This window comes from Arachis stenosperma, chromosome 7 (assembly GCF_014773155.1).
Source record: "Arachis stenosperma cultivar V10309 chromosome 7, arast.V10309.gnm1.PFL2, whole genome shotgun sequence".
Lineage (NCBI taxonomy): Eukaryota > Viridiplantae > Streptophyta > Magnoliopsida > Fabales > Fabaceae > Arachis > Arachis stenosperma.
Genome location: NC_080383.1, coordinates 89,197,227 through 89,268,678, shown reverse-complemented (window position 1 = coordinate 89,268,678; position 71,452 = coordinate 89,197,227). Strand labels below are relative to the sequence as shown.

At 32.3% G+C, this 71,452-nt stretch overlaps 9 protein-coding genes and 1 long non-coding RNA gene across 10 annotated transcripts; 6 read left to right on the top strand and 4 right to left on the bottom strand.

Annotated features, from left to right (window-relative positions):
- Positions 1-2,349: 2,349 nt before the first annotated feature.
- LOC130941500 (ubiquitin-conjugating enzyme E2 35) lies at positions 2,350-5,569 on the bottom strand. The gene is made up of 8 exons (XM_057870031.1): positions 5,367-5,569; positions 4,931-4,958; positions 4,595-4,681; positions 3,710-3,768; positions 3,156-3,197; positions 3,007-3,080; positions 2,793-2,890; positions 2,350-2,693 (listed from the first exon to the last, which is right to left on the bottom strand). The coding sequence occupies exons 1-8, from the start codon at positions 5,400-5,402 to the stop codon at positions 2,656-2,658; spliced, it is 462 nt and encodes a 153-aa protein (XP_057726014.1). The 5' UTR covers positions 5,403-5,569; the 3' UTR covers positions 2,350-2,655.
- A 2,975-nt stretch (positions 5,570-8,544) lies between these two features.
- Positions 8,545-9,668, top strand: LOC130940095 (isocitrate dehydrogenase [NAD] catalytic subunit 5, mitochondrial-like). Its single transcript, XM_057868144.1, has 4 exons — positions 8,545-8,631; positions 8,723-8,760; positions 9,082-9,154; positions 9,477-9,668. Exons 1-4 carry the CDS (start codon positions 8,545-8,547, stop codon positions 9,666-9,668), a joined length of 390 nt encoding a protein of 129 aa, XP_057724127.1.
- A 5,488-nt stretch (positions 9,669-15,156) lies between these two features.
- On the top strand, positions 15,157-16,320 carry LOC130940093 (uncharacterized). The gene is made up of 2 exons (XM_057868143.1): positions 15,157-15,799; positions 15,845-16,320. The coding sequence occupies exons 1-2, from the start codon at positions 15,157-15,159 to the stop codon at positions 16,318-16,320; spliced, it is 1,119 nt and encodes a 372-aa protein (XP_057724126.1).
- A 6-nt stretch (positions 16,321-16,326) lies between these two features.
- On the top strand, positions 16,327-17,646 carry LOC130940092 (uncharacterized). Its single transcript, XM_057868142.1, has 2 exons — positions 16,327-17,102; positions 17,187-17,646. The coding sequence occupies exons 1-2, from the start codon at positions 16,327-16,329 to the stop codon at positions 17,644-17,646; spliced, it is 1,236 nt and encodes a 411-aa protein (XP_057724125.1).
- Positions 17,647-26,603: 8,957 nt separating this feature from the next.
- On the bottom strand, positions 26,604-27,368 carry LOC130940091 (olee1-like protein). Its single transcript, XM_057868141.1, has 2 exons — positions 27,203-27,368; positions 26,604-26,953 (listed from the first exon to the last, which is right to left on the bottom strand). The coding sequence occupies exons 1-2, from the start codon at positions 27,366-27,368 to the stop codon at positions 26,604-26,606; spliced, it is 516 nt and encodes a 171-aa protein (XP_057724124.1).
- An 8,531-nt stretch (positions 27,369-35,899) lies between these two features.
- LOC130940090 (olee1-like protein) lies at positions 35,900-36,618 on the bottom strand. The gene is made up of 2 exons (XM_057868140.1): positions 36,453-36,618; positions 35,900-36,249 (listed from the first exon to the last, which is right to left on the bottom strand). The coding sequence occupies exons 1-2, from the start codon at positions 36,616-36,618 to the stop codon at positions 35,900-35,902; spliced, it is 516 nt and encodes a 171-aa protein (XP_057724123.1).
- Positions 36,619-48,254: 11,636 nt separating this feature from the next.
- Positions 48,255-50,488, top strand: LOC130940089 (AAA-ATPase At3g50940-like). Its single transcript, XM_057868139.1, has 2 exons — positions 48,255-49,244; positions 50,099-50,488. Exons 1-2 carry the CDS (start codon positions 48,255-48,257, stop codon positions 50,486-50,488), a joined length of 1,380 nt encoding a protein of 459 aa, XP_057724122.1.
- Positions 50,489-54,182: 3,694 nt separating this feature from the next.
- On the top strand, positions 54,183-56,311 carry LOC130940696 (uncharacterized). Its single transcript, XR_009070365.1, has 4 exons — positions 54,183-54,344; positions 54,436-54,490; positions 54,579-54,708; positions 56,007-56,311. It is a non-coding gene; the product is annotated as an uncharacterized LOC130940696 (long non-coding RNA).
- A 2,320-nt stretch (positions 56,312-58,631) lies between these two features.
- LOC130940992 (AAA-ATPase At3g50940-like) lies at positions 58,632-61,985 on the top strand. Its single transcript, XM_057869317.1, has 3 exons — positions 58,632-59,840; positions 60,068-60,439; positions 61,147-61,985. The coding sequence occupies exons 1-3, from the start codon at positions 58,824-58,826 to the stop codon at positions 61,195-61,197; spliced, it is 1,440 nt and encodes a 479-aa protein (XP_057725300.1). The 5' UTR covers positions 58,632-58,823; the 3' UTR covers positions 61,198-61,985.
- A 2,053-nt stretch (positions 61,986-64,038) lies between these two features.
- Positions 64,039-68,090, bottom strand: LOC130940993 (14-3-3-like protein D). The gene is made up of 6 exons (XM_057869318.1): positions 67,876-68,090; positions 67,223-67,529; positions 66,804-66,891; positions 65,206-65,315; positions 64,978-65,126; positions 64,039-64,253 (listed from the first exon to the last, which is right to left on the bottom strand). Exons 1-6 carry the CDS (start codon positions 67,949-67,951, stop codon positions 64,192-64,194), a joined length of 792 nt encoding a protein of 263 aa, XP_057725301.1. The 5' UTR covers positions 67,952-68,090; the 3' UTR covers positions 64,039-64,191.
- Positions 68,091-71,452: the final 3,362 nt, after the last annotated feature.

Sequence of the window (71,452 nt, the reverse complement as noted above, 5' to 3'; positions counted from 1 at the left end):
ATAAGACAATAGAAAAGCTTCGTGATGGTTTTGAATGATGTATAGGCAGGATGTCTCAATCCTTTTGGTATCATTCTTGGCGACCATCTGGAACGCTAGCTCCTTTGGTTCCTTTTGTGCACATTTCTGATTCTCTCTTGAAACTAGAAGATGTATTGCACCATGGACATTGGCGGTGGGATATTCTTTGCACAATGATTCCGGATGAAATTAAACTTGATTTGATGCTCTTTGATCCTATCAAGCAGGAGATAAAACAGGTTGGTTTTGGACAAACTCAAATACTTTCACCTACTCGACTAAAAGCGGGTATGAGTGGCTATTGAAGAAGAAATTTGGCTGGAATAATAGTGAAAATTGGCTTTGGCTTTGGCGCTTGAGAATACGGAGAAGATAAAGTGTCTGCTTTGACTTTGTCTCAACAACGAAGTTCTCACAGCTAGCTATCGGTTTCAAAGAGGTCTTGCTACTTCTGATTTTTGTCAGAGATGTTATCTTGCTCTAGAGGATATTAACCGTTCCTTTAGAACTTGCCAAAAAGCTCGTCAGATTTGGATTAGCTTAAACTTGGGAATGACCGCAGTGAATTCTGGTTTGGATTTTGTGTCTTGGATTCGTTCTAACCTCAACAAAAATGAGTTCCTCTTTGCAGCGGCCTTTTAGTGGATTTGGAGGGATAGGAACAATGACATCTTCCATCAAGATGATCCATGGAGTAGGGAGAAATTTGTTAACTTGGCTAAACATGCTGCTCGAGATTTCTCCAATGTCATTACCACCAAAAAACATATTACTCCTTCCTCTTTGCAATATAACTGGGAACCACCTCCGATGAATGTCTGCGATGCAAGCGTTTTTTGAAATGAGCAATTAGCTAGCTTTGGGTATATTATTAGAGACAGCATGGGAATTTGGATAAAAGGTTGTTCTGCCAGTATACCTCTTTCTACTGTTCTCTATTGTGAGTTTCATGCTATTTGGAGAGGACTTGTTATGGCTTAGAATTGCGAGTGCAAAGAGGTCATATGTGAAACTGATAATCTTGATGCGTTTCTTCTTGTTTTGCGAGACACAATCAGCATGATTAGGATTGACTTTGATCTGCTTGACAAAATCAAAGAGATGCTCCAGTGTAATTGGACAATTACGGTAGTACTCATTTAGCGCACAGCAAACAGAGCGGTTGATTTAATGGCTAAAACTGCTACTTTTAATAAGCAGGTGTACCTGGAGTGGTTGCTGCCCCTAATAATTTAAACATTATTATTAGAGAGGAGTTCTACTCTTTCTCTTAGGTCCTTTTTCTTTGTGTTATTTTCAGTCACAAAAAAAATATAAAGAGGACAGACATTGACATGGATACGAGACACAATACATGAATACAATGTAGGACACACGGACAGTCGGACACACAACTTTTAAAATCTTATAAGACACAGAGACAAGGCATATATATAAAATATAAAATATTTTTTAAATAAATTACAATGATATTTTAATATTTTATTGATATTAAAATATAAAATATTTTTTTGATCATTTTTAATGTCTTTTTTAATTATATAACGTATTTAAAATATTTTATGTTTTAATAAATAATAATATATATTATTTCTAAACTCATTTTAAGAATATATGTTAAGAATAAAATTAGATATGCTAATACGTGATGATATTTAGGTATGTCTAAACATGATTGAATTTAAATAAGTATCAATGAGTGTCATATTCAAAACATACGAATAAGTATCAATCCATAGCATGTCCAATGCTATGTCCAAAATATATCTGACACAGACAACTCAATAAAATGTGTTTACAAATTTTTTAAAACTATAAAGACTTCCAAATTAGTTAAACCTTTAAAAATCAGCAATTACACATACTCTTTGACAAACTTAGGGAACGTTCAGTTCGTATTTTCATTTTCAATGTTTTTCTTAGAATTTTATAAAAAATAATAAATAATAAAATTTTATTTTGCTTTTTTTTCTTTTTTCATAAAATCTTAAAAATCTAAAATATTAAAAAGAAAAAAATATAAAAACATAAACCACACGCACCCTTAATTCTTTAGAGCTCCAAAACTTTTAAAAGTCAACCCAAACATTATCAACCCAAGTTGTCTAACAAAAAATAACCACGTGAATGTAATCTAAGTAATAAACTCACTCAGCCCCTTATCCAACACTCTTGTACTATCTTTCCAATACTTTCAAAAGCTAAAGTTTCTATCTTCCTTCTGATTCAAATGTGTCTTCCCTTCGGCCTTCAAGACACTACTTGACATCGCTGTCACATATTTACGGAACATAAATGCAGAGATATTGAGTGAAACCCAACAACAGCTTATTTAAAAGTTTTGATTTTGATTTTGACTTTAACAATTCCAAATTACTTAACAGTTGAAGTTGGGAGTGTGTTCTTAATTTTGGCAGATAAAAAGATCACATTTATATTAATACAAGCTCCAACATAAAGGCTTCCACCCGGGGAAGAAAGCAATTAACAGGTAACTGGAAACTATGTATGAGGAACATCAACTCCAAAATAAGTTCAGACATCAATTCCTCCGCGTTCCCATTTCAAATTTGCAGTTACTACCATTACACTTGCACTATTGTTATTTCAGCCTGAAAGTCTCCACCACGTAAATCAGGCACCGCTAGCATATAATCGAGTCCATTCCTTCGCTGCAGAGTAGAATATAATAGTCTTAATAGATTTTACATGCATATAGCATGTTGGATACTGATAATCATACAAGTGAGGGGAAAAGAAAGAAAGAATACCAGTTTCAACAGCCTCGGCCTCATTACTTTTCCAATGCTTGGCAATGTTCTCAGATAGTGGATCATCTGGGTTTGGTGCACTCAACAGAGCCTGGATACTATAAAAGTGGCAACAAAATTGAAATTTATCAGTTACATTTCCCCCCGATTTTTCACATTTTCCTCGTCCTAATGTCTATCAATACGTGTATCGACCATCCTACAAGATGAATACCTCAAGAGTACAGTGCGTATCTGAAGGGCAGGGCTCCACTTATCTTTCAGAATATCAAGACATATCCTGCCAAGCTGCATTAAACATGAACCTGTAAGAAAAATAAGTAATTACAGAAGAAATGGACATGTTATGGAAGGAAAGTGTACCTTATCAATGTTTGGATGATATATTTTTGTTAGAAACCGAACCTGGACAAAGCAATTCAGTTAGGAATGATTAGACAGACCCTATGTACCATTCTCCTATGAATTAAACCTTAAGTAGCGAGTAAATAAATTCAAAGGAAAAACTGCAAAACCATACAACTCAGACTAATGGGTATAATTCAATCACCTTAGTGGTGTATTTATCTCAGACCATATAGGAAAATCAACATTCCACTTCATGGAGAAAGGAATTCGTGTTCATCAAAGACATTGTATTCAAGAATGTTTCCAAGTTATTATTGCAGTTTCAACAAGGAGCGGGATGAAGAAAAAGACACAGAATGGAGCATAAGATCATTCAAGTAATTGCATTTCTTTAGGGTCTTATTCAAAAGCCATGTTCTTCAAAGGTAAAAATCTTAAAACTAAATACAGCTGATAAATATAGTTTGCTTTATCGTTTCTTTTTGGTGAGTGACCCTTCAGCAGAAACTAAACATGAAAACAATAATACAAAAATAGAAAAGCAAAAAAGCAATTAATAAATTGAGTACCTTTGGAGCAGCCATTGGATATTCTTCTGGCAAAAATAGTTCTAACTTGAAAACTCCACCTAATAAATACAAACAATAGGGTAGAATATCAGTTGGTTAAAGGATGCTAGTATTTTACAAAGAAATAAGCTCATCAAACAATCCAGTTGGAACTGGTTAACCAAATCTATAACTTGAGAAGACTGATTAAAAAGAAAGATGGATAACATTGAATTTTGTTTGGTCATCAAAATAAGATTTATTAAGAAGGTTGCTATTTTAACTTGTTCTAAATATGTGACTGGCAAGCAGCTAGAAATAAAACATAAAGCAGTTTATTCATGAGATTTCACAACCTATGGAAATTGACTATTCATAGGTTTGGCATATAGTGTCAACAGTCCGAAAAACAATCAGCTTATTGATAAACATAACGGGAAACTGTGATCATCAAAATAAGGCCTAAATAGTCAGAAACACAGGTGTAGAAAATGACCTAAATATAAGTTAATAAAACAAGACAGATGCACAAAATTTACAATGTATGCTCATTATTCAAATAAGGCTATAATGGGCAGCATCAAATTCCACCTCATCACTCAAATAACCAACATCCTTTCATTAAGTAGGCCACATATAGAATAGGACAGTTACCATTCTACCAATATACATATATATTGAGAGTAATATGAAAAAAGAAATTTCACGGACAAAAATGGAACAAGATTTCTTTCAAAGCACAACTAAGTTATATTTGGTTGCACAATGGAAAACATAATTGATTAATTCTAGTCAAACTCAAATGAATACAAAATAACACCCGGATCAAATAGACATTTCTATCAAACACAACAGAATCTTATGCAATATAAGGCACAAAGAATGCTGCTAGGCTCATTATACTACCTTCATAGGGTGACTGAGTAGGGCCAAGGATCATGACATTGAAATATCGCATGTTGTCTTCCGAAGGCGAAGCACTAATTCCAGGTGCTGCATCACCAGATCAAAACAAATGAGCCAACAGGTATAAACTTTAGCAGAACATAACAACAAATAATTATATAAAACCTTGAACAGATCACTATCACCAAGGTAACGTTCAACTCACACCATCATACAAATTAAACAAGTACTACCAATTTAACTTAGGGTAAGAGCTTTCAAATCACTACACACAAGAGGGGAAACTTCAAATTATGCATGCAACCACGATAATGGAGCTGAGAAATGAGAAGTTACCTGGCTCACTGAGCAAACGCTGCGTTTCCTGTTGAGATCAAAGAGCCAGAGAGAGAGAGTGATCAAAACAATCCACAAAAATCCAATAACTAAAATCTTAAGGGAAAAAATGAAGAAGAAAGAGTCCGAACTAAAATTCGATTCAAGCTAAGATCAGAAGGAAAAAAAAAGGGCTTTCGTAATTGGAACCCCAATTCACCATTGAACACTTTCAAAGTTTCATAATTCTTTTTTCTTTTTGTGGTCATCATCACTGAAGTTGAGCTACGTAAGGTGAAAAAGGGAGGGATTCGATCTTTAGCCCAGAACGGATGATGTAGTTGGTGGTTCAATCAGGTTCATGGGTCACGAATGACAGGGTTTTCAAGAATATTGAGGTATTTTTATGGATCAGAGAAATTGAAGTGGGGATCTAAAAGAGATAACGGGTACGAACCTTGATGATTCTTCGAGGGAGGTTGCTGTTCGCCATTTTTGGAGGGTCGATTGCAAAACACGCAATAGGGTTTTGAGTCTCGGAGAAAAAGAAAGAGAGACAGAGAGGAACACACAAAGAAAAAAGAAATTAGAGAGAGAGAGAGAGAGAGAGAGAGAGTGCTTTCTCCCACTAACACTAAAAGGGAGCTCCACGAGATGGATTTTATTCTCCACGTATTTTATATGGACGATAAATTGATAATATTGTCATTTTCTACTTTTTTTTTCATAATATCACTCTATATACATGATTTTTTTTTAAATAAATAATTTAAATATTTTATTTATCGTATAAATAATTTAGACATAATTTATCATTTTGTGTACTATTATTTATTTTATTTATATGGTAACGATTTAACTATAAATATAATAAAACTTATGTTATAAATGAGATATGCCTGTAATTAAATCGTTAACACTGTAAATGAAATAATAGCAAATGGCACTCATATATGCACTTCATCCTTCCTCTTAAAATTTTTTTATTTTGTGGGATGTACAGTCGAACGATATCATCAAGTTGGAGCAATAAATTTTAAGATGAGTATTGTCATTTTTTTTAATAAAAAAAATATAGAGAAAAATTTAAAACGGTCTCTGACAATTAGCTCAAAAAGCAACGAGATTTTTGAAAAAAAAATTAATTCGACTCCTGATTTTTATTTTTATGGGACTGATTAGCTTCTGTGTTAAAAAAAGTCAATGTTATTTTTTTTTAGCACATGAGCTAATCAGTCTCAAAAAAAAATATCAGGAGTTGGATTGAATGTTTTTTTAGGATCTCATTAATCTTTCGAAATAAAATATCAGGAGCTGGATTCAGAGGTCAGATGAGATATTTACTTAAAAAATATATTGTTAGAGTAATTTTGATTAGTTTTATTATAATATATATGATGACTAGAGTGACTGGTGTGATACAAATATAATGTAGGTCTTGTTTTGTAGCTGTTGAAATCTATTTTTAAGAACTTGTTTTACTATTAATGAATATTAGGATTTTTTAAAGAAGTATTTTAAATGTTTTATTTAAAAAAAATCCATAGCAACATGTAAAACATTTGAACTATTTCTTTAATAAATTTTAATTTAATATGTATACTAGGATAATTTATCTTATTTTATAGTTTAGTTTTGTAATTATTTTTATTTATTTTTAAGAATTAAATTTACTATTAATGAATTTTAGAATTTTTTTAAAGATTTAATGTAAATGTTTCATTTTTAAACAAATTCTCTCATCGATACTAATAATTTATATCTAACTCTTTTAATCCTTTTGTTCTATTAGCATTCATATTTGTTGAGATTAGACCCTTTAACTCAGATATATAATCTAAATACAATCCCTTCATTAATATTTTTTATGTGAAAATTGGGATAGACACTCGTAAAGATATACTCACTACTAGACGTTTTTACTAAACTTTAACAAATGAAGAAGAAAGATTGAAATATTTGTGAGGTAGGCTATTATTTGTAGCTTCTTACATAGCTGATAAAATTTTGTCTTACTATATTTCAGTTACAATGTAAACGATCTCGTTTATATTATGCTCGAATTACCTTTCTTTATATCTTGTATACAGTATAAACGAGATATATATGCTTAACATGTACCTTTTTAGGCATCCTGCTTGCACCCATTTTATAGGTTTAAATTTTGTGTCTTATTTCGCTTAAATTGTAAACGAAATATAGTCATACTTAAATCGCTTATATTGTAAACGAGATAAATAATAATACACAAATTAGTAAACTGTATTCAAATTACCTATATCCGTAAATAAAATATTTAAATTATTTATTTTAAAAAATCTCTCTCTATATATAATATTTTGTGTATTTTATATTTGTATAAATTTATAAAAAAAATAACATTACTAAAATGAAAATAAAAATATCCATTTTCTATTTAGGGCAATTTACGCAAATAAAACAATTTGAAAGAATGTTTATCAGATTACAACATTATAAAACAGCAGACGCAATTGCAACTTTTCTATTTGTATGTAAATCGTGACACCCTGGCATGGATTCCATTAACACGTAAACTGCTACACCATGTCGCGATTTACGTTCAGAGCCTGAAACAGCATAAACCGCTACACTCTGTAATGGTTTATGAAGAGATAAGCTGCAAGGATAATCCGCGAGACTCTGTATCGGTTTATGAAGGGCGTAGCAGCTTTGAAAATGCCTATATATACCCAGCCATTTGTGTAGTATGTCATTTACATTGAAAACTTTAGAATGAAGAGTGAGGAGAGCTTTTTAGTGTTAGTGCATTGCTCTGGAAAAATTAGAAAGAGTAAAAGTCACTGTGTAAAGTTTACCGATAGAGAACCACTGAGTGTTTTTATCAGGTCATCTAATATACTGTTAGATCTGAAACCAATATATTGCAGAAGTTGGGCGTGTGCGGCATAAAGTTAGTGAAGAAGCTGTTCTATAAGATTCATATTGTGGTTGTATCAACCGGCATAAAATATGAAACATTTGTGATAGGATCCGATGAAGATATGCAAGTGTTATTTCATTGTCGTCAGAGTTTTCCGGAAGTGAGGATACACGAGTTGTTGGCGAAGTTAGAACATGGCATCAATAGTTCTGGGGCATCGGCGCCGAATCCTCATTCGACTACGATGGGGGGTGCTTCTACCTCGATGCCTGTCATTGCACCTGATTATTTGTTGGCTAATTGTCCAGCTGGTGCAATTGGGGTAGTTTTTTCAGCCCATCCAATTCCAGATGTTGGATGTGAGGGAAACCGGATCGGGTTGAAAATGCGATGCGAGAGGATGATTCGAATGATTCCACCATGTACTTTCATCGTCTTTTTTGGACATTTCCTCCTTGTGTTGAAGCCTTCCGACATTGCAAGCCTTTAGTCAGCATAGACGGTACTCATCTGTATGGCAAGTATGACGGGACTTTGCTCCTAGCCATCGCGCAAGATGGAAACTCCAACATCTTGCCAATTGCTTTTAGTCTCGTGGAAGGGGAAAATGCGGAGTCGTGGACACGATTCCCACTCTTGCACCATCGTTCGTCCACCACTCGCCCCTCCTCTATGATAGAATCAGCCACAGCCACCGTTGTTCACGAACACTTGTGACGTCCCTGCAGCCACAATGAAGAAGGCGCTTGCGTCGTCCTCGCAGATATCTGCCATTCACAAGGCTAACGTTATGCAAAAGACTGAAGGTCTTTTCCTCAAGGTTTATCATTACCTTCCAATTACCTATAAATACCTATCTTATTTTATTTGTGAATCTAATAGTAACCTTCTATTTTTGAAATTTGTTTTAGGGAAGTCATGAGGTTGCGGAGGAGTACCCTGAGATAAAGTATGAGAAAATTGTCATTGACAATTGATGCATGATAGTATATTTGTGAACTTGGATTTAGAGTGCAATTGTATTTGGAAACTCATTTTGAGTATTGAAAATGGAATTATTCTCATTCATTTTTATAATCTACAGCTTGTGAAAAATTCTGCTCTTTTTGCTGTCTAGTGATGTCAAACCTTTATGGTAATATTATTAGTGACCTTTGTGCTGGCTTGGTTGGGGGGTTTGGGTTTGACAATAAGGTAAATTTTTCACTTTAGTCAACAAATTCTAGAAGCTACAATCTTATCATCTGACATCATTTCATACATGTTTCAGCTTCAAGATTAGTGAGAGAGGTATTGCACTAATTGAGGTTGTACATGGTTCAGCACCTGATATTGCTAGAAAGGTTAGCTGCAAAGTTCTTTCTCAACCTTATATTATCTGTTATCTCGGATCCAACTCGTGAGAATGGAGGTGAAGCTTGAAAGCTGAAGCAAGGCTTCCTTGCCGATCGGTTCACCTTATCATCAACTTATTACAGAATATGGGATTTGAATGCATGTTTCATAAAGGTGTTCAATATTAGTTTACCCTCTGTAATTTCATAAAACTAATTTGATCTTCTCGTTCTTTGAAAAACAAAATCGTGAATAATAATTATTGTCAATTTACTTCAGTGATAGTGGTCACAAACATGTTCTAACCTATGAAACTTTGTGTTTGTGTAGAATTTTGCAAATCCAACTGCTTTACTGCTGAGTGGTGTTTTAATATTGTGCCATTTGAATCTTCATGACAAAGCGGACCAAATTCAAAATGCCATCCTCAACACAATTGCAGAAGGGGAGTACCGAACTACTGATCTTGGAGGCAAAGCAAAGACAACCAAATTCACCAATACAATTATTGATCATCTCTAAATTATGCTCTTGAGTAGGAAAGGAATTCTTATTAACAAGGGAATATCCTCTTATTACTGAACTACAAATTGAATATGACTTTATTATGTTAGTTTTAGAATAGTGTTGTTCTTGATTAATAATGCAGGATAATATACAAAGAATAATTTACTTATGTATTGCTACAAGTAGACTTGCATAGTAATGTAATGTTCTTTTATTCATGTAATTGATTAATACAATAAGCATTCTTGCTGTTTATATTGCTCTTATTCATTGATTTTTCTTTTTCTCATCAATGATTGGGATGCATTATGTACTATATTTTAAGCCATTTAAACTAAAACGAATATTTATTTTACTATGATAACGGATGGATCTTTCCATTCTAAAGTGAATGATTATTTTGGGTATACCATTCGTAGTATAATTTATTACCCTGTTGTGTTGATATAAACAAAAAAATTAAAAGAGAAACTAAAATAGGTCGGATGTTCATTTTACTAGGTAGGCTGATGGTTATTTTTATTGTAATTAGGATGTTTATTTGATTTGGATTAGACTTAACATAATTTTTTCTAATTAAAAGATTTTGTTAAAAAATATTGTGAACATGGTGTCTATTATAAACTGAAATTTTACTAACACGCTTGATCTTATTTAAGTTAGTCATTTTCTTAAAATATAAATTAATAAATTATAAAATATATGTTATCTCAATCTCATTAGTACACTTTATCATATGCGCTCATTATTTCTTCTTCAAATCAATAATGTTCTAATCTTCATTTATCAAGAAATATATTGTTATTGACCAATTATATTTCACCATATTTTGAAAAAATTAACCACATCATATTTTTCTTTTCCTTTTTAATTAGTATTAATTTGATAGTTAAAAACTTTTCAATTCCTGTCATATATGTTCAGTAAGATAATAAACAAAAAATATAAATTGATTACAATACATTTGATAACCAAAAGGAAGAAATTGGGTATAAAAAAATCCACTCTATTATGTTTTCTGTACAAAATTGTAGAAAGATTAAAGCGATAAACTTTTTAAGTTAATAGCTATTTACTACTACCTACTACTCATATTTGAAATAGAAGATATAAGCAAAATACTTAACATAACTACCACTCAAAAATATCCCACCCATCGTCAACAAGGTCTTTGTGATCATCATTTTTTAATTTTTCTATCTTCCCTTCAACTTCAGTTTCTGCTTTAACTTTTGAAAATTGTAAGAACAAAAGACCAAGTACGTAATCAAATTAAACATCCATTTATTGAAGGAATTCAACTATCCAGATACATAGTAAACTAAACATCCGTATATTTTCAACAAGTAAAGTAATATAGTATCTGTCATATCAAATTGTTTAAAAGATGAACAAGCGTGTAAATAACATCCCAATCAAACATCCTTGCACACTATCTAAGTTATCAATTTAACAAATGGCAGGCTGAGTTGTTTCTTTTCTTTTTTTTTAAATAAAGAATACCCAAGCCAAATTGTGAAACATATAGAATTAGGTTTATTCTTGTGCAACTATGATAAGTTTCAATCAACTATTAAAGTAGTTTTTTAACCAACAACTCATCTAAATCAAGCAAGAAAAATCAAGAACAACATGAACTCAACTAAGTTGACACGAGCATTTCTTAATAACAAATTCTCTGGCCAAAGCGACGACCATGTAGCAATATGTTGTTAATAGCAACATTAAAACCATTGTCAACCACTATTTCATTTACATGAACTCAATAGGGGGAACATCAAGAAATCAACTAATACACATTGCATGTCAATTGAACATCCGTATTTGTTATCCACTATTAAAACTGAGAAGAATTCTACATTTCTTTTTGTCTTGAAAAAATTACGAGTATCCAACCTAAGCAATTTAAAAGGTTTCAATTACCAATCTAAGCAATTTAAAAAAAAAAACAAACAGCAATATGTGCTCGAATAAATATGTGCTGTAACACCCGACTATACTTAATCTTATGCTTAAGTCATAAGACTTATATATATATATATATATATATATATAAACATACATAAGTATTCCCAAAATACACCAAAGTACCAAAGTGAACTCCTATCTCTCCCTCAACCTCTAAGAGGAGCAGCATACATAAGTTACTTGGAGAGTAAGCTAAATACATATTTACATATATACAAACAGAAACCCAAAATACACCCAAGGACTACTTCGCTTCCCAGGATCCAGACGCCTAGCGAGGAGCCTCTCAACCTGCATCTGAAAAACAACAACACAGTATGAAATGAGAATCGAAGGTTCCCAGCATGGTAAAAGTACCACGCGTATAATAAATAAGGTCCTGAGAATGCCATAGGTAATCCTAGAACTCCGTTATTCAATTATCCAACTTAGGTATTAAATAGAAGCCATAAACAGGAGTAGGTATTCTAAATCTACCTAACTTACTCAAGTTCAATCCTAACCTAACACCAAACCATTTCTCCATCTCCTCCATCCCTCCATCATCCATAATGCAACAGAAACAAGCAACCAAACAATTTCACGCACAAGTAATGAGCAAATAGTACAAATAGCAAGTATAACAGGTAGCAGATGATATGTATCAATTAGGCAAACCCAGGTAATGCATAGCAATCAAAACAAACAAATGCATATAATGCATGACTGTCCTATGGCTGATGGAGCCCATCTGTCGGTTATCCAGCTAACCCGACAAGTCCGAAAACCTTAGACTGTCCCCCGTCGCGCATCCCCAAGAGTCTATGCATAGAGTTCACATTCATTCATCGTATAATCACTCAATTGGGGCTATCCATACCCGGAAATTTATACGTGCCCGGTCACCCTTACGACGTAGGGTCAACAGAGTGTTGAGATTCAACCTGGAACACGTGGTGGCAAGCCATGGTTCTTTCCCAGAAAAACTCGTATCTCAGATATCATCATTAACATTTCATAATCATTCATTACTTACTCATCATGTCATTGCACCTTTATACATAACTCATCATAACCCAGAGCAAGTGGGGCAGAACCACAATTCTTGCGTCTACCCGAGGAGCCTCTATACTAACTAACATGGAGCAAGTGGGGCAAAACCAGAACTCTTGTGTTTACCCAAGAGGTACGTTCTCATATGCCCAGGAGGAACAAAGGAGGGGATCCTAACCTCCCACCATCTCGTTGGGGGCGATTTTACGATACCAGGAAGAACAGAGAAGGGGATCCTCACCTTCCACCATCTCCTGGGGTTGCACTTTCAAGAAAGAGTGCTCAGACGCGATATTTATTCCTTTCTCACACATAAATCACCACCTTTTCGACTTTACTTCACCTCTAAGTTACCTTATTTTTCTATCTTCAAATAGCTACTGGACTTAACACTATACCTTAAGTCTAAAAGAAAGAAAATAGAGGTTTAGAAGTGAAAAATTGGTTTAAAAACAGTCAAACCCAGTTTTTACAGCAGGCAACATCCACGCGTACGCGTAGGCCACGCGCACGCGTGGAGCGTACATCAAGTCACGCGTACACATGCCCCTCGCGCATGCGCCGCCAAAATTCCATGCCACGCGTACGCGTGGATGGGCGTTTTTAAAAAATGGGCAGAATGCCCAGCAAGCTTGCAGCAAACCAGTTTTGACCATCCTGAACACAGATTTAAACACTAAACTTACAACGTCCATAACTTTCTTTGCAAAATTCCGTTTTCAACAAAGTTGATATCAATCAAAAGCTCTTAAAACCATCTTTTATTTGCAACAAATCACAACTCAAATAAAAATTTGTTGAATAAATTATGGACTTCTAAAGTTCATCAAAAATTGGTTTTTAACCAATTCCCAATCAAAACTCATTTTCATCAACTTAAGCTTCTTACCATTAAAACTTGCATTATACTACCATATCAACTCAATTCATCAACAACCATTGCCACTATAACCTTTAACCAACTCAACAAATCTTGATCATTAATAATTATCCATATTACTTCATACATCAATGACCCTTCATTTGTTTATATCAACTTTTCACCTATACCAACCTTCATCATGTATTTATCAATCTTCCGTCAACATATACTAATTAAATGCCATTAACATAAATTAGCCCTTCAAACACATTAATCCATCAGCTTCACATAACAACTCTTTATTAACAACCACCAACCATAATCCATCAACATATCAACATCAACACAACCTATTATAAGCAAGTCAAAGAGCATAAAATTAATAACCACAATACCTCATAATTTCAATATATGTTCATCAACGACTCATTTCAACAACATTACAAAACTACTCATTAAATGCAATTAATAATTCAACTTATCCTATGGTTCCTCTAACCTAAGTTTTCACAGCACCGTAAATATTAAACGTGCGAAACTTAAATCATACCTTGACCGATCACTTAGTTTCACTCAAGGCAGCCTCACAACACAAATCACAGCCCCTCCAAACTTAATTAAAACAGCCCCAAAATAGGCTTTGATCACCAATAAGCCTCCAAGCACTCCCAACTCAATTCCAATGAATATATATATGACTCAATTCACCAATGAATATATATAATGGGAGTATATTCCTCAATTTTATATAGAAATATTGAGGATTGATTTTTAAGATAGGAACTAATTTGTTTCTTTATTTTATTAGGGATTACTTTAATTTGTCTAAAAGATCAGAATCGGAACTACTTTTGGATAGTTTTCACTATTTACTCAATTTTATAGAAATATTTAATGATTTATTCTGTTTCAGATTATATTAGAAAGAATTCAACTTAGTTTCACGTGTAAAAAACTAAGAGAGATCAGAAGAGATGATGATAATAAGAATAATAATAACTCCCTTCGAATTAATATTTGATTATTTTGCTTTTGTTATAAGAAAAGTTTAATTTCTTATAATCTTATATAATAAGGTTAAGAGAAACTTTTTGGCCAACGATTTTTAGGGCAATTTACTTATTTAAATAAAATAGCAGAATCCTTTACCTAAATGTGCAAAACGGATTGTTATTACGTGCATGTGCAAAAACCTTACTCTATGTAATCCATGGCAACCCACCACGGTTTCCGAAACGTGCATAAACCGTGGCAGGTCCCAGTGGTTTACGGTGAAACATTATTGAGTGTAAACCGTGGGAGGTCCCAGCGGTTTACGAAGGAGGCGTGGCAGGCATAAAACATGGTAAGTCACCACGGTTTATGAGGAAACTGAATTGGTCATAAACCCTTATGGGTTACAACGGTTTATTTAGGGTAAATAATGGCCAGAAAACCTTGTAGGTTCCCACGGTTTACAATGACGGGAACTCTATATATATGTGGGTGATTTAAGCTCCATAAGAGATCATTCTCACAATGGCTAGTGAGGAAGAGAGTTTTCTTGCCTTAGTGCATTGTTCTGGGAAAATTAAAAAAAGCAAAAGCCAAGGTGTGAAGTTTACCGACAGAGAACCACTGAGTATTTTTATCCGTTCGTCGATGAGTTTGTCAGATTTGAAGAACAGCATCTTGGAGAAGCTTGGCGTGTTGGGTAGCAAGTGGGTGAATAAACTATTCTACAAGATTCTCATGGCGGTTGTCTCGACTGGTGTTCAGTATGAAACCTTTGCGGTTAAGGCTGATGAAGATATTAGGGTTTTGTTCTACTGTGTAAGGAGTTTTTCGGAGATCAGAATCCATGAGTTGTTCGCAAAGTTGGAGGTTGGTGTCGATAGTTCTGGGGCATCCGCTCCAGTTCCTAGCCCAACTGCCGCGGGTGGTGCATCTAGTTCGATGCCTGCGGTCAAACCGTATCTTCCGCCGGTTCAATCACCTTCGTTTGCGGCTGATTTAGACCGAACAGAGGTTGTTGGTTCTGTACCTTTGGAGAATGCAGTAGTCATTGAGCCTCCGCACGTTGTGGGCACCGGTGGTGGCCTGGTACCTTATATCGAAGACTTTGGTGGACCTGATCAAGTAGAGAATGCAATGCGTGACGATGAGTCTGACCAGGAGCCTGTTGATATCGTTGGTGACAGCGACGATGACACAGGTGGCGATCCACATGCGCAGCATCGGCCTTCATGTTCTAATTCTCATCAATACCCTCCACACTTCTCCACACTAAACATGGATGCTCTTGGTGAATAGGAAGACGGTGGTAACACAGTGGGGGGATCTTCTACAGAATTTCAGATTGGGCAATCATTCCAGAGTAAAGATGAAGCTGTGCTGAGTGTCAAGGACTATAGCATACGGCGAGGTGTTGAGTACAGAGTCATCGAATCAGATCATTTGAAGTATCAGGGAAAATGCAAGGAATTCGGCAAGGGTTGTAGTTGGTTGATTCGTGTAGCGCTTCTTGCACGAAAGGGCACTTGGGAGGTTAGGAGGTACAACGGGCCACACACATGCCTCACAACTTCTATTTCAAGTGATCACCGTCAGCTGGATTACCACGTTATCTGTGCGAGGATTCTTCCTATGGTTAGGGTAGATGCTGCGGTTACGGTAAAGGTACTTCAACAAGCGACAGAAGCCGATTACGGTTTCAGGCCTAGTTACAGGAAGGTTTGGATGGCTAAGCAGAAGGCAGTGGCACAAATATATGGAGATTGGGAAGAGTCTTACGTGGAGTTGCCACGTTGGATGCTAGGGGTCTAGGCGACAATGCCGGGAACAATCACGGTGCTGAAGACGTCTCCTGTTCGGATTGGTGGTGGGGTTGATGAGTCCACGGTGTACTTTCACCGGCTTTTCTGGACATTTTCACCCTGTATCGAGGCATTCTGGCATTGCAAGCCCCTCGTCAGTATTGATGGTACCCACTTGTATGGGAAGTATGGAGGGACGCTGTTGTTGGCGATAGCTCAGGACGGGAACTCGAACATCCTCCCGATAGCATTTGCCCTTGTGGAGGGCGAAAATGCAGAGTCATGGTCATTCTTCTTGTCTAATCTCCGAGAGCATGTGACTCCTCAGGAGGGTATCATTGTTATCTCTGACAGGCATAATGGGATCAAGGCAGCGCTTGAGGCACCTGAGACTGGGTGGCTGCCTCCTCGGGCTTTCCGGGCCTACTGTATTAGGCATGTGGCTGCGAATTTCGCCCTAACGTTCAAAGGTAAGGACTCAAGGAGGATGTTGGTGAATGCTGCCTACGCAAAGACTGAGGCTGAGTTTTACTACTGGTTTGACATCATGCAAACTGAGAATCCAGCAATGTGTGACTGGGCCAACCGGATGGAGTATGACAAATGGACCCAACATGAGGATGCTGGTCGACGGTTCGGGAACATGACCACAAACATCAGTGAATGTGTAAACTCCGTGCTAAAGGGAACTCGCAACCTGCCGGTCACATCGTTGGTTAAGTCAACCTACGGGAGGCTTGCTCAGCTATTTGTGGTACGGGGTCAGACCGCAAAGGCACAACTCGGATCTGGGCATGAATTCTGACAGGCATTGGTCAAGGCTATTGATCGGAACCTAAGAGACTCTAGGTGCTTCACTGTGACATTATAAGACAGGCATCAGTCCGAGTACACCGTCGCGGAGACAACACCAACTGGGAGCTTCTCGCTGGGTAGCTATAGAGTTTCCCTTAAAGATCACCGATGCGACTGTGGCCACTTTCAGGTGCTGCATTATCCTTGTTGCCACGCCATTGCGTGTTGCGCCTACTCCCGGCTTAACTGGGCGTCATATGTTCACGAGGTGTATCGTATGAGTGAGGTGTTCAACGTTTACAAGCAGGGGTTTCTCCCACCTATCCCTGAAGGACTATGGCCTCCATATGCTGGGCCTACCATCATCCCTGACCCTAATATGCGGCGTGCAAAGGAAGGTCGTCCAAAGGCAACCATGATCCGTGGCAGTATGGATCAGTCTCAGGAGAACCAGCCGAAGCGTTGTGGGCTATGCCGTCAGCCTGGGCATACGCGGAGGAACTGTCACCAGCGAAGACAGAGTGGTGGAGGGGATGCGTAGATCTCATGTCGTGTAAAATGCCGTCTATGCTGTTTCAGTTGTTTCAGGGTCTAGATAATCTTAGTAATGTATGGTTGGTTAAGTCTGTGTTTGTCAACATGTTTTTTTAATGCAAAAATTTCAGATGAATAAATTCCTGTTATTTTACCTGTTTCATTAAACCACGTTGGTGTCGTTCATATTGTGCATTATAATATAAACCGTAGAGCTACATATCAAAGAAGCTGAAACCAGTTAAACTGCTAGCTCAAAAGAAAAATAACATTTAACATAAGTCTGAAAGCCATAAATACTCACTAGCATGCTAAATACATAAACTAACAAAGTCCCTACCAGACGGGAACATATAACATAACTAATCAGAATCCTCAATGGTGTCACTGTCATCATCGTCGAACTGGCCAAGCAGGTGACCTCCGGTGCCACACAAAGAAGGACGCCTCAACCGCCTCGGTCTGGGATCTGCTGCTGGTGCTGAGGGCTGTGCGGGAACCGCGCTGAAAGCAGAGGCAGGTGTCCCTCCTAACGCAAACCATGGGTCAGACGGAGATACTGCAGGCTCGTTGAGGTCAACTGCCAACTGAGCCTGAACATCGTCACTCCGTGGCTGCTGATCAGCAAACTGGGCCTGCTCCTCAGGCATCTGTGGCCTATAATGGGTATCATCATCATCCCTAAGCATGTCTGCTAATGGGTATCATCGACAGCATCCCTAGTAACTCAGCAAAGCATGTGGGTCACGTTCCCAAACAGCTGAACTACTACCCACGTCGAACGCAGCTGTCCATAGCTGATGTGATCTAGGAGGTGCCTGGGATGACCCTCTGTGACGCGCCTCCTCAGTCAACACAATCGGCCTCGGATCCTGAAATGCTACATCTGGGGATAGAAACCTGTGCGCCACATGGCACCACCACTCTAGGTACTCTGCTGATGGACCGGGGTCGAGGACTCGATCGACCCATATGAGTGACTGAAGCCTGTTCTCCCAAAGCTGGTGCTACTCCTGATAATACGTGGGAAACCACCGGTCCCCACCCCTACCATCCTTCCCATGTAGCCAATCTATATTCAGAGCTGGCTGTGGGAGATGCTGAACACCGTCGAACTGGGGTAGAACCCTATCGACCTGGTGCCACTCGATCGCAGCAAAATATATCAGGCTAGTGACGGCTGTCCATAGCCGTCGGTGCTCGTCAGCTAGTATCTCCGGATGAATAACAGCAGCAACATCAATAGAAGAATAAGGCTCCCACACAAACTGTATCGAAACAGTAAGAGTTTTATGAGACAATGACATCTAAGAAAAAGTAGTTCAAGTATCAGTAATAAATAAGTGACTCACATCGTGGACACGCAGTCGATCCAGTGCAAGGCGTGCGGAAACTAATCTCTGTGCCCCTGCATCGTTCCTCGGCACAAACTCAGCCCACCTACAATTTTAATTGAAATGATGTCAAAACAAACCATAACACATGCTGTTTTTACAATTTATGAACGGAAAATACTAAACCTTACCTGGAAGCAAGAGGAAACTCGAACCGGTCAAAACCAGTGGGCCTCATAGTGGGAAAACCTCAAGAAAATCCAAGACTGTAGTAGCTGTAGCGGCCCAGCCAAGTTAACGATGTTCCTGTTTGTACCACGACAAAGACACCTATACAACCAGGCCAGTGCAGCCGAGCCCCAGCTATATTTGCCCAAGTCGTCCAATGATGCCAAATAAGGCAACCAGCGAAGGTGGACCCGGTTTGCGTTCTTGTCCACAAACAGCTGAGACGACAACAGCATCAGGATATAAGCACGTGCGTATACACGCACGGTCTCATTAGTAGCATCTGCAGGGAGAACCCGGAACCTCTCGTGGAACCATGTGTAGCACACTGTCATTTGCTTGACTTTACTCTGTGGAGGTAACTCCCCGAACAACTCCCGGAACCACACCCATGCTGGTCTACCGTGTTCCATCAGATTCTCAAACTCAGTCAGGCACCCACTAACGGGCGCACCATCAATCGGCAAACCCAGCTGATACGCGACATCCTGCAAAGTAATGGTGCACTCACCAAACGGCATGTGGAACGTATGGGTCTCCGGACGCCACCGCTCAATAAATGCGCTAAGGAGAGACTCATCAACCCAGAACCACTGACTGTTTAGCCTAGCCAGATGATACAAGCCCGCAGTCTCCAGATACGGTATAATCCGGTCATGTAAGGGCATATTCTGCTGCCTTCTAACGGCGCTAATAACCCTACTAGGCTGCAAAACATGGGTAACAAAATCCCTTAACATACAACCATTACAAACAACACCAAACATAATTTTCGTAAAAATTATTAGAATCGTCACATTAAATTCATTAATTCTCTTATTGTGTAATAAACAATGAAGCTACGAATACTATACACTCATGATAACAATATAAATAGAGAAAAAAATTATTTTTCAATAAAATATTAACATTTATAATAAAATATTTTACAAAAATACTATTAACCAGACTAACAAAATAAATAAGCATAATAAAATATTTTTACTAAGAATGCCGATAATAATATTAACATTTACGTAGACAATATTAATAAAGGCCTCACATTTTGATTTACAGTAACCATAATAATATCAATATTAATGTAAATAACATTAATCAGAATAACAATACAAATAAACATCATAAAATATTTTTACTAACAATATTCCTAATAATATCAATTGTTATATTAGTATTAATTTTAATAACAATAATAATAACAATAATAGTAATTAACCTCTTCGTTGATGTATCCTGCCACGTGAGCGACGCCATTTAGTCGGTACAAGCGATCCTCACCCTCCATTGGCTCCACCACCCACTCCTCCTTCACACCTCCAAAGTTTTCCCAAATCCTCTCAACACAAGAAGACCTTCCTTTTTTTTGTGATGATGCAAATGATCGGTCCCAGCCTTCAGCGGATTACTTATATAGCTCCACACACATAAACCGCGGTGGGTTACCGGGTTTTATGTGTAATTCAGTTTCCTCATAAACTGTGGTGACTTACCACGGTTTATGCCTGCCACGCCTCCTTCGTAAACCGCTGGGACCTCCTACGGTTTACACTCAATAATGTTTCACCGTAAACCGCTGGGACCTGCCACGGTTTATGCACGTTTCAGAAACCGTAGTGGGTTGCCACAGATTACATAGAGTAGGGTTTTTGCACATGCACGTAACAACAATCCGTTTTTCACATTTAGGTAAAGGATTCTGCCATTTTATTTAAATAAGTAAATTGCCCCGATTTTTAATATATTTTTTTTGTATTATTTTACTAGTATAAATATTAAATTATTTTTAATAAATAAATTTTATTAATTTATGTATATAAATTTTAAAAAATATAAATATAAATAATATTAATTTATGTATATAAATTTTAATAAATATAAATATAAATTATATATTTTTTATATATAAAATTTCTGTAAATATGAATGTAAATTATTATTAATTAAATATTTACAAAAATAATAAAATTTATTGATCATGTAACATTATTCTAATATTAATAAATAAGTCAATTAAATCAAATCAAAATTTTAATTGACTACAGAATAATAAAATGAAATAATGAGGTAGGTGGCTCTCTTGTGAATGAATAATAATATATAATTCATTCATGGAGGAGAAGAAAAAACATATAATCTAAGCTTCATCGTGTTGGTCTTCCGCGCCCACCCACATACCCAACTCTTTGGCAACGCTAACACACCTAGCATCAATGTTGCGGGTCATGAAACCAAGAGGGTTCACAAAGCGCCTTGAGGAGCTGACGCCATCATTCTTGGTGAGCACCACTCTGTCTGCGTCCATCCTCTTCATAGGCTCCTTGCACTTCGGATGACTGCTTCTCTCCGTCTGCACCGTGCAGATCTCCTCCTGGTGGTCTCCCATCACCGGCAGCGTGTAGAATCCATTTTTGTCTGTTTGGGTCTCCACCGTATATGTTATGTTCTTCTCGTCACCAATCTTCTTGCATTCCAATGTCACCTTTATGTCTAATATATTTACAATTTAAGGTTTAGAATCACTCTTAAACATTTTAAGCAAACAAAGAAGAGTTTAATTTTGATGCGTAAAAAATAGTTACTTTTGCTGATGTGACATTATCTAATTACATATACGTAAAATTACTTTATACGAATAGTGCATCAAAATTAAATTTAATACAAAAAAAAGAAAAATAATTACATACCTGACAAGGGGTGGCTGAGTCTGGTCTCAAATTCGACGCGGCAAGGATCGCAATAGATCTTTCCTTCGACGGTAAAGGTGGGTTCTTTAGACTTATCATCAGCCAATACTGATGAGAAGCAAAAAGCAACCACAAGAACAATGGCGATTGCAAAGTGTTTTGTCATTTTATTTTACTTTTTTTTATTTGATTAATGCTTTGTATGGTATAGATTTTATTTGTTACCTTATTGAGAATCATTTGATGTATGCGAAACTAGGTCTTTTATATAATAGAAGTGTGTCTTTAGATCCCTACGATTGTGTGGTAACTATTTTGTTTGGAAATTTGAAAGAAAATTATGCGGATCATGACTAAGAGATATTATAGCCAAGCCTCACATCTCTATCCAATTTAACCTTATAAACTATTAAGTTGTGGGTATATTTTCCTAGAAATATATTTTCGTGTTTAATTTGTTGTTAGAGATGTATGTTTTAGTTGTCAAAATTAGTATTATACCCATCAAAAACAAAAAGAGTACGACCTACGAAATATATTTGAATAAAAAAAGACTTTAAAAAAATAGTATTATTCCCATCAAATTCATTCTTTTTGAATGGTTCACACTCATATACAAAGTGAAATTATATATAGCATATAAAATAAGTACAAAAAAAATTAAAAAAAAGAAAAAAATTATAAATAATAATTTTTATTCTCTCTTTTATATCTCTGTACATTTTGAATGTATATACGAATAAACACCTTTTTAAATAGGTTGTGCAGAGCAACTTATCTTTACTTTTTCTTATAGTGAATAACAAAAAAAACTTCACTTCAAGTTCTATTTTAATAAGAAACAAACACTTTTATAATTAATTTATTAGTTAACTGTTTTCTACCCAAAGATTATCAATATTTATACATCTTTTGTATTAGGTTAATTATATTAGGTATAAATTAAAATCAGCTATTAAAATTAATTATTAAGATAAATTATATATTAGAAGATAAGATACATATTAAAAATAATTAAATAATATATGTATTATTTATTCACAAATATATGATAGACTGCTTTTGGGATATGCATAGTATTTTTGTATTATGGTTCGATTGTAATTTTTTTTTTGAAAATTCACATGCAGTTGTCTTCATGTAAAGTTAATAATTGAGAATTATTAGATAACAATTTAGTCAAATATATCAAATTATTTAACAGATCTTAGATAAAAATAACTACACTTGTTTTTACATTTTCTTTTATTATTAATTTAACTTATTTTTAATATGTATTATTCTAACTTATATTTTATATATATTAGTAATTGATTTTGATGTACATTTAGTATAATTAATCATATATAGCTTTTTAGTCTTGCTAAATATATTTTGACAGAGCAAAAAATAATATAATAGCACAAGACACAAATATCTAAAAATCAAAGTAAATATTCAATATGGTTGCTCAACTCATCACTCAAATTTTTTATTTCAAATTTTAATTAATTCAATTTAATCTTCTCAAATTTTAAATTAAAAAACAATAATCAAAATCACTAACCAGATGCGGGACATAAAGAAAAAGAAGAAGATAATAAAAGGCACAAGTACATAACACTTCAAAATGAATCAAAATTAAAAGAAAGTTTATTCTACCCCAAATTAAAAAAAAAAAAGTAAAGATGAAAAGAACATAAGAAAGATCCATAATTGGATGTATATAGCATGCTGTGGCGGCAAGTCTTCCCAGCGGTATCAGTGCGCCTTGTGGTGGACTGGATTTTGTTTCACCTATTTTTATCCTGTGTTCTTGGCAAGAGCAAAAACAAAATAAAAGAGTAAATTGAAACTAATTCAAGAAAAAAAAGGATATAATTAGAATCATTAATGAAAAAAGAAAACTGAACCAAATTAAAAGAGAGCACGTTTTAATAACATTAATCTGAACCAAAAAACTTGAGCAAATTTAAGAACGAGAACCAGTGTTTGAGGGAAGAGGGAGCATATCAATGATAGACCCATCAAGGAAAAGGACGTAACAACTGGAATTGACGAGGGAAGCTACACAGCGGCAAGGACTCGCAGAAGTGTGATTCGTGCCTTTGCTCCTGTTTGTGTTCGCGCAAAAAAGATGAGAATTCGCAAAGATGAGTGTCTTTAATATATAAATCCAACAAATTAATTTGCAGTGGTTCACATCTAAATCGTCGCTATCTTGATCATCAGCTTAGAACCATAGTTATCAGAATCGAACCAATAATTGATCCGGTCATACAACTAGGGGTGTGTTTGGATTTGTGTTGGAGAAGAGAAAAGCGCGTTTGAGCTTCTTGAACGCTTCATCTTTGTGTTTGGCAACATTTTTATACTCTAAACGCAGAAGTGATTTCTATGTTCAACCCAGGTTTACCAAAAGCTATAAATTCTAGCTTTTCCGTTTAGCTTTTCACGTTGGATTAAAAAATATGTTCTATGTACCAATTATGTCCTTCATTATTTATATGTTTATTTTTTTTATAATATTTTTTCTAATACTCTCTTATGCATATTATTGTTTTTTATAAAATTTCTGTTTTTTTTTGTTATATGAGTTATTTTACTGTTATTATTATTTCTTTTCTACATGGAATATTTTTTTACTTTGTATTATGATTCTATTAATCTTATTAGAGTACTAAAGAATATTGAGAGTACTAAAAAAATATTAAAATTTATTTAAATATTTAAAATAAAATTATAAGATAATATAAAATAATTATTTAAATTCATGTTCTTTTCTGTAATTTTTCACCTAAAAGTGATTTTGAATAATGTAATCCAAACAATATTTAGTTTACTATAATCCATTTTGAATAAAAATTGTCAAACATAAATCACGTTAATACTAACTCACTTTTAATCAAAATTAATTTTACAAAATCAATTTTATACAAACCTCGGTTTACAAACTGTAATTCAAACACACACTAGGTTACTGGGTCATTGGTTCAACTGGTGAGACACTGATTTATTCGGTTGATCCGGTCATAATTAAATAAAATTATAAAATTATCAAAATAAAATTAAAATTAAAAGTTAAATGATGTTTTCAAAAATATATTAATAACAATCAAATATCAATTCTTAGATATAATTTATGGTGCAAAAAGAGATAATAAATTAGTCATTAGTACAAAATGCTTTTTTAATTTAAATGAATAAGAAAGAAAATAAAAGATATCACAATCAATATTAATATATGAATATATTTGTATATCACGTGTTGTTACTTGTTTATTATCCATGTTAATCCATATTTAAAAGGATAAAGAAAATAAAAATTCAATCATGATTTATTATATATTTAGTTTTTGTCACGTATATTATTAATAAACAAGATGGCGTGGTGGCAAGGGGGAGGTGTTATGTATACGCTGCTCTGTGTTGGTTCGACGGCGGACAGGTGCATTATGGACCCGCACGGGTCTAGTGCAATCTGAAGTGCGAATCGGTTGATTCTTAACAAATTTGATTATTGTTGACCAATTCAATTGCAAGTCCAGTCTAATTCAATAACCGAATTAATTAGATTATCCGTTCACCAATTTTTGATTAAATTGGTCGGTCCAATCCGATTCTAATTGCTATTTCACCGGTTCTAATTCAGTCCTGTGCTAATTTTCGGCTGCTATTCGGTGCATGTGTCGTAGTAAAATATGATGTTTGTAGTTTAAGTTAGACTTTTAATCACTATTTAGTGTTGACATTCCGATTACATAGCATAAATAAACTCAAATAAATAGTTGTTTCTTTCATGTTCTTTTGAATGCTACCTGCAAGTCCTAAACCATTTTCATTTTGTTTTCTTCAATGATGCATTTTGTTGTTTTTAGATTTTATACATGTATTTCAAAACAAATATTAGAAAAACTTTACTTCCAAAAATAGACGGGTTCCTTATATTTCTCCTATGCATTGTCTGTTAAGTAGCCTATTTCGTATCTTAAACACACGAGAAAAAATTATCTACTTCCAAAAATAGACGGGTTCCTTATATTTCTCCTATGCATTGTCTGTTAAGTAGCCTATTTCGTATCTTAAACACACGAGAAAAAATTATCTAAAGTGAAAAAATTATAAAATAATAAAATAAAAAATTAATTATCATTACAACAACAACAACAACAAAGGTTATTAGATTTTTATTTTTTTACTCTATCAACTTTTTTTTTTTAATTTTAGAGATGCTAGAAGCCTAGACTTACGTGAAATAAATCTGATAATCTTCGTCTGTATAGCCTCCTTTAACCACCAATTAAATAACTTCATTTTTCCATGCTACACCAGCCAAATAAATGGGTTTAGTACCGTTGTTCCGATCTTTTTTATCTTCTTCCACCTATTATATTTTCTTTTTCAATTATTCTTGTTCCTTTTCCAGTTTCTACTTTCTTTTTCTCCTTATTTCTTACTTTACTTTCCAAATTAAATTAAAACCTTAACTGTTTTTCTCCTCAACACAACCACAACATAACTTTTTGTATTTTTCTAACCAAGAATGATCAAAAACCGCAATCATAATTAATAAGAAGAATAATAAATAAAGAAGAGGAAAGAATTAACCAAATCAAAATATTATTTCATAAGAATAAATCAAATCAAATCAAATCATGACATAGCTAGATCTTGTGAATGACAAAAATTTGTGCATTGTGCACAACACACAAGACGAAGAATATGATCCGAGATCTCAATTAGTTGTCGTGTTGGTCGTTCAAGGATACCAACATGCCCAACTCTTGAGCGACGCTGACACATCTAGCGTCAATATTGCGGGTCATGAATCCAAGGGGATTGATAAAGCGGATTGAGGAGCTGACTCCATTGTTCTTGGTGAGGGCAATTCTGTCAACATCCATCTTCTTCATTGGCTCCTTGCACTTGGCATGGGTACTCTTCTCTGTCTTCACCTCGCAGAACTCTTCTTGGTGGTCACCCTTCACTGGCAGGCTGTAGAATCCGTTTTTGTCAGTCTGACCCTCAACCAAGTATGTAATGTTCTTCTCGTCACCAATTTTCTTGCACTCCAATGTCACCTTGATGTCTGTAAAAAGAGTTAGGGACCAGCAACTTTTGTGATTTGTAGCCATTAAATAACTATCAATAATGTTTTTAATGGTGTAAAATTTTATCTAATGGTGTGAGATTATTCACTTTTTTTTAATGGTTATATACTAGTCAGAATTTAATAAAGTTGCTAGTTCTCTAGACTTTTTTTATAAATAATTTGATGGTTGATTTTTTGTATGGGCGTAGTATTTTTAATACAGAACAAAAAAAAAGAATTACATACTTGACAGGGGGTGGCTAAGTCTGGTCTCGAATTCGAAACGACAAGGATCGCAATACACCTTTCCTTCAACTGTGAAGGTATCATCTTCAGGAACCAAACGAGCCAATGCAGATGATGAGAAGCAAAATGCAACAAGGAGGACAGCCACTGCAAAGCTCTTTGCCATTTTAAATTATTTTGATTTGATTTGATTTGGTTTGATTTGGTTTAACGCTATGTGTCCCCTTTACATGTTTTCTTGGTTTAATGTTATATATAGGCTTGATAACTATTTTACTTGGAAATTTGAAAGAAAATTATGCGGGTCTGACTAAGATATTCTAGCCAAGCCTCACATCCCTATCCAACTTTAGCCTTGTAAACTACTAGGTTGTCGGTATATTTTTCTAAAAATATATTTTCGTGTTTGTTGATAGATAAAATTAGTATTACATACCCATCAAACACAAAAAGAGTACGACTTACGAAATATATTTTAATTAAAAAAGGATTTGAAAAAAAAAAGTGAGTATTATATCCATTAAATTTATCAGTTTTAAATGATTCACACAGAGAGAATAAAATTATACATAACATACAGAATAGGTAAAAAAAAATATAAAAAAGAACAACGCACAAAAATTGATTTTTACTCTCTTCTATATCTCTATACATTTATGTTAATATATATATATATATATATATATATATATATATATATATATATATATATATATATATAACAATAAACACCTTTTTGAATAGATTATGCTTAGCAACTTATCTTTGCATTTCTCTTACAATAAATAACAGAATTTCACTTATAATCATCTGATATATTTTAATAAGAAACAAACACATTTATGACTAATTTATTAGTTGTCTGTTTTCTACTCAAAGTGTATCGGATCATGATTTTTTAAAATTTGAATTTTACTTTAAAAAATAAAGTATGATCTATCACCATTTATTTTATAGGTGGGACCAAGAGAAAACTTGAGAGAGAAAGCATTCAATAGTGAGAGATCTCATTTTATTCTCTAAAGTGAAAATCTAAAATTTAGAGGATCCAAATTCAAGACAATCAGTGTTTATACATCCTTTATATCAGGGTTAACCATGTTAAATGTAAACTAAAATAAGTTATTAAACTTTATCACAAGTATAAATTATATATTATAAGGCAAAAAATATATTAAAAATAAATTAAATAATACATATAAATACATGATGGATTGATGTAGATATACACACTATGTTGGTGCAGACCCTGGTGGCTTATATTTTTTCGTCCTAAGGTGACTAAGTGGGCCAAACCAAATGAATGTTGACATGTGGCTTAGTAAGCAAAGACCCAAAGGTTTGCTTGACTTTGCTGACCAGAGTAACTTAGGTAATTATAAAAGGTAAAAAATTTAGAGGGTAAATTAGGAACATTATCTTGAGAGTTAATTAAATTTAGGAGAAGGGCCAATTAGAAATTTCGAAAAGTTACCCAAAAAACCTAAACGACCAAAAAGTTCTCCATGCACGCTTGAGTTTGAAAGGTTTGCTGTGGACGGCGACCATGACCTGGGGTTCATATTGGGGTCAACTTGGACCATTGTTGGCGGTGAGTTATTAACTGGTGGTTTCATGAGTCAACCCCCTGTGTTGTTTCGTGGGGAGGATTCTAGTTGTCGATCATCTTGTGGTTTGGGCGCATTCGGTACAATAGCAGATTCATTCATTACTGTGTCGTTCCAGGTCCGCAACAATCGCAGAGGTTAGGGTGGCTGACGACATTAGTGACGGACCCAGAAAATTTTAGGAGTGGAGGTAAATATATATATATATATATATATATTAAATAAGTTTTGTTAAATATTATTAATTATATGGAGATATAAAAATTAAAAAGAGTTATTAGTGAACACTTTTATTCTTAAAATACTATTCATTATATATAATTTATAAAAAAATATTTTTTTATTTCTAAAACTTAAAATTAAAATATTTTAATTAAACTATAGATAACTTATTATCCTAACTAAATTTTTTATACACATTTAATAATAAAAGATTGAATTAACTGACATTAGCGCTTAATGATACATTAGTATTTATAATTTGAAATTAGAATTATATATAAATACTAGAAAAATTAAATCTTTATATGAAAAGTATGTTTATATAAAATAATAGAAATATAATTTATAATTTTTTATTTCTTTTTAAAATAATTAAATTTGCTATATATTTTTTAATTTAATTTTGATATAATATTAGATAAAAAATTTATGCATCTGTTTAATTATATATTGTAATTAAAATATTTTTTATCATTATTTTTAAAAATAAAAAATATATTCTAAATTAGTAAATTAATCAGTTCATTTTAAAATTTTATATACAACATATGTACATATAATAGAACAAAAGATAAAAAATAAGTAATAAGAATGAATAAATCGAGAATAAAATAAGATATATAAAGTCACAAAAAAAATAAAATATTAAATTAATACCTAAACTATAATTGTTTGAATTGAAAATTGCAATTGAAAATATCAAAAAGAAAAATAATGAAACTGAAAGATACATAGAGTCATGGAGAGCTATATAAAAAAATTGGAGAATTTAAAATTTACTTTTTGATGAAGAGAAGATAACCACTAAACAAGGAATAGAAAAAGAAGGTTGAAAATATAAAAATAAGAAGATGGTTTAAGAGAATAAAGGAATAACAGTACAATAATTAAATTTGATTAGGTTAAATAATAGTCAAAATAATAGAAAAATAAAAAAATAAATTTAAAACTTTAGCTAATTAAATTTATTTTATTTATAGTGAGATCATTTAAAATTTAAAGTGGGGACATATTATATATAACTATATTTTTTAAAACAAAAATTTAAAACACCGTGGGGGCAAGTACCCCCTCATTATTGTGCTTGGGTCCGTCCCTGGACGACATCGAAGTGTCCTCCGATCTACGGCTGTGTATCTTTTTGTTGGTAGGGTGCAATCTATAAAGCAGTATATGCAGGCACTCAGCCTCATTCCAGGTCCGCAACATTCGCCGCTGTGTGGGTGGCTATCGACGTCGAAGCCGCCTTCGATCTGAGGTAAGTGTAACCTTTGATTTGTTTTATTCTTTGTACCACATTCGTCTCTTGTATGATTGACGATGAATCTGCATGTTACCAATTTAAATGCCCAGTTAAATCCCAAGAAGAATTGCTCTTTGTGGAGAACATTTACACTAACTTCGTGACCTGCATAGTATTTTTTGTGTTGTGGATTGTAATTAGTTTATTGTAGCAAATGAGTTTATCTTTATTCTTAGCTGTTATGGTTAATTTAAATCAATTAGTTTAATTCAACGGATGAATTTATCATCTTCCTTGTTGGCCATGATGGTGCATAATGCTTTTGTGTTGTTGCCAGTTATTAATTTAATTCATCGCACCATGTTATCATGTTCTTTCGTAGCCAATATCCTGCATGCTGTTTTTGTCTTGTTGATAGTGATTAATTTAATTGTAGTAATTAATTTAATTTCACTATCGATCTGTCCTATTAGCCATTCTGCTAATCAGATATCTTGTTCCTGGTCTTTGGTATTAATAGTTAGCCTTTTTGAGAATGAGAATTTCTTTATATAGTGCTGCCGATTTGAGATGGAAAGCCATGGAGAAAGAAGTTCTGATTTCTCCGTCCAATGGACTGATGGATGGAGCACGGCCTTAACGGATGACGACAAAAAAAGTGCTGCACAGTCACTAGAGACTGAGGAAGGTCAATCGGTAGCGGGGGATAGAGAAGATGGTTCAGTGGCTGATGATGAAGGTTTTTTAGGACTTTGTTTTTTCTTTTCTTTTCTGTTTGGTTGTTTTTCTTTTCAGTCACTCAAAAAAAAAAAAAAGCTTCCTATGTAAGAGATGATTTATATCTACTAATATAATATTACAAGTGGATGAAATCTTGAAAACTCAATTTTTTACCATGTTTAATTCAAAATATTATAAATCGAATGAGAGTAAAGTCTTTAAATATCCTTTGAATTTAGTTATTTTTAAATTTTAATATTATATTTTTATTTGTAATAAGAAGAAAATATATGATATAATAAGTATATTTTTAACAAATGCTTTTAAAATAAATATATTAAAATATAATAAATATAACCGTTAATTCAATATTTATCACTAGATAATTATCAAAAGCAAAAAAATATTGCATAAATAATATAAATAATTTCATAAAATATAGACTAATTTATACCATGAAAAAAAAAATAAAATAAAAAACAAAAAGTAAAATATAATTATAATTTTTTATATGTGGTACGATGTTATTTTATAACATAATAAGCCATAATATTTTCATAGATAAGAATGTAAAATCTAACATTACTCTATTTTAGAGTTCATTTCTATACAAAGAATAATAATGATACAAAAGAATAATATGTGATACAATTAGAGAATTTAAGTAAAATACTAATTAATAACTTAAAAAAAATAATAAAACTAAAGGTAACTTAATAAATTGAATATAAAATAAAAAATAAAATATTCTTTTCTATGAGAATTATATAAAATTAATCATTTTTATTTATTTGAGTAAAATCGATTGAATAAATATCGGTCGAGAATATGATTCTGCTAGAAATGAGTTCTATATGCTTTTGAAAATATGAGAGTCTTGATTATTATAAAACCCATGGTTATATATATATATATATTTAGAGATAGAAAAATTCGAATTCGTGACCTCTAATTGAGTATGAAAAAATTATACCATTTAAATTATAGTTTGTTGGGTTTAGGATAAAAGAGTCTTGATTATTATAGAATTTTACAATTTATTATTTCAGACGTCATATATGTTATTTTATGTTTGACATTTCAGTACTATAGTAATATAAAATTATGACCAAAACAAATGGCATTAACTTAGGAACATCCATAACCATAATTAATTTTAATTTTTAAAGTGTAAAAAATAGGTTATATTATTACCTTCTTTTAATTTTTGTTTTTTCATTCACATTGGCCTCTCCAAATTACTATATAGTTTGTGTCCAAAGTCCAAAATTCATTCATTTCTCTTTTTTTTGTTGGAGACCAAACAGACTTTTAATTTGATTGATTTTTGTCCACACAATTATAGGTCCACCTTGCATAAACAATGTTTGACTTTTAAAATTATATAATTGTCCATGCGGTAAACTTTTTGAAGTTACCTACTTATCTAAAGGCCAGTTATATAATGCAATATTGATTCATTACTTCCACAGAACTCCTCTTGCCACCTGTTTTCAAATTATTGGTTGGTCAAATTTTGAGCATCCTTAGTCACTATTATCTGTACTACCATAAAACTCACCCATTATATTTGTATGATTGTAATATTTTTAAATAAAAACTTACATATAATACTTTCATATGAAGTTATTAGTTAAAAATATTTAGATGTCAATTAATTAAATATATTAAATTATTAAATATTTTTAATTGTCAATTTTATATAAAACAACGCACACAAATCTTCACATTTTCTTTTACTATTAATCATATATAGCTTTTCAATCTTCTTGCTAAATATATTTTGATAGAGTGAAAAACAATATAGTTGCACAAGGCATAGGCCATAGAGTATCTAAAAATCGAAATAAAGATTCAATTTGGTTTCTCAAATTAAATGACTCATCATTCATTTTTTATTTCAAATTTTAATTGAGATTCAACAATTTTTTTTTGTTATTTACAGTCTTTTTTAACTTGATAGATTAAGAATTAATTTATTATAAACTTGAGTTTTATTTAAGAGTTTATTTCTGACTAATGAGTTGCTGTATGTACATACAAGACAAAATCGAACCTCCAACATTTATTTAAACAAACGAATAAATTAACTACTCGACTTATCTAAGTTGGTTAAATTGATTTAATTTAGTCTTTCCAAATATAATATTTGTAGTTCAATTTCATTTTTTAATCACTATTCAGCAAGGTTCTGAAAACGGAATCGGTCATCGAACCGCTCTAGTTACTGGTTCACTGGTTCATAGGTTCAACCGATTCAACCGTGGTTGAACCGAAAAAACCGTTTTACAATAAAATAATAAATAAAATATAAATAAACACATTAAAACATAATTATAATCTAATATAAATCTTAAAATATTATCCAAATTAAAATACTACATAAACCAGAATGTTATGATCTTATTCAAGTACAAACTCAAAAGTCAAATAACAAAATAAGACAACCAAACATAAAATGCCAACATCCAAACTTATCATCATCAAAATCCACTATAAATCACAATGTTATTGATACTAATGCTGCATGCCATTAATTCTGGATGGAGTCATAAATAAGGAATGGAATAATATATATCATCCGGCTTTCAGTTTGCTTATTGATTCCATAATATATATGTTCACCAGTTTTGTAATTTATCATCCACAAAAGGGAAATTACAATCCAGTGAATCCACAAAGACCTCAAACTTGTCAAGTTTCAAAAATTTAACAGCAGCAATTCAATCTCCAGCAGCACATCACTAGGCAAAGAAATCACAAAATCCTACATAACTAAAAAAAAAAATCATGAAGACAGTCACCATTTAAGCATAATTAAATCGCAAAACAGTAAAACAAACACAAACACACAAAACAGCAGCAACTTCAGTTTCCAGCAGCACATCACTATACAAAGAAATCACAAAACACAACATCAGCACAACAACAGCAGAGCAGAACATATGCTGAATTAACTAACTTAACAATCTAAGCATAATTAATCCCAAAGCATAGTTTTAATTGACTTAATTAAACACAAAAATGCTCAGCAGTCAGCAATGAACAACAGAGAGCCAAAAAGCATAGCACAGCAGCGAAGAAGACACAAACCAGGGTACAACACAGCATAGCAGTAGTGAGCAGAGCCATTCAATAATCAATATAATTTGATAATTTATGAACTAAAAAATAAACACAATAGCAGGCACTAGTAGTGAGCTATATGATACAAGTATTCCTTTAGGCAATGAGTAAATCAAGAAACTTTAACAAAATTTAACAGCAGAAAAAAATAAAAGCATGTACAAACCAGTATCATTTTATCATTAATCAGTAGGAGGATTAGCGTTGGGGGAATGGAATGGCCTTCGAGCACCACGAAATAGGAGGATTGAAGAACGATCACGACGAACCAGGCGGCGACAGTGCGACCAACGGGGGCGCGATGGAGGCTAGGGTTGTGTTTTGGGGAGAAATAATGAGAGTATGTAGAGACTGAGGAATCAGGAATGGGGCTCGACAGGGGCAAGGGCTTCAGGTCACTCAGGATGACACTGCGCGACGGCAAGGAGTGGTGGCGGTGGCTGCGATTTCCACGGCTGACTTCGACGGAAAGGGCTGCGCGAATCTCCAAACTGGCTCCACGAACTTGCGACGGTGAGTGACTTCGATGGAGGTGTTGCGACGGCGGCGGTGGCTCGAGGTAGAGACTGCATGCGTGGCCACTGAGTGCGAGAGGCAAGAGTGGATGGCTGCAGGGTGGAGGCTCGAGAGTGGAGGGCTGCAGGGGAGTGAACTGAAGAGTGAGGAGACCGAAGACTGAAGGCTAGGGTTGGTTTCTAGATCAAAACGCAGCGTTTTTGACAAAATTTAAAAAACCGGCCGGATCACGGTTCGGTTCGATCGACCGGTTCCCGGCCGATTCGGCGGTTCAATTTCAGTTCTTAAATTTAGCGGTTTTGCCTTCTGTCCGAACCGTATTTGTTAACGGTTTCCGGTTCGACCGGTTCGACCGGCCGGTTCGAACCGGTTTTCAGAACATTGCTATTCAGTATTGATATTAAGATGACGTAGTGTGAATAGATTCGAATCAAGTCGTTATTTCTTTTATGTTCATCTAACTACTACCTGCAAACCCTAATAAACCATTTTCATTTTTTTCTTCAATGATATGTATTTTAAAACAAATATTACAAAAATTTTACTTCCAAAAAATAGGAGGCTCTCTATATTTTTCCTATGCATTGCCGGTTAAGTAGCCTATTTTGTCATATAAATGGAGGTGGTGTTAAAACGGATAACATAGTTTATGATATCTTATTTTTAAATTTTTATGTTATACTTTATTTAAAATAATTAAACTTAGATATTGTTTTATTTTTTTTTATTATTCAATAGAATTTTTATTGATAATATTTTAGAAGTAAATAAACTTAAACAGATAAAAAATGGATTTTTCGGATATTTTTTTTTGTAAAAACAATTAAACAGGGCTTTAAAATAGTTTTTTTTTTAAATTATGCGAATATACTTGATATCTGATCGGATCGGATCTGACTTGAAAAACTATAGATATCATATCCGATCGATGAATATAGTGCGGATTAGATAGAATTATAGGCTATATCCAATTCGATCCGATTCGTGTGCAGGCCTAAATTTTAGTGTATAAATAATATTTTGTATGATGCATATTTTTGTTGGTTGATTTTTTCATTGTTATAAAGAAACTTTATATATGTTAATCTTAAAATAAGAATGTTAATTAATAAAGAGGAAGAATAAATTAACCAAATCAAAATATTATTTCATAAGAATAAATCAAATCAAATCAAATCAAATCATGACATAGGTGGGTCTTGTGAATGAAAAATGTGTGCATTGAGCACAACACACAAGACAGAATATGATCCGAGATCTCAATTAGTTGTCGTGCTGGTCGTTCAAGGATACCAACATGCCCAACTCTTGAGCAACGCTGACGCATCTAGCGTCAATGTTGTGGGTCATGAATCCAAGGGGATTGATAAAGCGGATTGAAGAGCTGACTCCATTGTTTTTGGTGAGGGCAATTCTGTCAACATCCATCTTCTTCATTGGCTCCTTGCACTTGGCATGGGTGCTCTTCTCTGTCTTCACCTCGCAAAACTCTTCTTGGTGGTCACCCTTTACTGGCAGGCTGTAGAATCCGTTCTTGTCAGTTTGACCCTCAACCAAGTATGTAATGTTCTTCTCGTCATCAATTTTCTTGCACTCCAATGTCACCTTGATGTCTGCGCATAAGTATATTGAAAAAGAGTTAAACAATATTTATATATAAATAATTTGATGGTTGATTTTTTGTAGGCGCGTAATATTTTTAAGGTGGAAACTCATGTGTGCAGTCGACTTCACGTGAAGCTGTTAGATGACGTGAAGTCGACCTCACCTGAATTTTCAGCTATTTTTAATACTGAACAAAAGAAGAATTACGTACTTGACAGGGGGTGGCTAAGTCTGGTCTCGAATTCGAAACGACAAGGATCGCAATACACCTTTCCTTCAACTGTGAAGGTATCATCTTCAGGAACCAAACGAGCCAATGCAGATGATGAGAAGCAAAATGCAACAAGGAGGACAGCCACTGCAAAGCTCTTTGCCATTTTAAATTATTTTGATTTGATTTGATTTGGTTTGGGGTTTGATTTGGTTTAATGCTATGTCTCTCTAATACTTGATTAACCCCTGGGAATGATTTTTTGTGTCTGCCATTAGGCCCTTTATATAAGAAACGGATGTGCTTAATTTGGTCCCTTTTAATCCGTTGGTTATTCACCCTCATAAAACTAAAAGAAATTGTGTGCTTCATAACTAACTAAGTAACCGTTATTCTAGTCAAGCCACACGACTCAATCCAACTGTTATATATCGTGAGGCTGGCAATAAATTTTTAGTTGTTTTGTTTGGTTAATGAAAAAGTCAAAAACTAAGGAGGAAAGGATAATTGAACATTGTAAAAAGAACGTGGGACTCGCCTGATAATTTTCTTCCTCACCGGTTGACCCGGAAAACAGAGGGAAAACTTATTTCTTTCCACATATGCCCTTCCTTTACACATTATTATTTTATTATTGTCTTTCTTACTGACATATCATATATATTTATGCATATACTCATCTGAAGGCTCCTTCGTAATATAATATATGAGTTTAATTTTAATTTATTAATAGTGTAAAATATTTTATATAATAATAAAAAATAATATATGATATCTAATTTTTATATTTATAGTTTGAAATAAAACTAGCTCAATAAAAAATGTTAATATTTTAATTGACTATTACGGATATCTCCTAATATATTTTTTTTTAATTTTTATCCCAAGCAAAAGGCTCTAAATAAATGACAATACTTCTCTAACTAGTGATTTAGATTGAATTGAATTTGTGATTTTGTAAATTAAAAAAATTAAATATATATAATAGAGTAATTGTCCAAATTAATTTCCAAAAGTTTAAAAAAACAGATATTTTAGACTAAAAAAATTAATACACAAAAATATCTTTAAAGTTTTACTCTTACAAATAAATCAATCTCCAGTCTATTTTCTGATAGAATAATTATCCAAATCAGTTCCTAAAAATTTAAAAAACAAACATTTTAGCTCCCAAAAAAATTAATACACAACAAATCAATTTCCAACATTTTTTATCAGAAATAATAATTTTCCATTCATTTTCTGACGTAATTGATAATTTGGTGATCAAGTTAACATTCAAATGAAAATAGAAGAATAATTTTGATTATACTAAATTTCTAACTATCACACCAACCTAAATTATATTAAATACAAAAATATCAAATAGTTTTAACTGAGTTTTTATAGAATAATCTCTAATAACTTTATTAAACATTATTATTATTATTATTATTATTATTATTATTATTATTATTATTATTATTATTATTATTATTGAGTAACAATATATATATATATATATTTATATTTTTAATGCAATAACTTTTTTTATATTATAAATATATACATAAAAATCTAATAAATAAATTTATCATTATTTTTATCCTGAAACATATAAAAAATTATGGTATAATATTATTTAAACATATAAACTATAATAATATGCTTTCAATTTAAGAGAATATGAAATTTAGTACATCTCTTTTTGTTGAATTTAAAATTGTATATGTAGTGAAATGGTTTAATAATATTTTTTTTAAAAGAATGCCATAATAGAAATCAAATAGGTTTGACTAATCTTAAAAGTTAATTTGATTATAATATTTACTAATACTCTTTTCTAATAAATACTTGAAGAATTTAGTGAGTCATGCCAAAACATAGACGAGAGACTATTATGTCTCATGGAAAAAAATTGAGGGATTGATCTGCATATAAATTTTTTTGGACTAAAATGTCCGCTTTTAAAATTTTTGAGAAATAATTTGGGTATTACTCTACCGAAAAATAAATTGGAGATTGATTTGTCTACCGTAGTAAAATTTTGGGGATGTTTTTGTGTATTAATTTTTCTTAAAAACTAAAATATCCGCTTTAAAATCTTTGGGGACTAATTTGGATAATTATTCTACATAATAAGTCTCAACATCAAATTTTAAATAACCAACAATGACATAACAAGTCTCAACAATATCTTGAAAAACCAACAATAACATAACAATAAAAATAAAATTATAGATTAGTTAAAATAAATAAATAAATCTTATTTTGAGTATAAAATATTTATTAAATAATAATGATACATGAATAATATAAAATGTATAACAAATTGAACATATTATAAGTAAAATTATAAATATAATAATAAAATAATAATATTGTAGTACATTTTGCGATTTGAATTGGATCGGTTTTGATAAGTAGATTCAAAATTCAATCCAATCTATGTGGTTTGCAAAAAATTGAATCCAATCAAATTTAAATTAGTGCGACTTTAGTCAATTTTCACTTTGGATTGAATTAGATGAACGGTTTAATTCGAATCAATTTAAATTTGAACACCCTACCTGTAACACTGAGGTGCTTTTGGTGTAGGAAAAATATCATCCTAGAAAATAAATAGTTTAAAAATAATATCAATTCGTTAATAAGTTGTCAAAAAAGTGAGAGATTGATATATTAGCTTTTTTGCAATTAGTTTCTTCTTTTGCATAAACTCAAATCGAAAACCTTATTAGTTAAGAGAAACAAATGCAGAATTACTATCAATGCATGGTTCATGGTTGGTTCAACTCAACACTTGTATTTCGATAAAGAAGGATCTCGCCTAATTTCTTTCTTTTGGGTTTAGGAACATTTAATTACAATTGTTCTACAATCCCAAATCTTAATATAATTAAGATTATACGTTTTAGTTTTTCAAAATTCATAAGAAGTTATTTTATTTTTTATTAGAAAAACTATTTAAGATATATATAACAGGTTCTTATCATAGTCTCACTCCAATAATTTTTTGCAAGACTAAAATATATAGGATTTAATTATTAGTAAGTTATGAATTTCATTGTATATATTTAAATAAAAAATATATCTAATATATTTTGTATAAATAAATAAATAATTCATTAATTATATGACATAGCTTATATTATTTATAGTATTTCTTTTGTACAACTCGATAATTTTTTTCCCTCCTATATAATAGGATAGTACTCATTTTTCTTGAAGTCATTACTCTTATACATTTCAGTTAAGATTGTAGATTGTGTGTATAATTGCATAATGATTCTTGTATATTTGAAGTGTTGAAAAATGTTTAATTTTTTAATAAATAATTGATTTATATATTTGATTGTACACTAAAAATATAAATTTTTTGTGTATAAATAATTTTAAAATGATACAAAATATGGCCAAAAAAAGAACTAGTTGAATCAAAAGGGTGAAATCTAAAAAAAATATCCTAAAAAGTTGAATTTCTCTTTTAGTGAGAACTAAATTAGTAAAAGTGAATTAGTTGGATTTGAAGTGTAGAGAGTGACATATCTATCATTTGCTCTAATTCTTCTTATTGTTCTTCACCTTATTCATAGAATTCATAAAATCAGCATTCAATGAAACACCCGACAGCAAATCTTTGTCCACTTTAAAAGGGCTTATTCACTCTTTTATGACATTAGTAAAGGTCTTTACATGTGTTCTCCACTTTCATTTCTCATCTTTAGTTTTTGTGTTGTTTATTTGTTATTAATAGAAGTTTTTCTCACAAATTTACTTACCGTTAATCTCTCATCTTAATTTTTTTTACTTAATTTCTTCATACAAAACTCACCCAAATAATTTGGCGACTCTACTGGAGAGGAACACTTCGACGTAATGGTTGAATCTAGCAATACTCAATATGGACAGAATCGACCACCCAGACGATGTTCGGTAATCCCTCGAAATCTCAATCTTAGCTTGGAAACACCTCAACACGAGGACGAGTGCAACTAAAAAGAGGAACACATGGAGCAGCAGAATCTGAGTGTAGCAGGAGGAGGAGCTCCTACATATGAAAATTTTTTCACACCCTATACTAGAGGTACTACTGGTCTGCACACTCATATTACTATTCCTCCTCACGTGTACAACCACATGATAGACAACCAGGCAAAGATGTAGGCTTTGATCACTGAAATAATGGCTAGAGACCAAATAAGGTATAGAATTTCTTCACTACCTCCAATTATGAATCAGAAGCATATGGAGAAAGACAAGAATACCTTCGTCACTCGTAGGGAGTTAGTGCGTATTCTAAAGGGTAAAAGAGTGGCAAATGAACCCACTTGGGAGATAAATTCACCATTTAAACATCATATTTTGGCAAAATCATATCCTAAAATGTACCAACCACCTACCTTTTTCAAGTTTGATGGTGTCGGAAGTGTCAAAAAACACGTCCTATCATTCTTGGACGACTTCGGGGTGTTCAAAAACTACCATGAGTTCAAGATCAGGGAGTTCCCAAAGCCATTGACAAGAAGGGCGTTCACTTGGTATGCTAAGTTAAAAGCTAATAGCATTAACACCTGAGAACAATTGGTGACAAAATTCTGCAATAAATTCCAAGAAGAGGAACCCTCCATGCACATCATGGACTTAGAAATCGTGAAACAGAGACAAGAAGAAGGATTGGTAACATTTATCAAGAGATATAGAATTCAAGGTTTACTTTACATGGACATTCTCTCAGAACCACAATTGGTGGACGGGTGTATTAGAAACGTGAAAATAGATCCCAAATTTATCTTTGCATAAGCAACATAAACACTTTTTCTATACTTTTAGAGAGAGTATCTGATATAACTGAGGCAATAAAGCACAATGGAAGGAGATCTAAAGAAGTTCCCCCTCTAGAAGTGTGTACTACTAATGGCAGGAGCAAAAAGCATTTCTATTATAGGGGTTCTAACAGAAACAGTCCTCCACCTCTGCTATTCCTATCTAGAGCTCAGGCCATAATGGTCGTAAATGTGTATTTTGAGGATGAAACATTGAATCTCATAACAGATAGAGAACCACCAACTCCTGAAGACTTGAGGAACCTAAAGTACTGCGTGAGAGACCAAAATAAAAGTTATGACTTGACTGATTGTTACGTGGCAAGGATGGTGTTTGATAAGCAAGTAAAGAAGGAAAGACATTTCTAAACGAAGAACAAAATCAAGCCGGTGTGAAGAACATCCATTTCCCTAACATGACATTAGAATGATAGATGTTGTAAAAGAGATAATACTGACTAAAATTATAGATGAGACTGAAGGGATGATCACCATGGAGAAATCCTCAAATGAAGACACATTAGTAAAGAGTCTTTTAAAATTTTGAGGGTGTACTATCATATTTAAGCAACTTAAACTGGAACCTCACATTTAGAAAGAGGTAGCCAAAGTTTTAAGGAGTCATTCAGAAAACTGAAGAAAGCTTGGGGGCTGTCAATTCCCTTCTCATAAGATTAGCAAAAGTCCATGATGATGTCTTGGTGTTTTGGAATCCCGACTCATTCAACAGGAAGTTCTGCCATAATAAACCAATGTTCGTTGAAGCAATGGTGGAAAAATTCCATCTTCAATCCTGTACTTAAATGTTATAAATGATGCCTATTAAAATATTTGCATTAAAACAAATTTTAAAAAATGAAGTGTCCCATTCTATGAACTCTTTTGTCCCACCTTGTGAGCTCCTTAAAAAAAATGAGAGCAAGAATAGGATAAGAAAAATTTTGGATACCTTCATTTTTTGGCCTTCGAAAAATATAGGCGAAAAAAATAATAGTGAATAATTCTACTCTTGTTAAAACCATACCCCCTCAAAAAAAAAAAAAAGAGTTGTATCAAAAATAAAATGATCACACAAACAGGCAAAGAAAATAAAATTTCTTAAAAGAGTATGTATAGTGTTAAATAAAAGGGGAAGCATGACACCAAAAAAGAGGTGTATTAATAAAAGTCATACAAACAAAAAAAAAAAGAAATATACTTTATCAAAGCCTTACATCTTTTACAAAAATAGTTGAGAAAAGTAAAAAAAATCGTCAAAAGATATGATAAAAAACAAGTAATCTCGTTATACTTAGCAGATTGCTCTCGCTCCAAAAAGACAATGGCTAGTTTAGCCTTCATACTGTTTAGGTTAAATATAAACTTGTTAACTTTTTTTTTTGAAGAGCAAAAACACTAGAAGAAAGCGTATCATACCCTTTAGACAAAAACTCCTCTTCAACAAAGTCGGATACCCTAGATGGAGGCTTCTTTTTGAAAGAATGATTCTCAAGATAAAGACCGTTGAATTTAAATAAATTAAGGTTAGTTAGATGTGTTTTTACTATATTTCTATAAACACCCTACAAGTCTGTAAGGGTGTGCGTAACAAAGAACATCTACACATTCAAAAACACCTAATACCCAAACTTCTTGAAAAGGCGGTTGAAGTTACTAGAAATCACGAAAGAAGGGTTCAGAGTTAAAAACTGAAACGATAAAATTTTGACATCACCAGGGATACACTTAAATTCATCATGAGAAGAAGCTGACAAGAAACAATAAAGCATATCAGTTGTTCAACGAGAAAGCCACCTGAAATATTATCTTAAAGAATCTTCAAAGAAGCTAAGTGATCTCATCTTTGATATTAAAGCTCTCAATTCTATGAAGTATTTCTTGTCTTTTAGAACATTCATGCCTTGATATAGTATCTGAATATCATGTGTATTAGATTGTTATTCTGAAATCATGTTGAAAATAGTGAAAGGTTGAAAACCTGAGAATATTTTGAAATGTGGGGTTTGCTAACCTCGAACACCGTTAATGTTATGATTTGTGTCTTATTTTGATCCGCATTTTGAAAAAAATTTGAACACCTCGAGCTATATTTTCACCAGTGCTACAATATGGTATTTTCTTGAATTTTCAATCACTTTGAAGTCTTAAACACAAAAGAGATGGAGGAGTTCCTAATTTGTGAAAAAATATTAAGTGGTGTTTCGAGAAAAAGACAATAACAAAAAAAAAACGAGTAGATTGTGTATTTATTTTATTTCTTGCTATGGTCTCCCCATCAAAAAAGAAGGGGATGAATGAATGGTTTTTTGTCCATGAGGTATTCAACTCACTTTTTTTGAGACAAAGAAACAATTATGATGATTCTAATTAATTATCTCTTGCAAAAATATTCATACAACAATTTGAATAGAAGAGCATAAATATATGCATGATCATTCAAATATTCAAAATCTTTATGGTACACCTGAGAGGTGTCAAAAGATATTCTCTCCATCTCCATCAGGTGTTCTTAACAGAAAATTCCTAGAATGAGGATGGCACAGAGAAGGTGTCATCCTGAAGATATTCTCTTAGAATACGTCCATTTAAAAGGAGTTCATTCAAAAAGGGTAATAATAATTCAAATAAAGGTGTCCACTCATCTTTATCAACTAGGTGTTCTTCAAAATTGTGAATACATACCAGAAAAGCATGTTTCAAAAAAAAGAAGAAAGAGTACCTGAGCATCGAAAGTCCTCACAATAGACACCCTCTGAGTCAACATCCAAAAGTTCTTATAACTAGCGGTGTTTGCAGTGCGGTTTGGATCGGTTTTGAGTCAAAAACCCATCCGATTCGAACACTCATTTTACTTGCGGTGCGGTTTGGATTGGATGATCTTTTAAAAAAAAATCCGATCCGATCCGATCCAATTTCAAGCGGTTTGGATTGGATTGGATTTGCGGTTTTGTACATTAAAAAAATTATATACATATAACAAGTTTCAACATCAAATTTTAAATAATCAACAATGACGTAAGAATTCTCAACAATATTTTAAAAAGTTAACAATAACATAACAATAAAAATAAAATTATAGGATAGTTAAAATAAATAAATAAATTATATTTTGAACATAAAATATTTATTAAATAATAATAATACATAAATAATATAAAAATATATAACAAATTGAACATGTTATAAGTATAATTGTAAATATAATAATAAAATAATAATATTAGAATACATTGTGCGGTTTGGATTGGATTGGATCGGTTATGAAAAGTAGATCCGAAATCCGATTCGATCCAACGATTTGCAAAAAATAGAATCCAATCAAATCCGAATTAGTGCGGTTTTAATCGATTTTCGATTTAGATTGGATTGAATGAGCGATTTAATTTGGATCGGTTTGGATTTAAACACCCCTACTTATAACTATCTTCCTTTTGGGTCACCCACACTACTTGAGACAAGCTACTGTTAACATCATCTCCAATTTTTCTATAACAAGAATTTTTCTTATATAACAAAAATTCTCTCTACGGTGAAAAAAGATCTCTATAACAAAAATGTTGTATCCAAAGAAGGGTTAGAACTTTTCTACTGTCTCTCCCTAATAAATATACTCATCTACATTAATCATGTTAGATGTCATAGAAAATTATTATGCATGGGTAAAGTCTTTTGATCATGGTCATGGTCTAATTAAGTAAAGTCATGGAGTACCTATAAATTATACAAATACTTGCATGAATGCATATTACATATCAATTTGCCTCTTCAAGTGTTCTTAAGCATATTTGTCGATGTACAAAATCATATTATACACGATCAACCAACAAAGACTCATCTACTTCTTCACTATGCCTATTGATAGAGACTTTGAAAAGTTTAGGATGTAATATATTACCAAGAAACCTAATAAAAGAATTTTTAATCAACTCTAAAAATCTCAAAATGGAACACTAGACGTCACTGATAAAAGAAATCAGGAAAGTTATCATTTGTTATTTTCCTCAAGAGGATTTTAATACTTCCCATGAAGTGAACAGAATTTTAATTTTAAAACTTTATACTGCTCCAAAAATGTCGCTTGGAAAATACTTTTACCAAGAACATCACCTCAAAGGACACTAACTCAAAATATAAAAGAAAAATTGTAGAACACTCAACTCAATTCATAAAGAGACAGAGACATATTCTTAAAAGTCTTTAATTATGTCTCAACAATTGTAATAAATTAGAAGAAATCAACAACGGAGCACCTGAAGACCTCAATCCTTTAAAAGTAATGTATTAAAAAATTTGAGAAAGCCAAAGACCATTGCACGACAAGGAAGCAACCAGGGAGTTCTCTAATGAAACAAAAAATAAGAGGTATAAAAATTATTCATCATATTCTTTGAAGAATCTTGATGGTTTAAAGAAGGGGGTTGAATTTATGACTTTCTTTTTATTTTGAATAATAAATCCTCAAATCAGAAAATAAAATTCTGCTTCTATTTAGACTGCAAGATTGATTATGTAGGAGACAATTTTATTTTGTCTCATAAATTGTGAAAATAGAATCAGAGCAGGAAAGAAGAAGATAACTCAACCATGTATTTTGGTAAAGCTATCTTGTGCAATGCAATCTACATTCAATTTTTACTATCTTTTCAAATATTACATACACCAATTCTCAATAATTCAACATAATTATATCAGGGACAAACCAAGCTTTAACATAAGCTTGACTTGGCTAGGCAACTTCCTAAACTCTTAATACATTAAGTGATCACCCAACTTAGTAAATGATACTTCTCAGGTACATAATACAAAACAGAAAAACAATCAAAATAGATCTGAAATAAATCTTGCCTTTTCTTTCCAAGTTTCTCTCTTTGTCTTTTCTCTCAATGACTTTTTCTTAATGCCTCACATAAATGCCTTTTTTTTTTACTGAATAGAAACAAAAAAGGATACAATATACAAACAGAATTTTTAATAATAAATCATGAAAGAGATGATGTTGAATAGCTTTGACGCTATAAGATGAACCAGATTCAACACTCTTAGATGTAGCTCTCCATTTTTAGTAACTAATTTTTAATACATAGTATATATATATAATAGTTGTTTTAAAAATATTTTATCAATATTTAAATTTTAATGATACATTTTTTTAAAGTAATTATTCTAATAAAAAGGTCAAAAATATCTTTTTATAATAATCTTAATTTAAAATGTGTGATATTTTATTTTGTCATTCTTTAAATAAAATAACATTTTTATAGCATATAAAAATTAAATCTTAAAATCTATCATCCAAAAATTAAAATAAATTATCTTTACATGATAATAATTATAAAATTTTTGGGGGAGTATTATTTTTTTTAATTTAGCCTTTAATCTTATATAAAGTGAATGTCTCGCCGCAGCATGACCACACACCATCTATAGCTCTAAAAGTGTCGCCAATATCACCGGTTGAAAGTTAATGTATGTGACCATGCCATAAATGACAAATGTAATTTAAATATTGTAGTTTCTTAACTAAAAGCTTTAGCTCTAGAAAGTAGAAAGTAAAAGAATCTTTGTTGGAAGACCCACAATGCCTTAGTACCCATCATGATACAAATTAATGTTGAAATAATATACTAATTAAAAGAAGCATAGCATGTTTGTCGTAAACCCATTGCACAAGTAATTAACAAAATCTATCTTGATTGTAGTTGTAATCTATATATTATGTATTCTAAAGCACTTCTGAAAAGAAGCAAAAGAAAACTAAAAAGCACCAAAACGAGCAAATTAAAAGCTTGATTAATTGTTTTTCTAAATCCATGCACGTTTGAGGTACCAAAAGTATGGGAACCAAACACACACTTATATACTTTTTCATATTAATAATAAGCAACGCTGGAGGGACAATAATATAAAATTATCTTATTTAATTTAAAAAATTAGTTATATTTAGATTCCATAATAATTTTATGTAAACAACTATAACTTAAAAGGTTTAACCATTTATATGTAAATCTCTCTAATCAATAGCAGATTACGTTGAAGTATAAATAACTCATAAACTATTATACATTAGCGTAATTTATGCAGGAATCTTTTTTATCTCCAAATTATATCTAAAAGAAAAACAAATTAGTTTGTTCATAGGAAAAAATTTGATAATATCACTCATTTTTCTTACAAATAAATTTATTTATTTTTCATTTTTTTTTTCATTAGCAATTTATCAGTTCTTTGTAGTTCAATGTAATCTGTTATTAGTTAGAGAGATTTTCGTAAAAATTACTAAACCTTTTAAATTATAACGGTTTACATAGAATTATTAGAGGACTCAAATGTAACCCATTCTCATTCGTGATGTTTGGATAATTTTAAATCCCATTTTATTTAATTATGTAATTAATAAAATAAACAAAAGCCAAAATACACGAGTTATGATTATCTATGATTCCACATTTTTCTTAATAATAATTAAGCCTATGAATAAAATACGGTAGGAATACAATTCCTAACTTTATTCTTGCCCAACAAGTTAATTAAAAAGCCAATAAGTAATAGCTCAAATGGCATAGTCTTCCCATACTCAATTAAGAGGTTGCGGGTTCGAGTCTCCTATCTTTGATAAAAAAAACAAGTTAATTAAAAAATTTGAAGTTGTGCCTTGTGATTTTCTTAGAGGACAACGTGCAATAAGAATATAAAGCATAACTGGTTAACAACCTAAAACAACCTAAAAGAAGTGTGAATAGTTTGAATACAAGTCTTCATATTAGTGATCTCCATGGAAGTCTTCATTAGTAGGCAAAGAAAAATGCTGAAGCTCTTTTTCTGAAACATTCTTAAGCAATAAACTCCAATTAAACAAACTAAAAGAAGTGTGAATACAAATCCTCATCTATGCTTATATATTAATTAGTTCTGTGTGATTAACAAAACAATTAAGCTAAGCTAATCATCAATTAGTCTTAAACTAACACCATTGTCCATCTCCAAATTTTCCAAAATCATGTCAAATAACACAAATAGCACTGCAATTGTATCTGCAGTTGCATCTGCTGCAGCCTCAGCTATGGTAATTCGAAGCGTCACGAGCGAATTGGTTCCTTCTGAGGTTCTAGAGTACTTTTCTTCAAAATTTTTCAATCTCAGGCACTACTTCTCGTCGCAATTCACCATTGCGATCGAGGAGTATGAGGGACTGATGTGCAACCACATGTATGAGGCTGCAGAGGTCTATTTAGGCACCAAAGCCGCTCTCGCGAGGCACAGAGTTCGAGCAAGCAAATCAGGGAATGATAAGAGTCCAGCATTCAGCATAGACAAAGATGAAGAAATTTTCGATGATTTTGAAGGAGTTAAGGTAACTTGGAGATTTTTCCGTTATTTTGAGCAACGTACTAATAGAAATCATTATATTAATGATTTCAATGGTTCTTCCAAGAGAGAAGTAAAGTCCTATGAACTAAGCTTTCACAAGAAACACAAAGACAAGATCTTCAATTCATATCTTCCGTTTGTGTTGGAAAGAGCAAAGGCAATTGAAGAAGCAAACATGGCTTTGAATCTTTACACTGTTGGCAGTGAGAATGAATGGATTGGAGGTGTGGAATTTGGCCACCCCATGAGTTTCAAAACTCTAGCGATCGATGAAGATCTCAAGAACAAGATCAGTGATGATTTGGACAAGTTTGTGAAAGGAAAAGAGTTCTATAACAGAACTGGCAAAGCTTGGAAAAGGGGTTACTTGTTGTATGGTCCTCCTGGGACTGGCAAGTCGAGTCTTATCGCGGCCATGGCAAATTATCTCAATTATGATCTCTATGACTTAGATCTCAGTGCTGTTCCTACCAATAGGGAGTTGAAGAATCTGGTCCTTAACATGTCCAACCGTTCCATTCTTGTTATGGAAGATATTGATTGCACTATAAAGCTGCAGAACAGAGAAGAAGATGAAGAGGAGGAGGACAACATGGAAAGAGTTAAGAAAGAAAGCAAGGTTTGTGTTTTTGTTTCCTAACATCAAATCAGTGCCTAAGAAATTTTTAGTCACACACTTTAATACTCGATAATAGCTATGAAGCACGGACACTTCGCTGAGTTGTCGTGTCCGCATGTCAGACATATTTCGGACACACGACACTTACCGTCGGATACGCGTGTCGTGTCCAACCGTGTCTTAATAAGAAGCAAAAAAATTCTTCGCCGGACACGTTTGGATATACCTAAATATCATCACGTGTTAGCGTGTATGTCCAGTTTTATTCTTAACAAATATTTTTGAAATAAATTTAGATATAGTATATATTATTATTTATTAAAATAAAAAATATTTTAAATACTTGATATAACTAAAATAAGGCATTAAAAATAATTAAAAAATTAATTTATAATTTAATATCAATAAAATATCAAAATATCATTACGATTTATTTAAAAAATACTTTATATTTTATATATATGTATATCCCATGTTTTATAAGATTTTAAAATTCGCGTGTCATGTCATATTCCGTGTCTGTGTTAGTGTCCGTGCATCATAGGATAATAGAAATTGATTTATCTAATTTTTTACTAAAATTTGATGTGAAAATTAATTTTGTTAACAAAATAAAAGGTTAGAGAGTAATTTGATAATTAAAATTTATTGAAGATTAAAATATTTGACTAAAAATTTTTAAAGTGTCTGACTAAGTTCTAGAGAGTAATTTAGAGTATTACACTTAATAAATGTTAAAAATTCAGTCCAAAGTTTCATGCTAAACTGAAAACATATGCATCTATTCATGTCCATCAGAATCTCTAGCTCATGTCAAACTAAAAAACATATTAATTTTATGATTTTCTAAACAGGTAACACTATCAGGGCTATTGAATGCAATAGATGGTTTATGGTCATGCTGCGGCGAGGAACGAATCATGGTGTTCACGACGAATCACAAAGAGAAGCTTGATCCTGCTCTTCTAAGACCTGGAAGAATGGACATGCACATTCACTTGTCATACTGTACTTTCTCTGCTTTTAAACAATTGGCATTCAACTACCTTAGAATCTCACATCACAATCTCTTTCAAGAGATTGAAGGGCTCCTAAGAGAAGTGCAGGTTACTCCAGCAGAAATTGCAGGAGAGCTGCAAAAAAAAATTAATGCTGAAAATTGCCTGCCAGATATTGTTAAATTCTTGCACAACAAGAAAATGGTGGAGCAAAATGAACCAAAGTTGAGCGTAATCATGGAATAAACTTAATTATAAAGTATTGACATGGAGACAATATTATCAAGAGGAGTGCTGGGGAAATAACTTTTGTTATTAGTAACCATCAAGTAATTATCAATGATATTTTTAATAGTGTGAAATTTTATCTAATAATATAAAATTACTCATTTTTCTTTTGCTAATTATATGTTGGCCAAAATTTAATAAAATTGTTGCCTTTAGATTTTTTCTATTGTCAAAATGGTTCAGATCGGACTTTGGAAATGAATCATTTACTCATGGTAGAGAGGTGCCACAGGCACATATGGAATCCTATGGCGGTGTATTTTTCTTTTTCATATTTTTTTTTCTGCATGTGTAACCGTTGAAATATGAGAAGGATATTATTGGTAGATAATCATTAGTATTTTAGATTTTGGATGATGCATTTATAGAGAATAACTGAGTAGGTACTCTATATATAACACACACATATGACATATCTATGCACTAGTAATATATTATCTTTCTATTTATTTACTCTAATATTTCTGCTCAATAATTATGAATATTAACATTTAATATCAAAATTTATGTGATCTAATATAGTTAGATAAGCTATCTACAAAAAATCATATCTGCAAATTTTACGTTTTAAATATTTATATCTAAGCATGAAAAGAATGCATTACAAATTATATATCTTTTATAGATATAACTTTTAGAAAGTTTATATGTGTTAGACATTATTTTTTTATTTAAAAACAAAAGAATTTTGTCTACTTTCAAAACTAAGTGTACATTATCATGCCTTTTTTGATGGGAATGAATCTTTTTAATTGTTAAAAAAAATTAAAAATATAAAATATAATTTCTAGCTTTTTATTATTTTTTTTTAGATTTATTTTTTGTCTCACTTGTAAAATTAATAATAATAGATTACACTTTATTTTTTCAATTGTTAAAAAAATTAGAAGATCCATTTTTTTTTATTATTGTCTATTCCAATCATGGTGTACATAACGTCATCGTTGCTGTGCTGGTCTATTGACACGTATTGTCTCTTTGTTAAGCTAAGGGTTTGGAAAAGAGAAAGATGCAGTTCAATGTGCTTTACTTTTTCTTCAGTTCTTTTACTCCATCTATTTTAGCATTTTAATCTGGTCTTGCTTCTTGTTTTTATTTGGACATGAGTTTTGATTTTTTAAATTATGTGCTAAGGTTTGATGCGAACTAGTTTTTTATTATTAGGGTATAATTTTTCGTTTCATTAAGGGTGGTATTTATTGATTCATCTCAGTTGAATAGTGGCATTTATTTTATTTTGATTTGCACTGTTTGTTAGGATTTAGTGTAACCATATGGTATAAGATCAAGGTTAGTAAATGGGGAGATTCAGTTTTATTAGATGTGGTTGATCATATAGATACTAATCATGCCCTTTGTTGGATTGTAGATGGATGATGATGTGATTACTATTATATATCACCAGGGACGGTTCTACATACATTATTGTGGGGCAAACGCCTCCACTACAATTTGAAATTTTTTTAAGTAGTATATAATAATAATATTTATTTGCTCCCATTAGATTATTAAATTTGACCCCACAATAAATTTTTACTCAACTTTTGGTACTTAATCGTCAATTTAAAAATTTTATATTAGAAATTTGTTAGAATTTAGAATGATCAATTCTCAAATTTAAACGAAATTAGTGTTCTTTTTTAAAAATCAACTCAAAAGAATATTATTTATCTTCTTTTCAAATTAACTTTAATTTTTGCATAGCAACTATATTAATTGAAAGAACTTTTTTAACTATAAATATAAATAAGAGTCGACTTCTAATTGTGTTAGGAAGTGAATTTTTTAATAATTATTTAGTAATATATATAAAAAGAGAGAAATTTTGATGGTAGTTAACAGAAAAATTATTTAATTTTTTAAAATATAAAACCTAAAATAATAGAAATTTAAATTATATATTATTATTTAAATTACTATTTTAGTATTGTAATTTATATATTAGATATTTTGAAGGCTAATCATATTTTACAATAATAAAATATAATCATAACAATAATTATGTTATATGTACATAAAAATAATTATTTGTATAAAATATATATTAAAATATAAAATATACATTAAAAATAAGTTAAACAATACATATATTTATACACAAATATATAATAATTAATAAATAATTTAATATTTAATTTTTTATATACATATATTATTTTTATTATAAAAATAATTATGATGTTATATAAATTTTGCCCCCACAACCAAAATTTTCTGGATCCGTCGCTGTATATCACTATAGTAATTTTAAAGAGAAGAGAAGGGAAGGTCTGCAATATAATTAGCGAACATAAATTGGGCGTTAGGGATTTTAAAGGGAGAAAGAGACTAAATTGTGGCAGGAATTAATCCACCTTAATTTTTTTATGGCGTGTGTTGGATGAAAAATTGAGAGATTATTATGAATCTTAGAGTGCAATTTCAAAAATAAAATTAAGGTGATTTTTTTGATATTCAATTAATTTAAGGGTATTATATATTTACATATCCTTTTTACATGTTTTAATTAATTAGTGATAAGTATATTCATTGATTTCAATCAACAAATAAATTTTTAATTTTTAAAAATAAAAATAATAAATTTAATACATGTATTAAATACTTTATATATACATATCTTAATACACTGTACATACATTTAATTTTGGTTAAATCAAACCATCATGGTAAACCTTAATTAAATTATTTAAAAAAAAAAAGAATTAGAATTGGGTCTATATGCTGCTAAAAAAAGGAAAAAACATAGAACCCTAATCCATTTCATCTAATTTCGTCTTCTTCTCTTTTCTATATTCACATAAATTTGTTATGTTGGTGATTTTGAATGGAAAAAGGGTAAAAAAAAAAATGATCAATTGTTCTAGTTCTAACAACAAAATTGGCGATTTTGAGAACGATAGATTGTTCTAGGTTACAGTAACAAGATCGACGATTTTAGAAGATTAGAAGGAGGAAAAAGAAGGTATATCCTGAGAATTAAGGAGAGGGAAGAAGACGAAAACAAATTTTATCTGTGAATATAGAAAAAAGAAGAAGACGAAATTAGATGAAAAGGATTAGGATTCTATGTTCTTCCCTCTTTCTCCAGCAGCATATAGAATGGCCCAATTCTAATTCTTTTTCTTTTTTTTTTTAAATAATTTAATTAAAGTTTACCACATATAGAGGTTTGATTTAACCAAAGTTAAATGTATGTACAGTGTATTAAGATATTTATATATAAAGTATTTAATACATATATTAAATTTATTATTTTTTATTTTTAAAAATTAAGAATTCATTTGCTGATTGGAATTAATGAATATACCTGTCACTAATTAATTGAAACATGTAAAAAGGGTATGTAATACCCTTAAATTGGTTAGGTATAAAAAAATTACCTAAAATTAAATAATTATTAATGTAAACCCCGATTAAATTAGTTAATAAATTAATTTTTAATAAGGAGGATTAGAAATATGAATATTATATTAAATTAGGATAGAGCTCATCGAAACGAGAATTTTGACACCAATTTCGAAGAAAACGGTCCAAAATTAGACCAAATAGGCCGAACTGGTTGAACCGGACCCGAACCGGACTATCGGTCCAACCGGACCAGCCCTATTAAATGAACCCAGCTTTGTCTTCTTCCTCATTACTGCAGCAACGAAGCCTTCAGCTTCCAGGGAGAAGAGAAACGATTTATTTCCCGTAACCCTTACGTTAATTTCCAACTCCCATAACTTCTCCGTCCGAGCTCCAATCGCCGCACCGTTTGCGGCCACGCGTTCACCGCGTCGAGCTCTACGTTTCTACCGAAACAATTTCATAGGTAACTTGTTATTTCATCTCAGTCTCCTCTTTTCCCCAATTTTCGAATTTTGAGTGGGAAGATTGCATTTCTTTGATTTCTGATGTTTTAGGATCCAATTAGCTTGAGGGAAACGTTCACTCTTGCTTATGTGAAGCTTGGGTAAGGTGAGGATACGATAATTCTATTTTATTTTCTTTGAATTTGAGCTTTGAGTATTAAATTGGATATATATGTGTTATGAATGTGTATTAGATTGTGAATAAATAATTGGAGCTTGAAATTGTGAATATTGGAACTTGGAGGAAGCTGATTAGTTGAATTTTGAAGGGGCTGCCTTGGTTTTAAATAATTTGCTTTGGTCGTTACGTGGAAATCGGCCAAGGTATGGTTTAGGTTTCTTGCATTTAATATATAATGTTCTGTGAAAACTTAGGCTAGATGACCATAGGATAAGTTGGAATGCAGGTGTATGTTTAATGTTTAGTAATTTGTTGATGAATATATTTGGTTGAAGTTTATTGGATAATTAGTTATTAATTTTGGATGTTGAATGTTATTGTTGATGAACATGGCTGGTTCGGTGCTTGTTGATTAATTAATGATTTGGTAAATTATTGATTTGAAGTATAACTATTGTGGTGACTGTTATGATGATGAGGAAGGATATGTTGAATTGAAAAGAATGCAGGTTTGGACCCGAAAAGGGTGGCAAAGTCCGAGTTTTAGAGGAGATGCTGATTATCTAAAAAGATTTAGATTCAAAGGGTATATGGTTTGATTTAGAGTTATTAAGAAAATGAGCATGTTTTAAGTTTGATTCATTTAGAAAAGAATGAATTATGTTTTGAATTGGAACTATTGATGGATGGAATGGGAGGTGTGATAATGAAGGATAAGGATTGAATATGATTGACGTATAATGATGAATGAGATGCGATTGAGAATGATGTGGATGTTGATGAATTATAATTGAATTATTTATATGGCTTATGAATTTGAATAATCTGAGATACGAGATTCCCTGGATTAAGTGTCGTGGCTTGCCACCACGTGTACCAGGTTGAAAACTCGATACTCTGTTGACCCTACGACGTAAGTGTGTGACCGGGCACTATATAAATTCCCGGGAATGTTACCCCCATTGAGTATTATTGATTATTTGAGAAAAACTATGCATAGACTCTTGGGGATGCACGTCGGGGAACAGTCTAAGTACAATTCAGACTTGTCGGGTTGGCTGGATAACCGACAGATGAGCCTCATCAGCCATAGGACAGGCATGCATCATATGCATATTACTTGAATTACTTGCTTGTGTATTAACTGGGTGTGCCTAAATGTACTTGCCATGTTAAATGTATATTTGTTATCTGCAGTACTTGTAACCTTCTTGTGCTTGCCTTTGTTTGTTTACTTGTCTGTGAAAATGCATGATGGAGTTGGAGGTAAGGAGGAATGGCAGAATGGAATTTAGATTTAAGGTTAAGTTAAGTTAGGTTTAAATATCCTTAGTAAACCACCTTTTATGACTTCTATTTAATACTTTAAGCTCTATAATCTGAGTGTCGGCGTTCTAGGATTGCCTCTGGCATTCCCAGGACCTTATATATTATGTGTGTGGCACCTTTACCATACTGAGAACCTCCGGTTCTCATTCCATACTATGTTATTATTTTTCAGATGCAGGTCGAAAGGCATCTCGTTAGGCGTCTGGACTCTTGAGGCGGAGTGGTTACTGGGATATTTTGTTATGCTATGATGTATATATATGTACTTAGTTTTCTCTCCGCATGACTTATTTTTTTTTATCCTCTTAGAGGTTTATGGAGAGGCAGGATTGTGTATATGTACTTTTGGGTTTTGGATATGTATGTATATATGTGTAAATATTCTCCGGCCAGTCTTGACTTCGCAGGCTGAGTTAGGAGCTTGGTATTTTGTATCTTTGGCACTCTATTCCCACTTCTATTATCTTGTGTTTAATAGTTATGGTTTTCTTAGCACGCAGGTTAACTCGTTCTTTGAGCGTTGCGCTTTTATTTCGCGATTTTTGTTTCCTCTATTCTTCAAAGCTCCTAGCATATTATAATTCTTCTGCTATTATATGTACTTATTTTATTCAGAGGTCGTAATACCACACCACCTCTATTTTACGACTTAAACGTAAAACTTAGTGTGGTAGGGTGTTACAATTAACTTATAAAATCACTTTGAAGTTTAACTCCACCTTAAACAGTTACACCTTTCTTTAGCCTTCACTCTTCAACATATTTTATTTTTTCACGATATTATTGTAACAAGCTTAATGTTTAGGAAACTTTTGTTTGATATAGTTAATATCTCACCATATTAAATAATATCTCTTATAAGTTATTTTTGTGCCAAATTTTATTCATATTATTTACACTAGTAGCTCAACATGATCAGTCGCTTTTTTATTATTTTAGGAAGAAATATTTTTAAATATTTATTCAAATAATTAAAAACTCATTTCAACAATAGTAGAAGATAATTAATTAAAAGAATAAAAATTTATAAATAATTAATAGATATTGGTAGGTTCATTTTTACATGAATTTTTTTACTCTTGATGTTACTGAATTATGTGAATTTAGTCTTAAAAAAATTATCGTTTCAATTACCTCAAATGTTTTTAAATAAATTTAATTTCACCCGTTTTTGTTAAGAAAGAATTTTTGTTTAATTATTCATTTCTTTAAGTTTAGTTTTTTTTTTCAAAATCAAATAAACAGACAAACTCAAATCATAACATTTTGAATTTTAAATAAAAAAGGGTTTATATTTAATTATATATTTACTCTAAAGAATATGTTGCTGTACTCTAAAGAAGAATATTTTACCTTCATTTGGTATTCATAGACTAAGAGTTTGTTTGAGTGTGTCATTAAGTATAAGTTATTAAAAAAAGTTTTTTTTTTAATTTTTAGTATATTTGACAAATTTTTAATAGCAAAAATAAAAATACTAGAAAAAAATTATTTTTTTTAAAATTATAATTTATATCTTTTTTTAAAAAAATTTATTAAAAAATTATTTTTTATCTAATAAAAAAATAAAAAAATAATTTTATATTATTATATTTAAACATAATTGATAAATAAAAGAATCTTTTTATATGAATTTAAAGATAAAATTATTTTTATTCTTTTAAAAAAATTAAAAAAACTCAAAAAATATATTTTTTTTAAAACTTACCCAAACAAATTTTAATTTTTTTTCAGTGAAGCAGTGATGCTGCCATTTCATTCACATTTATGGCCGGCACAAGAACAAGAAAAATTAATTCAAGAAGCAATTTCCCACCTTATTTGGACGATTAGTTGTATGCTTATGCACTATAATTTAAGAGGCAAATTATACTTTGCTGATTTGCTGCCACATAATAGATAAATTGCTAGATACTACAAATGAACTCTCCATTTTCCAAGTTGCTAGATATGTTTCTGTGTGTTTGAATTCCTTTTTGTGGTATAATATAACCGCATAATAACAAAATAACTAAAATTAGAAAATTTGGAAATTTTAAATTAAAAAAAAATATTGATATGTTTTGAGTATAATAATAGAATTTAATATTGTCGATATAAACTAGTATTACACATACATATATATCGTATTATCAAAAATACCTACTTTTTAAATACATAGTCTTGCATCGAATTTAAACTTGTAATAATTGTGGACAATAGAACTCAGCTAGTAGTGATAGAGGAGCTGACTTGATGCATGCATAACTAACTACTGTGTGTGTGGAGTTAGTTATGCTGCAACTAGTTGGTGGAGTGCTGGTTCATTTAGTGTTTGTTTGGATATCGTTATTTTAATAAAAATATCTTTTATTAATAAATAAAGATTTTTTTGTCAGTATATTTAATAAATTTTTAGTAATAAAAGTAAAAATATTAAAAAAATAATTTTTTTAAAAAAGCTGTATTTTATATTTTTTATTTAAAAAAATACGTTTTTTATATAATAAATAAATAAAAAATACTTTTATATTATTATATCAAAATATAATTGATAGATAAAAAGATCTTTTAAAATGAGATATCCAAACATAAAATTATTTTTATTTTTCTATAAAATCTTTTAAAAAAAGATAAATCGAAAATAGATATTTTTTTTAGAAGCTCACTCAAACAAACCCTAGTCAGCTAGATATTTAAGTGTTAATTAACTCTAACTTGAGTTAGAAGCTAACCAGAGTTTGTTAGCCATAATTAGAAGTTAAGTTACTGTTTTTTGTTCTGAATACCTTTGTGTAACTGAATCAGATGTGATTCATTATTAATTCCATTCTCTCATTTTCTGATCTTTGCATGCTCTAACCTTTCTCTCTCTCAACTCTACTCTATCACCATCACCACCTCTGCACTTATATGAGTTTTCACAATAATAAAGCCTAAACTTGTTTTGGTCAACAAGACCCTCTTCTCTATCTTCCCCTCCCATACCTTGCTTCTTCTCAACAAAATCATGGACAACTGTTTCCAAGATCATGGAAACAACAACAATGGCACTGCAGTTATATCCACAGTGGCTTCCATTGCAGCCTCGGCTATGCTAATTCGAACAATTGTCTACGATTACATTCCTCATGAGATCATAAACTTTTTCAACTTAAAGTTTCATGGCATGAAGCGTTTCTTCTCCTCCCAACTCACCATTGTGATCGAAGAGTTCAAAGGAGTTTCAAAGAACCAAGTTTATGAGGCTGCAGAGGTCTATTTAGGAAGCAAAGGCACACTCTCTGCGGTTAGAGTTAAAGCAAGCAAATCAATGGAGGACAAGAATCTTGCATTTGTTATGGACAAGAACCAAGAAGTTTGTGATGATTATGAAGGAGTTATGGTGAGGTGGAAGCTTTGCTGTGAATATGTTGCTTCAGCTGGTAACAAAGAACACCCTGATGATATCAATGCTTCTTTGAAATCAGAAGTAAGATCCTATGAACTCACCTTTCACATGAAACACAGAGACAAGATCTTCAATTCATATTTGCCCTTTGTGTTGGAAAGAGCAAAGGCTATTAGAGAAGGGAACATGGCTTTGAAGCTTCACACAATTGACTATGATCATTATTGGGTTGGAGAAGTCAAGTTTTGTCACCCCATGAGTTTCAAGACACTTGCAATTGATGATGAACTCAAGAAGGAGATAGTTGATGATTTGGAAAAATTTGTGAATGGGAAAGAGTTTTATAAGAGGATTGGGAAAGCTTGGAAAAGAGGCTACCTGCTGTATGGTCCTCCAGGGACTGGCAAATCGAGTCTCATCGCCGCCATGGCGAATTATCTTAATTATGACATCTATGACTTAGATCTTACTGCTGTTAGTAATAATAAGGACTTGAAGAATCTGATCCTTGGCATGTCCAACCGTTCCATACTTGTAATGGAGGATATTGATTGCACTATAAAGCTTCCCAACAGAGAAGAAGAAAAAGAAGATAATAATAATAATAAGGAAGCAGATAAAAGTGAAGATAGCAAGGTTTGTCTCATTGATTTGTTGCATTTTATGATTCATTAAAATTGACATGATTTAGGAGTTAATTACATAGATCATACATGAATTGAATTTAGATATGTCTTAATTAGTGATGGAAGCGAGGCAAGCTGAGACGAACTTGACTAGGGTTGGCTCACGACTTGACTCATTAACAAACAAGAGCAATTTTAAAGTTCAAGGTCGACTCTTTTCATTCTCTTTTCGAACAGGTGACACTTTCAGGGCTGTTGAATGCAATAGATGGTCTATGGTCATGCTGCGGTGAGGAAAGAATCATAGTATTGACAACAAATCACAAAGAGAAGCTTGATCCTGCTCTTATAAGAGCTGGAAGAATGGACATTCACATTCACTTGTCATACTGTACCTTTTCTGCCTTTCAGCAATTGGCATTCAACTACCTTGGCATCTCACAACACAAACTTTTTGAAGAGATTCAAGGGCTGCTAGGAAAAGTCCAGGTTACCCCTGCAGAAATCTCAGGAGAGCTAACAAAGAACATCAATTCCAAAGAACCCTTACAAGAACTTGTGAGATTCTTGCACAGCAAGGATATGGTGCAAGAACCACAAGAAATTTCCGTATGTTCTTGAAGCACATTTAATACGTACTTTAGAAATATGCACAACTATCATTTTAATGGAGAATTTGGAAGATCTTTGTATCAGATAAGCCTAACTTTTAAAGCTTCTGTTTCTTTTTTCATTCACAGGACTTGCTTCCCTTTGCAGTTATTGGTTCTCGGTTACAGGAACTGAGTTGTTATTGCCTCTAGTTATCATATGAATTCTCATAAAAAAAGCTGGAGAAGTTAATCAGAAATTGATATTTAAAGGACTAAAGTTGTTTATTCTTGTAGAAAGTTTATGTAGAATTGACAATTGATATCAAGTCTTTGATTCAAGAATAAAGCCTTATCCTAGTAGGTGAAGTCGGTTATATAGATCAAACAATACCATTGCTTCCTAACATGGATCATATCTTGAATAACTACCTCACTTGACCAGCTCCTAACAGAGTCCTTTTAGGAATTCCTCGACCTCTAACCACTGATCTGTGTTTACATTTTATCTACTATCTTAATTGAATGCTCTACTAGTCTTTTCCTCACATCGTCTAAATCACCTGAGATAAGATTAAATCATTTTTTTAAGTCATATATTTATATCATTTGACAAAGTGGCAAGCTCATATCGATAACAGAAATCAAATTTGGGTGCTTGTTACATACGAGGTTTTTACTATGCCAATCATTTTGACCTTATTGCAAAATTTTCTTGCTATGAAGGAACTTAACAAGGTCTTGAAGGGAGTCACTGGAACTTCTTGTCTTTGTTAGCTCTCCTGCAATCTCTGCTGGAGTAACCTGCATTTCTCCCAAGAGCCTTTCAATCTCTTGAAAGAGATTGTGATCTGAGATTCCAAGGTAGTTGAATACCAATTGTTGAAAAGCAGAAAAGGTGCAATAGGACAAGTGAATGTGCATCTCCATTCTTCCAGGCCTTAGAAGAGCAGGATCAAGCCTTTCTTTGTGATTCGTCGTGAACACGATAATTTGTTCCTCGCCACAGCTTGACCATAGACCATTTATAATAATCTTCTCAACTTCTTTCAGTTATCATGAACTAAAGGTTATGATGGACTTAACTTTAGAAGTTGAATGATGTAATGAAAACAAAATCACAAACCTTAGGCTCTTGCTTTCTGTGTGCTTCTTTATCTCCCTCTCTGTTTTGCAACTCTATAGTACAATCAATATCCTCTATGACAAGTATGGAACGGTTAGACATGCCAAGAACCAAATCCTTCAAGTTCATATTGTTATATATACCAGTGAGATCTAAGTCATACACTTGGTTCCTTCATACACTTGGTTCGTTGTGACCCCATGAAATTCTTCAATGACAATGGTGAATTGGGAAGAGAAGTGAAGTCTAATACCATGAATTTGTGAGGAGAAAAAGTCTAGGATTTCATGAGGAATGAAATCATGGGCAATGCTTCTAATTAGCATAGCCGTGGCTGCAATGGATGCCACTGTTGATATCATTTTTCCTTTGTGGTAATTATTGGACATTTTTTCTAAGGAATCTTAATATGCTTATTATAATAGCTTAGGAGTTTAGGACTAACAAATAGTGATAGGGATGATGATTTGTGTATTGTTTTCACTTTGAGTTTTTGTTGAGACAACTTCTACAAAGAATGAAAATTCAACGTTTCCTTGCATACCAAGTATATATGAAGACTTTTCTCATTTGGACCTTCTTGTAAAAGAAAAAAAAAATAAAGTGCTGATTTAATTCTTAGAGTTTGGGCTAATTTCTAATTTGTCTTTTAATATTTTGAAATATTTTATTTTTATTCTAACTGTCGTATTTTGTTATATTTTAATTCTTTATTTTTTTAAATAACAACAAAAATTATAGTGGTCACGTAATGGTTTTAGTGATTTGAAAATAAAAGTGTTAGAATAATAAGAGAAAAAATAATATTTAAAAAAATTAAACTAAAATAAAATAAAACAAAATATTTACTATAAATATTTTAATCGTTCAAAATTAAAATTTAATTCAAATATTAGAGACCACACACAATAATTTCCTTGCAATACCACGTTTGAATTCAATATTATGTGACTTTTATTTTTCTTGTGCCTAATGTAAAAGGTCTTTAGGAAAGTTGATGCATTATATTTGACCATTTGTTAACCAGTCTCCGTCTCAGTACCCTACCGAGTGTTGAATCTATACTGTTCGGCAATATAAAATGCAAACCTTATTTTCTTCTCCTTCTTCTCTGTTCTGCAGCTCTATACTGCAATCAATATCTTCCACAAGAAGTAAGGAACGGTTATTCATCCGAAGCATCAGATTCTTCAAGTCCAAATTGTCATCTACACCAGTGAAGATATCATAGTTAAGATAATTGGCCATGGCCGCGACGAGGCTAGACTTGCCGGTCCCTGGAGGACCATAAAGCAAGTACTCTCTTTTCCAAGCTCTCCCAGTTTTTTCATAGAACTCTTTGCCATTCAAAAACTTGTCCAAATCATCAATTGTTTCCTTTTTAAGCTCAGAATCAATTGCAATTATCTTGAAACTTATGAGGTGATTGAAATTCATAGCTTCTCTTTTCCAATAACCTTCACATTCATGTTTGTGAAGCTTGGCAACCAAGTTACCTTCTTTGATGGCTTTTCCTCTTTCCAACACATAAGAATTCAAGATCTTCTCTTTGTGTTTCTATTGGACATTATTTTGATCAAAATGGAATCTAAGGTGTCCTAATTTTTCACTAATAATGAATTTTTGATCAAATGCAATATGGGGTGAGCTAATTTCACCTAAGATCCTAGGAATGATATAGTATAAATATCATGTTTTCTATTACAAGGACATTTTCTCAGAAAGAGGTTTCAAATTTCAACAGTTTCCTTGCCTACCACGTATATATTGAAGACTTTTCTGGATTGTTAATTTCTGATTTATCATTTGGCCCTTTTATTAACTATGAAATTTACACACTTTCTTCGTTGGCCTTGATATTTCTAAAATATGGCTTGTACTTTTCAGGTTTATTACCAACTTATGTTTTTTTTTCCATGTTTTCACTTCTGTTGGGTTCTACAACTTGAAACATTCTGAGTGCGAGAGAAAATAAATATTTTTAAAAGAAAGAGGCTCTATTGTGATTTTAACAAAAAAAATTTCATACATAGAAAATCAATTAGAAAAAAAAAAGAAATCTAGCAGCAAAAGCTTTATCACAGTGATTAAATATGATTATAGCTTTCTTTTTTCTTTTTTCTTTTTTTTTTTTATTTTTCACTGTACATGCACAAGATAAAATTCAAACTCCCAACACTTGTTAAAACAGACTAATGAACTAACCATTAGACCAACCTAAGTTGATTTATAACGTTTTTTTTAGTAGCCTATTGTAATGCACTAAACTTAAATTATGTTATACTTTTCTTTTTTTTTTTTCACTACGTTAATACTGTCTTGCACAAATTAGGACAGGCTCTAATAGTCTAACTATTATGCTACCTATCTGAATATTAGGACAGGCTCATCATGATAAAATTTTTCAAGGGCTAACCTTTGGTGGTATCAACTATCAACCAATTTAATGTATAACAAAGCAGAAAAAAAAAAAAAAAAGTGGAATCATAATGTGTTCCAAATCAATAGTGTTGTTTGTTGCAGAAACTTAAGAAGACTAATAGCCAACAATAGCAATGATTCAAATGTTCTCTCAAGCTAAAATAACAATTAACTCAATGAATGTTTGTGAGGTGCATCACCCAAAGTTGACAAGAACAAACTATTTAGCGGCCAACCTCATCTTCTGCTTGACCACCCTTGCCTGTGCTTTCCAACTTTTCATCATCTGAAAATGCAAGTTTAAAAAGTTATGACAAAGTAACTATAATTAAGCACTGATAAAAGTTTATGCTTCAAAGGCTTAAAATAAAAGTTATAAAGGCCACATAAATAAGTATTGAAAGCAGCATCACTCTTTAAGCATTGTCTCAATAGATGGGGTTGGTTACATGAAACAAATGATGTCTAAATGTTTTCTCATATTCATAAATCATATATGGGTTTAAATCATTCACATTTATATCTCTTTTAATAATTTCCTCTAAAGTTTTCTTGGATATCTCTCTACCTCTACCTAGAAGACTACCCTCCCCTAGATCCACTCTTGACTCTCCTAACTGAAGCCTCAGAAGGAAAAGGCCTTATTTGAAAATGTCGATAAAGGCCAAAACTAGATTCTACCTTCTAATTAAAAGATTTTCAGATATGATGCAAGAAGTGATATAAATTTAATAGGTTTAGCAATGTTATGAATCTAGATGTCCTTTGCATCTCAAAAGACAGGTTGTGCAAAACATTGTAAATGAATGGAAACTGTGTATGGCTATGTATCGAGAAATCTTTTGCGCACTCATTTTGCCTGGTATATGAAGCCAACACACACTCTTCAACCATTAATTGGGGTATGGGACCGACATATAAGGGTGTATGTCAGCTCGATGTACAAGATAAGAATCGGCACAAATAACACAACTCGTACAGTCCTATGTATGTATAAGGATATGTCTTACCACCATCTTCTAGGATATCAGAAGTCCACAAAATAAGGTTGTCTCTTAAAAGTTGCATGATCAAGGTACTGTCCTTGTAAGAGTCCTCATTCAGGGAATCCAGCTCCGAAACAGCATCATCAAAGGCTTGTTTCGCAAGGTGGCATGCCCTGGAGAAACAAAGATAGACAACATAAGAATCTGCCACTACTTTTGTTTGTTCTCATAAGCAGAACAATTTCAGTATACCTTTCAGATGAATTCATTATCTCATAATAAAACACTGAGAAATTTAGAATTAGACCCAGTCGGATAGGATGCGTAGGTGGTAATTCACTCTCGGCAGTTGTAGCAGCTGCCTGCAAATAATCGTTAACTCAATAGTTTCAGTCTTCAGTGCTGAAAGTTGTGAAGCTTTCTCCGTTATTCACGAATAATTTGAAATACGACCTTGTTTGGAACAAGAAAAGAACCCAGACAAACATAGCATGTAATGAAAAGCTGGTGCAAACTCCAACAATTATGACAAGAAGTAAGCCTGATGAATGGACTTGCAAATATTTCCAACCAATACAGATTTAAGAAATATACCCAAATACTAAATTAACTTATAACTGTTAACTGCAAATCCTATGGTGGCTCAGTGCATTCAATTACACAGATCAAACTTAAGCAGAAGGAAAATGAAGAACATCCAACCTTCTCCAATAAGCAAAAAATATGAATGGGGAATTGAAAGTATAATCAAGGTTGATGTAGAGGAAAATGAGCTTCTAATGTGTATGTTTGATAATGTTACAAGTGATTCTACTTAGGTAGTTAGAAACATAGTGGTGAACCACTGATAATGTTTGCCAACTCTCTACCTGAAAATTTCTGGATTGAAGATTAATTTCCATTAGCATAAAAATATGAAAACTTGGCACAGAAACTATCACGTCTCTCACACCTAATCTGCCTCCCAAACAGAGGTAGTTTACTCATTCCATCAGTATAATCGGAGCTTGATTTTCTGAGACTGCAAATAGTTTTCTGTATCATGTGAAGTCCTACTTCGGTCTAGAAGATATCAACTAGCTAAGCAAAAGGTTCATTGGGGAGAAACAAAAGAATCTCTTGACTCTTGCTGTTGTTCGGGGAGGGGGCAGCATCAGTTCCATAACAGCCAAACAGCTTGAGAAAATTATGAAAGATTAACATATGGACCACACCCTCATAATGCATAAAGAAAAGTGAATTCAGTACTAGTTGCAAAGTTAAATAAACAAATGTGTGGAGTTCCTTAGTGAGGCAAATAGCATAGATCAATAAAAACGTTGAAAGTAACTTCAAATTTGCAGAGGATTAATTCATATCATACGCCAATTACATCATACCTAATTCAATATTTCAATATAAACACAAAAACGTTCAGATAAACTCAAGCCTGAATTAAAGCATGGTGTACAAGGTAATCCCAAGTGGCAGGATCTTATGGGCCAAAATGCGGATGAATCGGAAATGGATCTTCTCGTGAAGATTTCACATGACTTGGTCCTATTTTGATGTTCACTATTAACCATTAATGAGGAGTCCAAGTATGGGATGATAAGAGAATCTAATAAAAATCAAAACATGATCAAATCATCTGAACTTTTCAGATGAGGAAATCCATTTCCAAATGAAATCATATCTCTCTAACCTTCTAACACAAAGCTGTGAAAGGATGACAATTTTTCTGATAAATTCAGGACTATGAAGCTTTGCCTTCAACTCATATTCTAATAAACATCATTTACAATTTTACATCTTGTGCTAAAAAAGGAAATTCGAAAATTCATTCCAACCTAATTAAGTGAATAGAATACCTCATATGCTTTAAGTGACTGATCTGCCACCTCTTTTTTCTCATCACCATCTTTAAATTCCGCTAAATACCGATAGTAATCTCCTTTCCTGTATGAAATCCAAAACTCAAAAACAGTACATAAACTGCCATAATCTAACACATAACGAAACATAACAACTTAAAAAACCACTCCACCACAAACAATTCTGCTTAAGTAGAAGTTTTGGCAGAACCAATTTAGTTAAAATTTCAATTTTGATGTAAAGTGATTTACTTTGTTAGCTTCTCTAAAAAGTGGTTCCCACATAAAATAAAATATTTTCACTTCTGACAGAATCAATTCTAGAGGCATGGATTGATATCACAAACTAATAAGCAAACATACACGAAAACTAGCCAAAAAATTTTACACACACTAAAAAGAAGGCATTACATTACATTTTATAGTAAAAAACAGTGGACTCAGCAACATTAGTGGATGGGATAAGATGCTCATCTAAGACAATCATAATGTCACTGCAAATTTTGGAGAGCTCCAACTCCACCTTGTGCATGTATTCCCTTATGCGCTTTGCATTTACCTCATTGCCCCTTGACTCTTCCTTCTGCTCTATCTTTGACAGGATCCTCCATGAAGCCCTCCTTGAACCCACCACGTTCTTGTACCCAACAGAGAACAGGTTCCTCTCTTCCACACTCAGCTCAACGTCAAGCTTCGCTACCTTCTTCATGGCCTCCACCATTTCTGCATCACCAACCCCATGTTGCACACATTGGACAAACTTTGAAAAAGATTCCAAATTTTTGTTCTTTTTTGTGGCTTTTGCATAAATGACTATGTGGGCATGTAAAAAGTGAAGTATGAGCGTAATTAATGCATATGGGTGCGAAGAAAATTAAAAAAAAAAAGTGAACTTTTTTTGCAAAGACAAACTTTATCAGATAAAAGGAGTCCTTGAAGGGAAAAAAAAAAAAGAGAAAGTGGGTAGTTTTGGAAAGTGCTGAAGAAATGAATGAAAGTGCAATGAAGCATAAAATGGAAGAATCTGAAACAGTGTCCACAGAGAGAGAGAGAGAGAGAAGTAGAGAACCATCATAGCGTTCAGCTTGCTCGGCAAGCTTAGCTATATAGACGAAGTTCTCACGGTCCTTGGAAGAGGAAGCCATTGTTGTTGTTGATCTGAGCCTGAACCTGTTGTTCTCTGTGGTTCAACTATCTCACTCTGCTCACAGTGTAGTGAGACTTGAGACAGAGAGAGAGAAAGAGACAAAAGAACAAGGAAACAAGAGTTGAGAGAGAGGGGGGACCAAACTCAAGAAGTTACAATTGGAAGGGAAACGGTTGATACGGTTTTCAGGATTCGAGAATTTATAGGTGACCGGCTATTAACGGTGACACAGGGATAAAGAAATTAAAATGACGTAAATAACGAGAAAGAAGTAATAAATATAAAATAGAAAAATATAAATATAAGATTCTAGTATTATCGTTCATTAATACTTTTATTTCATTCTAATAGAGGTAATTTTTATATTTATTAATATTATAATTATTTTAAGTTAAAACCGCATAAAGACAAAGAGTTTATATTATAATGTAAAGAGAGAGAAAAATATTTGTTTTATTGCTTGTGTATTGCTTTAGATACGTACCTTTATTTATATATGTATGAAGGCTTTTTTTTTACTTTTATTAAATATAAGGATTTTGGTAACATAACATTTCAGTATGAAAAAGATGAGTCGTCCATAGTTATTTATTTCATTCTTATCACAACACTCCTCTTGAATAACCATTTAGGATTGTGTCTCGTTAAAACCTTACTAAAGAAAAATCCAATGAAAAAAATTTTAGTAAAGGAAAAAGAGTACAAAACCCTTTGTGATGGGGACTGACTCATTAAAAACCTTGTCAAGAAAAATCCAATGAAAAAAAAACATGACTAAGAAAAAAAGAGTACAGTCTTCCCCTTTTGTCGACATCATTTAATGTATCGAAATCGGCGCATCCGAATTTCATATACCAATCTTTCAAAAGAGGATTTTATGAGTGATTTTGTAAATAAACCTGCCAGATTGTCACTTGAGCGAATCTGTTGGACATCTATTGAGTTAAGAAATTAACTAAATTAATTTGATGATAACAAACATTATTTTTAGTAGGTTAAACACCCAATTAGTCTTTAATTGAATTTGATCAAGTGTTGCAGGTCAAAAAAAAAAAACAGCAGCCCAATAGGATAGAAAATAAAACCAAAGCTGGTGGGCTGTCAAAACAGTAGCCCAATTCCGTTTTGTCTCATGAATCTGAAGGAAATTCTGAAACCAACAGTTTCCTGAATTTTTTGGTGACTGAATCCGCCTCCAAGTCCACCAGACCTCGTAAATGGAGATTTTTGAAGAATTATCCTGAGAAATTTGTCATTGAGGACGTCTCTCATGGTATTAAAACTCAGATTTCAACTAGAAAGGCAAGTGAAGAATCAAACATTGCTCTTCTCTCTCAAATGGAGTCTCAGAATGTAAAAAAAGCCCTTGATGACCCTTTTTGGGTAAAGGCAATGGAGGATGAGCTTCATGAGTTTGAGAAGAACTAATTTTGGACATTGGTTCCAAGGCCAAATGGAAAGAAAGTGACAAGCACTAAATGGATATTTTGGAACAAGCTAGGAGAAGATGGTAACATTGCAAGAAACAAAGCAAGGCTAGTGGCACAAGGATATGACCAAGAAGAAGGAATAGAATTTGATGAATCATTTGTCCTGTTGCCCGAATGGAAGTCATAAAACTTCTTTTAGCTTATGCTGCTTTTTGTGGTTTTAAATTATGTCAAATGGATGTGAAATGTGCATTCTTAAATGGTGTGATAGATAGAGAAGTGTATGTGGAGCAGCCACCTGATTTTGAAAATAAAAAATTTCCTAACCATGTTTTTAAATTATCAAAAGCTCTCTATGGTTTAAAACAATCTCCTAGAGCTTGGTATGCGAGACTTAACTCTTTTCTTTTGAAAAAATAGTTTTCAAAAAGGCACCACAGACACTACTCTATTTATCAAGAATTCTAATGATTCTTTCATTCTAGTCCAAATCTATATTGATAACATTATTTTTGGATCAGCCAATGAATCTCTTTGTATTGAATTTGGAAAACTCATGACAAGTGAATTTGACATGAGTATGATGGGTGAACTTAATTTTTTTCCTTGGGCTTCAAATTAACCAAACTGAAAATGGTATTTTTATTCATCAAGAGAAGTATGCCAAGGAAATAGTTAAGAAATTTGGTATAGAAAATGGCAAACTCATGGGAACTCCCATACACCCTAATTCAAAATTAGAAAAGGGAGAAACTAAGAAAGATGTACATGAGATTAGGTATAGAGGAATGATTGGCTCTCTTATGTATTTAATTTCCTCTAGACCTGATATTGTGCAAAGTGTTGGAATGTGTTCAAGATTTCAATCAAAACCAAAAGAGTCTCATCTTTCTATAGTTAAGAGGATCATTAGATATGTTCATGGCACATCCAATTTTGATCTATGGTATCCTAAGATTGATGATTTTTCTGCAGTTGGTTACTGTAATGCAGACTTTGCTGATGATAGAGTTGATAGAATGAGCACATCAGGATTATATTGTTTCCTTGGAAAGTCATTGAATGTTTGGTCAAGTAAGAAGCAGTCAACAGTGGCTTTATCCATTACAGAAGTTGAGTATATAGCTGCTTCTTCTTGTTGTTCTCAGCTTATATGGTTAAAAATACAGCTTGCTGATTATAAATTAATTGCTGAAAATATTCCGTTGTTGTGTGACAATATGAGTGCCATTAATATTTCAAAGAATCTAATTTTACACTCTAAAACTAAACATTGAAGTGAGATTTCACTCAATAAGAGAACATGTTCAAAAAGGGGATATTAGCATTTAATTTGTTAAATCAAAAGAGCAATTAGCTGATATTTTCACTAAACTATTAGTTGAGGACAGATTTTGCATGCTTAGGACTAGTCTAGGAATTTTAAGTTATGATTCATTGTTTGAAAATTACTAATGTGTTTGTTGGAGTTTTTGTCTCATAAACAGGTATGAGACAATTCTGGACATATGAAGAACCATCTCTAAACGGATCTTTCTGGGCTTCACTGCACATGCTGAATCATCTGGGCCAACCTTAAATTTCAGAATCTGGGTGGTCAAATATGTTTCTTTAAACCAAACCACCTCTGGGCCCAATATGAGTGTTACATGATCCATTTATTTGTTTTATCTTAATTTATTTTTATTAAGTTTTATTTAATTCCTTTTTGTCCTTCGGTTAAAAGGTTTCAAATTTAAAAATTACTTTCTATTTTATTTTTTTAATAAAATCAAATCTTTCCTTTTGTGATGTCAAGTCCTTTCAAAGCCAAATCAGAGGTAATGCAGTTGCATGTTTTAATAAAAAAAATTTGGTGCGGTTACTAACACTTCTTCTTCTCCCGTCATAACTCCTCCTCAAACTCTTCGATTTCTCCCACTACCTTTATTGCTTCTCTTTGTTCAAAACCAGAAACCAACCAAATGAGGAAGAAAACTGTTCCACAAAAGCTTTCTCGTGAAAAGATCTTCAAGCTTCCTGCAAAACAAAAACCTTCCACTCTCTCTCAAAACCGAACCTTCACTCCC

Bases quoted from the DNA above. Each gene is read 5' to 3' on its own strand.
- LOC130941500 (XM_057870031.1), bottom strand. From the start codon at position 5,402: ATGGCGAACAGCAACCTCCCTCGAAGAATCATCAAG. The intron at 3,081-3,155 runs GTACACTTTCCT...TGTTTAATGCAG, and splicing joins ATCATCCAAACATTGATAAG to CTTGGCAGGATATGTCTTGA. The intron at 2,694-2,792 runs GTATTCTTTCTT...TCTACTCTGCAG, and splicing joins GGCCGAGGCTGTTGAAACTG to CGAAGGAATGGACTCGATTA.
- LOC130940095 (XM_057868144.1), top strand. From the start codon at position 8,545: ATGAAGAAGGCGCTTGCGTCGTCCTCGCAGATATCTGCCATTCACAAG. The intron at 8,761-9,081 runs GTATGAGAAAAT...TACATGTTTCAG, and splicing joins GAGGAGTACCCTGAGATAAA to CTTCAAGATTAGTGAGAGAG. The intron at 9,155-9,476 runs GTTAGCTGCAAA...GTGTTTGTGTAG, and splicing joins CACCTGATATTGCTAGAAAG to AATTTTGCAAATCCAACTGC.
- LOC130940093 (XM_057868143.1), top strand. From the start codon at position 15,157: ATGAGTTTGTCAGATTTGAAGAACAGCATCTTGGAGAAGCTTGGCGTG. The intron at 15,800-15,844 runs GTGAATAGGAAG...GATCTTCTACAG, and splicing joins ACTAAACATGGATGCTCTTG to AATTTCAGATTGGGCAATCA.
- LOC130940092 (XM_057868142.1), top strand. From the start codon at position 16,327: ATGCCGGGAACAATCACGGTGCTGAAGACGTCTCCTGTTCGGATTGGT. The intron at 17,103-17,186 runs GCATGAATTCTG...ATTATAAGACAG, and splicing joins AAGGCACAACTCGGATCTGG to GCATCAGTCCGAGTACACCG.
- LOC130940091 (XM_057868141.1), bottom strand. From the start codon at position 27,368: ATGGCAAAGAGCTTTGCAGTGGCTGTCCTCCTTGTTGCATTTTGCTTC. The intron at 26,954-27,202 runs GTATGTAATTCT...CTCTTTTTACAG, and splicing joins ACTTAGCCACCCCCTGTCAA to ACATCAAGGTGACATTGGAG.
- LOC130940090 (XM_057868140.1), bottom strand. From the start codon at position 36,618: ATGGCAAAGAGCTTTGCAGTGGCTGTCCTCCTTGTTGCATTTTGCTTC. The intron at 36,250-36,452 runs GTACGTAATTCT...ACTTATGCGCAG, and splicing joins ACTTAGCCACCCCCTGTCAA to ACATCAAGGTGACATTGGAG.
- LOC130940089 (XM_057868139.1), top strand. From the start codon at position 48,255: ATGTCAAATAACACAAATAGCACTGCAATTGTATCTGCAGTTGCATCT. The intron at 49,245-50,098 runs GTTTGTGTTTTT...TTTTCTAAACAG, and splicing joins GAGTTAAGAAAGAAAGCAAG to GTAACACTATCAGGGCTATT.
- LOC130940992 (XM_057869317.1), top strand. From the start codon at position 58,824: ATGGACAACTGTTTCCAAGATCATGGAAACAACAACAATGGCACTGCA. The intron at 59,841-60,067 runs GTTTGTCTCATT...CTTTTCGAACAG, and splicing joins ATAAAAGTGAAGATAGCAAG to GTGACACTTTCAGGGCTGTT. The intron at 60,440-61,146 runs GTATGTTCTTGA...CTTGCTATGAAG, and splicing joins AAGAACCACAAGAAATTTCC to GAACTTAACAAGGTCTTGAA.
- LOC130940993 (XM_057869318.1), bottom strand. From the start codon at position 67,951: ATGGCTTCCTCTTCCAAGGACCGTGAGAACTTCGTCTATATAGCTAAG. The intron at 65,127-65,205 runs GTATACTGAAAT...TTGTTTCTCCAG, and splicing joins ATAATGAATTCATCTGAAAG to GGCATGCCACCTTGCGAAAC. The intron at 64,254-64,977 runs GTAAGACATATC...TTGCATTTTCAG, and splicing joins TGATATCCTAGAAGATGGTG to ATGATGAAAAGTTGGAAAGC.